The 65,027-nt window shown below is 41.3% G+C and overlaps 1 protein-coding gene and 1 pseudogene across 2 annotated transcripts; both read left to right on the top strand.

Moving 5' to 3' along the window:
• The first annotated feature begins 10,204 nt into the window (after positions 1 to 10,204).
• LOC143690653 (ankyrin repeat and SOCS box protein 3-like) lies at positions 10,205 to 38,377 on the top strand (annotated as a pseudogene).
• A 145-nt stretch (positions 38,378 to 38,522) lies between these two features.
• On the top strand, positions 38,523 to 51,653 carry SDR9C7 (short chain dehydrogenase/reductase family 9C member 7). Of its 2 annotated transcripts, none has more exons than XM_077111087.1 (4): positions 38,523 to 38,955; positions 42,053 to 42,311; positions 42,983 to 43,146; positions 47,448 to 51,653. In XM_077111087.1, exons 1-4 carry the CDS (start codon positions 38,655 to 38,657, stop codon positions 47,663 to 47,665), a joined length of 942 nt encoding a protein of 313 aa, XP_076967202.1. In that variant the 5' UTR covers positions 38,523 to 38,654; the 3' UTR covers positions 47,666 to 51,653. The 2 variants fall into 2 exon arrangements, with proteins under 2 accessions (XP_076967202.1, XP_076967203.1); XM_077111088.1 differs by lacking the exon at positions 47,448 to 51,653 and adding an exon at positions 43,222 to 43,507.
• Positions 51,654 to 65,027: the final 13,374 nt, after the last annotated feature.

Here is a 65,027-nt window from a genome sequence, read left to right as displayed (position 1 = left end):
TTTCCATTGGGTAACTCAGCACCTTGCTCAGTTAGAGACCTCATGCAGACTGCCATGCCATCATATCGCTCAGCCTGTTCAGCCAGCTGGGCCTTCTGTATCAGTTCACTTTATCTGTACCATCATGTTCTCTGTCTCTAGTAGGTGGTGGAGGATGGAAAGGGTACAATAGTCTCCAGGGCTGACAGTGGCAAGGCTGAAACTATCCCTAGATCTTTTTTGTTATGCACTTTTATAGATACATATTCATGTACTGTGTAACCATCCATATAATCATCCACTCAACCATTGATAATCAGTGGTTTACACAGTATCATCATATAGCTGTGCATTCATCACAATCGAATTTTGAACATTTTCATTACTCCAAAAAAAAATAAGAAGAATAAAATTGAAAAAGAACACTCAAAAGATCCCATATTCCCAACCCCCCTATTATTTATTTATTTTTTGTCTTTATTTTCTTACTTATCTGTCCATACACTGCTATCCGTAGATCTTGATGTTCACAGACTCTGGATCACTTTGGTCTCCTCACCCCCTTCCTTCTGCTCTCCCAATTAGCCACTGTGAAAGCTGGCTTCAAAGTCCCTTTCACCCAATGCCACAGTACCCTTAAGTTCCTTGACTCATCATATCACTTACCGTGTGCCTGGTCCTTGGGTTGAGAACAACACCCTCAGAGGATGATGTGGGAAGAGCTATTGTCCTCAGTCCTTGATTCACTCCATTGCCTGGTCATGGGGGTGGGGGACAGGGGATGGGGGGCGGGGAGGAGCTGGGCCTGCTCACATTGGGGTGGGGTGCCCCATAGGTGCCCTGAGTATCAACCGCCAAAGAGCTGGACCCTTTGTTCTTTCCACTTTTCAGACCTCACACCACCAACCTCCTCTATAAGAGGGTCCTGCTGACACGGGAACACACTCATTCTGGGGAAAACACTTTATTTCTCATCATCTGTCATAATGGGGACTCATCTAGGGGCAGAGAATTCCAAAGAGCCCAGGACCTGAAAATCCCTTCTCCTGGGGTTTGGAGGGCAGACAAAGAACCAATTTTTTTCTGTCTTGAAAGCATGAATTTACCTTGATTATTTTTGCCTTGAAATAAAAATAAAAAAATTCACCATGCACAATGGTTGACCCCTAGCCTCAGGTAAGTGTGCGATGGGGTCCAGAGGAGGAAGAGTCAGGTGGTTTCATGGAGGTCAGGGGTGAGGTGGATGGCCTGGGAAGGGATTTGGAAAGCAAAACTGGGCTATGTGTTTTCCCTCCCTCTGGCCGTACATGACCCTTCCCTCCTTAACAGTCACTTCTGGATCCCCAATCTTTCATTTTCTGCTAGTCTTTGTTGGGTACCTACTGTGTGTGGATAGGATTTCCCTTGAGTCACTCAGGGCTTCGCAAGGCCCCACTTCTCCATGCTCTTCACTATTTTTTTTTAAATTTTTTTTTATTAATCAAAAAAAAGAAAAGAAATTAACACAACATTTAGAAATCATTCCATTCTACACATGCACTCAGTAATTCTTAGTATCATCACATAGGTGTATGATCATCATTTCTTAGTACATTTGCATCGATTTAGGAAAAGAACTAGCAAAACAGCAGAAAAAGATATAGAATGTTAATATAGAGAAGAGAATTAAAATAATAATACTAATAAAAATATATATATATATAAAAAGGAAAAAGAAAAAAAACAAAAACAAAAGATACAAACAAACAAACAAAAAACTATATTTCAGGTGCAGCTTCATTCAGTGTTCCAACATAGTTACATTACACTTAGGTATTATTATGCTGTCCATTTTTGAGTTTTTGTATCTAGTCCTGTTGCACAGTCTGTATCCCTTCAGCTCCAATTACCCATTATCTTACCCTGTTTCTAACTCCTGCTGGTCTCTGTTACCAATGATATATTCCAAGCTGATTCTCGAATGTCGGTTCACATCAGTGGAACCATACAGTATTTGTCCTTTAGTTTTTGGCTAGACTCACTCAGCATAATGTTCTCTAGGTCCATCCATGTTATTACATGCTTCATAAGTTTAGTCTGTCTTAAAGCTGCATAATATTCCATCATAGGTATACGCCACAGTTTGTTTAGCCACTCGTCTGTTGATGGACATTTTGGCTGTTTCCATCTCTTTGCAATTGTAGATAATGCTGCTATAAACACTGGTGTGCAAATGTCCGTCTGTGTCTTTGCCCTTAAGTCCTTTGAGTAGATACCTAGCAGTGGTATTGCTGGGTCGTAATCCATTCTGCCATTCTATGTCTTTTGATTGGGAAATTCAGTCCATTAACTTTTAGTGTTATTACTGTTTGGATAATATTTTCCTCTACCATTTTGCCTTTTGTATTATATATATCATATCTGATTTTCCTTCTTTCTACACTTTACTCCATACCTCTCTCTTCTGTCTTTTCGTATCTGACTCTAGTGCTCCCTTTAGTATTTCTTGCAGAGCTGGTCTCTTGGTCACAAATTCTCTCAGTGACTTTTTGTCTATAAATGTTTTAATTTCTCCTTCATTTTCGAAGGACAATTTTTCTGGATATAGGAGTCTTGGTTGGCAGTTTTTCTCTTTTAGTAATTTAAATATATCATCCCACTGTCTTCTAGCTTCCATGGTTTCTGCTGAGAAATCTACACATAGGCTTATTGGGTTTCCCTTGTATGTGACAGATTGTTTTTCTCTTGCTGCTTTCAAGATCCTCTCTTTCTCTTTGACCTCTGACATTCTAACTAGTAAGTGTCTTGGAGAACGCCTATTTGGGTCTATTCTCTTTGGGGTGCACTGCACTTCTTGGATCTGTAAATTTAGGTCTTTCATAAGAGTTGGGAAATTTTCAGTGATAATTTCTTCCATTAGTTTTTCTCCTCCTTTTCCCTTCTCTTCTCCTTCTGGGACACCCACAACACGTATGTTTGTGCGCTTCATATTGTCATTCAGTTCCCTGATCCCCTGCTCAAGTTTTTCCATTCTTTTCCCTATAGTTTCTGTTTCTTTTTGGAATTCAGATGTTCCACCCTCCAGTTCACTAATTGTAGCTTCTGTCTCTTTAGATCTACCATTGTAGGTATCCATTGTTTTTTCCATTTTTTCTTCTTTGTCCTTCACTCCCATAAGTTCTGTGATTTGTTTTTTCAGATTTTCTATTTCTTCTTTTTGTTCAGCCCATGTCTTCTTCATGTCCTCCCTCAATTTATTGATTTAGTTTTTGAAGAGTTTTTCCATTTCTGTTCGTATATTCAGCATTAGTTGTCTCAGTTCCTGTATCTCATTTGAACTATTGGTTTGTTCCTTTGACTGGGCCATATCTTCAATTTTCTGAGCGTCATTCATTATTTTCTGCTGGTGTCTGGGCATTTGATCAGATTTCCCTGGGTGTGGGACCCGGTTGGTTGAAAGGTTTTTCTGTGAAATCTCTGGGCTCTGTTTTTCTTTTCCTGCCCAGTAGGTGGCGCTCGTGGCACTCGTCTGTCTGCGGGGCCCACCAGTAAAAGATGCTGTGGCTCCTTTAAATTGCCAATCTGAATCTTGCAGTCGGCCTGGGAAACCACGCGTGGAGGGGGGGTTCACTGGCCGCTGCGGCTTGGGGGAGTGCCGGTCCAAATTGCCCAGCTGGCCCGAGACGCCAAGCGTGGCGGGAGGGCCCCGCTATCCAACATTCCCAGTCAGACCGGGGAGCCACGTGCGTGGAGGGGACCCCAGTCGCCAGCCGCCCCGGCCCGGGAAAACGCGCGCCCCTCAGGTATCTCACCGCAGCGGATTCTCCCTGCCCGTTCAGCCGTTCCAGAATGGGGTACGCTGTTTTTTTGGTCTCTGTTGTGGCTCCGGGAGCTGTTTTTTATTGTTTCTGTTTCTTTAGTTGCTTTTCTGGAGGAGGAACTAAGACCCGTGCGTCTTACTAAGCCGCCATCTTCTCCGGAAGTCTTCACTATTTTTGATGATGTTCTAAGAAAAGATTCATCAGGGAATGGATTAGCAGAAAGTCATATAGATATCAACAAATGCTAATTAAGAGGTACTTATGGTTATGGAGGTTTCCAGGACTATTATGTTGCTGAATGATAGCTGCAATATCATATACCTTCAAATCATTGATTTATTCAATCATTCTGCAAATGTTTACTGAGTGGGAGGGACAAGATAAGCACAGGCAGTTCTGAGCCATAAGATAAAGATTAGAGGAGATTCTGGTGTAGATGAGAATGAGGGGAGGGGATGGAAAGGGGTGGGATATGAAAATGCAAAGGCATCTGTCAAGCTGCCAGGATTAGGCCATAGAGCAATCAAGATGGGACTGAAATCAATAAAATTAAAAAATGGTTGTTGTTCTAGTTTGCTAGCTGCTGGAATGCAACACACCAGAGTCAGATTGGCTTTCAATAAAAGGGAATTTATTTAGTTAACATATAGTTCTTCAGGGGAAAGGCAGCTAAATTTCAACTGAGGTTCTTTCTTATGCGGTAAAGCACAGAGCAATCTCTGCTGGCCTTCTCTCCAGGCCTCTGGGTCCCAACAACTTTCCCTGTGGTGATTCCTTTCTGCATCTTCAAAGGCTTAGGCTGAGCTGCAAGTGCTGAGATGAGGTATGCTGAGCTGCTTCAGCTGTGCTACGTTGAGCTCTCTCATTTAAGCACCAGACAATTAAACAACATTCATTGCAGCAGGCATGCCTCCTAACCAATTGCAGATGTAATTAACAACAGATGAGGTTCACATGCCATTGGCTCATGTCCACAGCAATAGAACTAGGCACCTTCACCTGACCAAGTTGACACCTGAACCTAACTACCACACATGGTCACATTGTAAAGGCAATATATATAATATATATTCAATTGTCTTCAAGAATCAAGGCTACTGGAATACAGTTCAACAGTTTGAGGTATTTACCTCTAGCCTCTCCAATACACCATAAGCTAAAAAAGGTTATCTATATAATGCATAAGAATAACTTCTGGGATAACCTCTTGTCTCTGAATTCTCTCAACCACTGAAACTTCGTTTATTTATTATATATATTTTAAACTTTATTTTGCCTCAGGAGACTTCTGGGAAGTTAGCTGAGTGGAGTAGTTCGAGATTAGCCCTGCTCCACTGAGGGGTTAGAAGGGGGATAGGAGGGCAACTGAGGTGGTGATACGGGAGTGCGGCTGACCTGGGAGAGCCACCTGCATCACATAGGGAAGGTTTAGTTGCAGAGACCCAGAACCAAGAGGCAGAAGGTTGGAGCCTGGTGCGGAGGTGTGGAGCCTGCAGGAGTACAGGGACAGAAGCAGGGGACTGGGGAGTGGGCCAGGCCGCATTCCTTGGGTGCAGTGCCCTTGCTAGCACAGTCCTGTGACTGGCAACTCACCCCACACACCTGAACCCCATCACCTGCTCCCATTCTCCGCACTCCAGGTGCCCTCAGCCCACCAGCCCCCAGTGCACGTGCCTGCCCCACACCCCTGCCCCAGGTGCAGCTCACCCCACCTCTCCTGAGCCCCTTCCAAGCACTGCCTCCCCTTTCTTGGTTTCTGCTGGCTGTTGCCAGTGTGTAAGGGCTGCGGGCACAGATCTCTGTGCCCAGGCTGTCCCTGTGACCCTGCCCATAGTGTCACACAGTCACACCCTGCCCGCCCCCTGAGCTCTACGCCTCAGTTTACAGCACTCCTAGGCCCACACATGTGCATGGGACCCAATCATGTCATTCAGATCTGGGAACCTCAATTTACAGCAATCCTACATCTACACATGTGCACAGCTCTCAGCTACACTTCCCACCTCTGAGAAAGTGCTGACATCTGCAGCCAGGTCACATCAGCCCCCAATTCACAAAGGCATAACACCGACCTGCTGCCACAGCTCTACACATGCACACAAAGGGCCCCATGCCTTAGACCAGCGCACATTAGGGTTACACCCCCTAGACCTGTGCACTTGCACAGCAACATCCACCCTGGCTGCTGGGTGCCCACGTTCACAAACATCAGTGTAACATCCCCAAACTGCAACTATACGTGCCCTGAAACAAATCACTGCATTGAGTGCCCCACCCTGTACCCTTCTCACTGCTGTACAACAATCCCACAAACACAAGGCCTTAGACAACTGAAAGAAATCAACTCCCAAAGTTAATCAATCAAGATATTTGCATGCCATGAAGACAGCAGAAGATCACTAAGCATATCACAATGCAGACAGATATAGCCCTGCCTAATGACCAAATTAAACAACAGAAGAGACACAGACAATGGAACAACTAATCAAAGATGTTCATATACCTCTACTTAATAAAATAAGTGGGACAGCAAATGACAGAAAGGAGATCAAATAAAACAGTAGAAGAGCATAAGGAGTAATTTGAGAGAACAAATAGAAAAATACCAGATATCACAGAGATTAAAGACTCTGTTGACCAAATAAAAAACATACTAGAGGCACACAACATTAGATTTGAAGAGACAGAGACAAAATAAGTGATATAGAGGACAGGATAACTCACTTTGAAGACTCAAAACATCAAATGGCAAAAAAGATGAAAAAACTGAATTGGACCTCAGAGAAATGATAGACAAAACAATGTGCACAAATATAAGAATCACTGGTGTCCCTGAAGGAGAAGAGAGGAGTGAACGGCTAGGAAGAGTAGTCGAGGGTATAATGGAGGAAAACTTCCAAACCCTCATGAAGGACATAAATATCCAAGTCAAAGAAGCCCAAAGAACTCCAACCAGAATAAATCCAAATTGGCCTTCTCCAAGACACATACAAATCAGTCTGTCAAATGTTGAAGAGAAGCAGAAAATCTTAAAAGCAGCAAGAGAAAAACAATCTACTACATACAATGAAAACCAAACAAAATAAAATTGAGTTCAGACTACTCAAATAGTGCCCTGGAGGTGAGAAGGCAGTGGTATGATATATTCAAGATCTGGAAAGAGAAAGACTTACAGCCAACAGTTTTGTACCCAACCAAATTGTCCTTCAAAACTGAGGTAGAGATTAAAGTTTTCACAGACAAAGAAGTCATGAAAGAATTTGTCAACAAGAGACCGGCCCTACAAGAAATACTAAAAGGAGTTCTGCCAGCTGGAGAAAAAAAAAGACAGGAGAGGGAGGTCTGGAGGAAGGCCCAGAATTGAAACGTACCACAAAGGGTAATTAAAGGTATACAAAGAGAAAGAGGGAAAAGAATATATAGATCTGACAAATAAAAAAAAAAATAAGATGGTGGATTCAAGAAACGCCTTTTCAGTAATAACTTTGAATGTTAATGGACTAAACTTACCAATTAAAAGACACAGATTGGCAGAATGGATTAAGAAACATAATCCAGCTATATGCAGTTTACAAGAGACTCATTTTAGACACAAGGATACAAAGAGATTGAAAGTGAAAGGATGGAAAAAGATCTTCCACGCAAGTTGTAACCAAAAGAAAGCAGGAGTAGCTGTACTAATATCAGACAAGATAGACTTTAAATGTAAAGACGTCATAAGAAACAAAGAAGGACCCTATATACTAATTAAAAGGTCAATTCACCAAGAAGCTATAATCTCAAAATGTTTATGCTCGCAATCAAGGAGCTCCAAAGTACATGAGACAGACATTGGCAAAACTGAAGGGAATGATAGATGTTTCAACAATAATAGTAGGAGACTTCAATACACCACTCTCCTCTATAGATAGGACAACCAGACAGTAGATCAACAAGGAAATAGAGAAGTTAAATAACTTGATAAATGAATTAGACCTAACAGACATACATAGGTCATTGCACCCCAGAGCACAAGGTTATACATGTTAGGTTGGGGGAACAGGGAAGGTCACCATGACTCAACAAAATGTGCCGCCCCTTGTAGACATCACCTAACCCCCTTGCTTAAAAACTGCCTGCACCAGGACCCAGCGGCCAACCCACAACTCCCTACCTTGAGTTCTGTGAGCTCTGCCCGGGAGTGCAGGAATAAACTTGCTCACTCTAAGGATTTTTGGTCTGCCTCTTCTCTCTTTCACCTCCTAAACTTTACATTTTTTGGTGCCGAAATCTAGGAGGAAAGCACGGGTGCTGCTCACCTGGCCAGGGGTGACCTGGCCGCCTCCCTCCTCTTTCCTCCACATATCCAGTGACAGGGTATCCCTCGGCCTGCCGCTACATCCACCACAGATTGGGTAAATCCCTTCCCTCCTAGCCCTGCTGTCGGGTCTCACCATTCAGAGAGAGCCTGTCCATAAATTACCCTCCAAAAATTGTGAATTCACATCAGGTTCTCTTCTGAGGGCTGAGGTGAAAGGGGTCACCCGCAAACCTCACACCCTTTCCTGGGACTCAAAAAATCATGGGGATGCCCCACTTCTCGTTTCCCTCCTGATTTTCAGGTCCAGGACCTGAAAGGGCCTCAAACCAGGGTGAGACATCCCCTGGAGAGATGAGCCTCTGCTCGTAAGAGCTCCAAGGACTCTCTCAGGGCACTGGGACACTGATACCCCTGGGCCAGTCCTTTCTCCTTTCAGACCCATCAGTATGGGCAGCAAATCCTCAAAAGCCAAACCCTCTACCCTGCTGGGTTGTCTCCTGACTAACCTATCGACACTGGATTTACTTCCAGACATCCGGCCAAAACACCTCACTTACTTTTGTAAAAAGGCTTGGCCCCAATATCAACTGGACAATGATTTTCATTGGGCTGAGGATGGGACTTTTGATTTTAATATCCTTACAAACCTCTGCAACTTTTGCCAGAGGAACGACAAATGGGCTAAAATTCCTTATGCCCAGGCTTTTTTTCTTCTGCGCTCCCGCCCCTCTCTCTGCACTTCCTGCTCTATGGCTCAGGTTTTTCTAGCCAAAGAAACCCCCAAGCCCTCACTCCTGGACACACAGTCTGATGAAACTTCCTCCTTTCTGACCCCCTCGATTCATCTTCCTTTAGATGACCAGGGCCTCCACCATATTCAGGGAAACTATCTTCTTTTCCCCCACTCTATCCTTCTCTCCCTCCAGCAGCGCTCCCGCTGCCATACTGTCTTCTTTCCCCTTCTGCTCTAGCGGCTCTCCAGCCACCACCGTGTCCTCTTCCCCCTTCACCAGCTCCTCTGCCACCGCCTAATCCTTTGTCGTCCTCAACAGCCTTGCCATCCTCACCTGTAAGCTCCCATACCTGCTCAAAAAGTACCTTACTCTCTCCCCTCAGGGAAGTTGCAGGACCTGAAGGGTTAATTTGAGTACACACTCCCTTCTCCCTGGCTGATCGCTCTCACATCGAAAAACGAAAAACGATTGGGTTCCTTCTCAAATGATCCAACTACCTATACTAAAGAATTCCAATATCTGGCTAATACCTATGACCTTACCTGGCATGACATTCATGTAATCTGCTCTTCTTTCCTAACTACAGATGAAATGGACCACATTTTCAATGCGGCCAGGGCTCATGCTAACCAGGTGCATATAACTGACCACACCATGCCAGTGGGGGCAGAGGCAGTAGCAGATCAAGAGCCAGGGCAGGACTATCAAATTAACACTCCAGCGGGGAGAAACAGACTTATTAGGTGAGACAAAATGCTTACATGCCTCATAGCTGTCATGCAAAAAGCTTCCCATAAAGTCATAAACTTTCATAAACTGAGGGAAGTTACTTAGGGTCCTGAGGAAAATCCTGCCGCTTTTCTAAACCGGCTCACAGAAGCCCTCTCCCAATATACCCACCTAGACCCTGACTCAGAGGCTGGTAAAAACGTCTTAGCCACACATTTTATATCCCAGTCAGCTCCGGATATAAGGCACAAACTTAGAAAAATCGAGGGCGGTCCTCAGGCCCCTATTCGTGACTTGGTAAACATGGCCTTTAAAATTTTTAATGCTCATAATGAATTAGAGAGGGCGGAAAAAGAGTCCTGGGACCGCTGAAGGGCAAATTTACAAACTCAATCCCTGATTGCGGCCCTGCGGCCCACTTCAACTGACAAGATGCCGGCTACGGCTGATCCGCCACCAGGAAAATGCTTCAAATGTGGCCGCAACAGACACTGGTCCCACCAGTGCCCCAATCCTTGACCACCCAAGGGACCATGCCCTCTCTGTGGAAAAAAGGGACATTGGAAAAATAACTGCCCCTCAGTGCCTAGCCGTGGAGGGGCCGTCCTTCCAACCCCTGACCCACCGCTGGCAGTCCTCGGCCTGGCCACCGACAACTGACAATGCCTTGCCTCAGTGACCCCGATCACCCTCGTCGAGCCCAGGGTAACAATCAAGATAGTGGGTAAGTCCACCTCCTTTTTAGTGGACATGGGGGCTACCTTCTCCGTCCTCCCTTCTTACTCGGGTCAACTTCTCCCTTCCCAGGTCACAGTTATGGGCATAAATGGCCGTCCTTCGCACCCCTTAACTACTGGACCATTTACATATTTAATAGAAGGCTACCCCATTACACACTGTTTCTTAGTGATGCCTTCCTGCCCCAGCCCACTAATGGGGTGGGATCTTCTCACCAAATTAGGAGCCTGTTCACTGGATACAAAAACCTCAAACGAATTTACTATTACCCTTATGTGTGGCCTCCACCTCCACCCAGGGTTCCACCCTTCCCTCACCTCCTCTACCACCTCACCTAATAAACCCAGAGGTATGGGATACCTCAACGCCCATAATAGCTTCCCATCATAAACCAGTTCTTATCCAGCTAAAGGATCCCTCCTCATTCCCGTCTCGGCCACAATTTCCCATCTCTATAACCCATCGAAAAGGACTCCAACCCATCATTAAGCAGTTCAAGTGAAAGGAACTCCTCATACCCACTAACTCACCATATAACACCCCTATTTTGCTTGTCAAAAAAACCTGACGGTTCTTGTCATCTAGTCCAAGACCTCTGACTAATTAATGAAGCTGTCATCCCCATCCACCCAGTAATTCCCAACCCATATACCCTTCTCTCACACATCCCCCCTCACATCACTCATTATTCTGTCCTAAACCTCAAAAATGCCTTCTTTACAATCTCTCTAGACCCTGCCTGTTACAATTTATTTGCCTTTACCTGGGAAGACCTGGACTCTTCAGCTGTCCAACAACTTACATGGATGGTATTACCTCAGGGGTTTCACGACAGCCCTCATATCTTTGGCCAAGCCCTAGCCAGGGACCTACTAGGGTGCAATCTAACTCCCAGTATCATTCTCCACTACATAAATAACCTATTAATTTGCAACCCTTCTGAAGAAACTTCCACAAAGGCTACAGCCACCCTATTAAATTTTTTAGCTAACAAAGAATATTGAGTCTCCCCCGTCAAAACTCAACTCTCTTCCTCCACCGTCACCTACCTGGGGCTCCGCCTCACTCCCACATCCCGACATCTAACAGTAGACAGACAGCAAGCCCTCCGAGAACTGCAACCTCCAAAATATGCTGAACAAATTTTATCCTTGCTAGGTTTTGTGGGGTTCTTCCGACACTGGGTCCCCGGCTTTTCCCTCCTAGCAAGACCTCTTTATGAAGCAGCCAAGGTGACGCCCATGGGACCCCGGAATGACCCCTCTACTATAGCCAAAGCTTTTCTGGTTCTCCGTAATGCCTTACTTCATTCTCCCTGGTTCACTCTTCCAAATCCTGACAAACCCTTCTTCCTTTTCACCAATGAAAAACAAGGAATAGCGGTGGGAGTCTTCACCCAACCCCTGGGACCAACTCATATTCCAGTGGCCTACCTCTCTAAGCAAATGGACCCCACCACCTGTGGGTGGCCTCCCTATCTCTGAGCGTTGGCTGCAGCCATCACCCCAACTCGTACAGCTCTTAAACTTAATCTAGGTAGGCCTCTCTAAGTACTGTCACCCCACCGTTTACAAGACCTCTTATCCCATAAATCTCTCTCTCTGCTCACTCCTTCCTGTCTCCAGGAATTTCACTTACTCTTCCTAAAAAACTCGGATATCACACTCTCTGTCTCGCCTGGCCTCAACTCTGCTACTCTTCTCCCTTGCAGCCCCCTATCAAACCCCTCTCCACAGCCCACTCACCTTTGCACCGAAATCATGGAAGAGCTCGCCTCCCCACGCCAGGACCTCTCAGACACACCCCTGTCACAGGCAGACTCACCCTCTTTGTTGATGGCAGCTCAATAATAGACCAACGGGGAAAGCACAGGGTTTCATACGCTATAGTTTCTCCCACCAAAATACCTGAAGAGGTACAGCTCCCAGAGGGAACTACATCCCAAAAGGCTGAACTAATTGCTCTCACCAGGGCCTTACACCTAGCCGAAAATAAATCCACCAACATCTACACAGACTCCAAATATACTTTTCTAATAGCACACTGCCACTCAGCCATCTGGAAGGAGCGAGGGTTCCTTACCACCAGAAGCTCACTTGTAATTAACGCTAAGCTTATCCAACGCCTGCTTCAAGCACTTCAATTACCGTCACAGGTGGCCATCATCCATTGCAAAGGACACCAAACAGGTAAATCTGAAATCACCCGTGAAAATAACTGGGCTGATGCTGTTGCATGGGAACTGACCAAAGAACCCTCACCTTTAAACCCTCCAGCACCAATTCTTTTCTTTACTCTCCCCTCCATCCAACCCACCTATTCTTCCAAGGAATGTGAAAACTTCCTTGCACAGGGAGGCTCTACTACACCAGAAGGCTGGATCTTCCTCAATGACAAGGTGGCTCTCCCAGCCAAACAGGCCCCCGATATTCCTTCTCAGGTACATTCGTCACCTCACATCAGACCCAGGGCCCTCACACGTTCCTCCAGCCCTTATTCCATCACCCATCCCTGACTTACCTCATAACGTCGGTCTGCTCCTCCTGTCCCACTTGCCAAATAACAAACCCCCAAGGAGAGTTGCACCCCACTTTCCCAACCCATCAACTAAGGGGCCACCTTCTGGGGCAGGACTGGCAAATTGATTTCACACACATGCCCACCTACAAAAAATTCCGATACCTACTAACTATGATTGACACCCTGATAGGCTGGATAAAAGCTTTCCCTGCTACACGGGAGACTGCTGACGTGGTAGCTGACATCCTCCTAAAACAAATCACTCCCCGCTTCGGACTACCTACCTCCATCCAATCTGATAATGGCCCAGCCTTTATTTCTCAGGTGGTCCAGCAGGCCTTATCTGCCTTGGGAATAGACTGGAAACTACATATCCCATACAGACCCCAATCCTCGGGTAAGGTGGAACGAGCTAACGGTCTTATCAAGACACAATTAACCAAACTAGCCATTGAATTATGACAGTCCTGAGTCAATCTTCTTCCGCTGGCCCTTGCCCGACTATGCGCCGCTCCATGAGCATCTACTTTCTTAGGCCCTTTTGAGCTCATGTACAGCCACCCGTTCCTACTCAATCACCATCTGCCAGTGCAACCTCCTCCTCTGGGTTCTTACTTACCATATCTCTCTTTAATCAGGCATTTGCTGCAGGAACACGCTGATCAATTCCTGCCACAACCCAGGAGAACTGATCCCGCCGAACCTCCCCACGGTCTCCAACGAAATACTCCTTAAACAGCTCCAACCCAGACCACTCCAACCGCGGTGGACTGCCCCCCACACGGTGATTCTTACCACTCCTATGGCGGTAAAGCTTCTAGGTGACCCCTCTTGGCACCACCTGTCAGGGGTCAAGCTATACAAACAGAATGAAAGCCCATACACCTGTCACCCTCTGGGGCCCACTCGCATCCGCCTCACCCGCACTATTCACCCTCCTAACCCCCATTGAGGGCGCTTCCTATATATGGCAATTCAAAATCCGGGAAACTGTTAACCAAAATGGCAAGTCAACCAGTCATATAATTAGTGCAGGAGACTGCCCTCTCGCAGGCTGTAGCCAATCTTTAACCAACCCCATAACTCCTAAATCGGTTGCTAGCAACTGGGGGCCATTTGCCTGCTTTCCATATGAACAAACTAAAACTTACTGCAACCAGGACAAATATAACGACATACATGGGAAATGCCCCTATTAGTCATGCAAAATACATAATGCTGATAATGGGACGGGACTCTTCTACATCAGCTCCAAACGATTTTACATGAATATTACAAATCCCTGGGACACTAAATGGGTGACGAGGGTTCAAAGCAAATTATACTACAGCGGCTGGTCCCAGTACCCTGTAATCACCATTGAAATACATCACGAGTATATCGTCATAAATAATACTCATACTCGGGTGTCTATCAACATTTTACAAGCAGAGCAGAACCTCTCCAACCACCTTGCCAAACTCTCTGCCCCAACAGTCCCTCAAACATGGCTCCAAATCCTCCAACACACCTTACAATTCCTTTCAACGCACCTTACAAACACAAATACTTCCCAATATAACCCACTGTTTCCTTTGTGCTTTGTTGGGAAGGCCCCTAGTAGCAGCTGTCCCTATAAATCTTACCCAAATACACAATCATAACCCTGATTCCTGCCATACCACCCTAAAGAACATCCCCTTATGGGAACCAGAGCCCAATAACCTTCCCTACCCCCTTAGGTTCTGCTACCTTACCCACACAACCATGAGCCAAGCAGAGCTCCATAGCAAATGCCAAACTAATGTCACCATCCACAGCTCCACCCATGCTCCTAAAGGACAATATTTCTGGTATAATGGGACTCTTACCAAGTGCCTCAACCCCACTACCCCAGGACCGTGCTTCCTAGTGACATAATTCCTCAATTAACCCTCTATGGTAAATCCGAGCTAACTTGGCTACTGCCCTCCCCCCCTTCACTCCAAAAGGGCTGCCTTCATTCCTATCCTGGTAGGTATCAGCCTGGCTGCCTCAGTCGCAGCCCCATCAGCAACGGGAGGAGCACTAAAACATAATATTTTAACCTCTCAAAACTTCGAAACTCAGCTACAGGTAGCCCTGGACTCAACATCAAAATCCCTATCTTCTCTGCAACGTCAACTTACCTCACTGGTCCAGGTGACTCGTCAAAATCCACGGGCCTTGGACCTGCTAACAGCTGAAAAAGGAGGTATGTGCATATTCCTCCAAGAAGAATGCTGCTATTACATCAATGAGTCGGGTCTGGTAAAAAAGATCTCTACCATAAAAAACAGGGAACCAACTCTGCCCTAAGCTGGTTCTCTTTGCCCCTGGTGACATGGCTCCTCCTGCTACTAGGACCAATTATTCTAATCTGTCTTTTCTTTCTCCTAGCTCCCTGTCTCCTCAACTTCCTTCAAGGAGGCATAAAAGACCTGTCAGGGGTAGTAGCCAACCAAATGCTCCTACATCATCATCACCACCTGCCTTCCTCACCAGATTCCTATAGCCAACCTCCCCACTCTCCTGACTATGACAGTTCCGGCCTATAACCTCATGCTGCCCCAATGCAGCAAGAAATAGTAAAAAAAATCTCGGCACCCTATTATCACAAAAAGGCTGGAATGTTAGGTCAGGGGAACATGGAAGGTCACCATGACTCGAGCTGTATAAAATTTGCCACCCCATCTAGACGTCACCTAACCCCCTTGCTTAAAAACCATCTGCACCAGGACCCAGTGGCGAGCTCACAACTCCCTACCTTAAATTCTGTGAGCTCTGCCCAGGAGCGCAGAAATAAACTCGCTCACTCTAAAGTTTTTGGTCTGTCTCTTCTCTCTTTCACCTCCTAAACCTTACAATACATTTTTCTCTAGTGCTCATGGAACATTCTCCAGGATAGATCATATGCTGGGACAGAAAACAGGTCTTTATAGATTTAAAAATATTGAAATTATTCAAAGCAGTTCCTCTGATCACAATGGGATGAAGGTGGATCTCAACAACCATCAAAGAATGAGAACATTCACAAATATACTCTTAATATACTCTTAAACAACCAGTGGGTCAAAGAAGAAATTGCTACAGAAATCAGTAGCTATCTGGAAATGAATGAAAATGAGAATACAACTGATCTGAACTTATGGGATGTGGCAAAGGCTGTGCTGAGAGGGAAATCTGTTGCCCTAAATGCCCATATTAAAAAACAAGAAAGAGCAAAACTCGAGACTTAACAGTAAACCTGGATGAACTTCAGAAAGAACAGCAAACTCACCCCAAAGCAAATGGGAAAAGAGAAATAACAAAGATTAAAGCAGAGATGAATGAATGGGAGACCAAAAGAACAATAAAAAGAATCAATAAAACCAAAAGGTGGTTCTTTGAGAAAATCAATAAAATTGCTGGGCCACTAGCAAGACTGACAAAGAAAAAGAGAGGATACAAATAAACAAAATCAGAAATGAGAAGGGGTGCATTACCACAGACCCTGAAGAAATAAAAAGAAATCATAAGAGGGTACTATGAAAAACTATCTGCCAACAAACTAGACAACTTACATGAAATGGACAAATTCTTGGAGACACACAAACAAGCAACACTGACTCAGGAAGAAATAGAAGCTCTCAACAAACCAATTGCAAGTGAAGAGATTCAATCAGTGATCAAAAATCTTAACAAAGGAAAGCACAGGGCCAGATGGCTTCACAGGGGAATTTTATCAAACATTCCAAAAAAGAACTAACACCAATCCTGCTGAAATTTTACAAAAAAAAAAATATATATATATATATATATATATGGAAAAAAGAACTCTACCTAACTCATTTTATGAAGCTAATGTCATTTTAATGCCAAAACCGGGTAAAGATGCTATAAGAAAGGAAAACTACAGGCCACTCTCCCTAATGAACATAGATGCAAAAATTCTCAATAAATATTAGCAAATCGAACCCAACAACAAATTAAAGAATTATACACCATGACCAAGTGGGGTTTTTACCAAGGAGTGCGAGGATGATTCAATGCAAGAAAATCAATCAATGTAATATAGCACATTAACAAATCAAAAGGGAAAAATCACATGATCATCACGATTGATGCTGAAAAAGCATTCAACCAAATTCAGCATCCTTTTTGATAAAAACACTCCAAAAGATGGGAATCAAAGGTAACTACCTCAATATGATAAAGGGAATATATGAAAAACCGGTAGCTAGCATCGTACTCAATGGAGAGAGACTGAAAGCTTTCAGGCAGGACAAAGAAATAAAAGGCATCCATATTGGAAAGAAAGGAGTAAAACTCTCATTATTTGCAGATAATATGATACTATATTTGGAAGATCCTGAGAAATCTACAGCAAACTTACCTGAGCTACTAAACAAATTCAGCAAGGTGGCAGGATACAAATTTAATGTGCAAAAATCAGTCACATTTCCATACACAAGCAATGAGCTAGCTGAGGAGTCAGTTAAGGAAAAAATTCCATTCAAAATAGCAACTGAAAGAATTAAATACTTAGGAATGAACTTAACTAGGGATGTAAAGGACGTGCACACAGAAAACTACATAACATTGCTAAAAGAAATCAAAGCAGATTTAAATAGGTGGAAAGACATTCCCTGCTCATGGATAGGAAGGCTAAATATAGTTAAGATGTCAATTCTCCCCAAACTGATCTACAGATTCAATACAGTACCAACCAAAATTCCAACCTACTTTGAAGATTTGGAAAAGCTAAGTACCAAATTCAACTGGAAGGGAAAGAGACCCTGAATAGCCAAAAGCATCCTAACAAAGAAGAACAAAGTGGGAGGATTAACACTTCCTGACTTTAAAACCTATTATAAAGGCACAGAGGTCAATACAGCATGGTACTGGCACAAAGATAGAAGCATTGACCAATGGAATCAAATCCAGAGTGCAGAAATAGATCACCAAATCTACGGTCAACTGATTTTTGACAAGGCCCCTGTATCCTCTGAACTGAGACAAAATAGTCTTTTAAATAATTGGGCATGGAAGAATAGGATATCAATAGCCAAAAGAATGAAAGAGGACCCCTCTCTTACACCCTACATTAAAATTAATTCAAAGTGAACCAAACACTTAAATATAAGAACTAGCACTATAAAGCGTCTAGAAGAAAATGTAGGGAAACATCTTCAGGACCTAGTAACAGGAGGTACCTTCCTAAACTTTACACCCAAAGCACAAGCAACAAAAGAAAAAATAGATAAATGGGAACTCCTCAAAATCAAATGCTTCTGCACCTCAAAGACTTTGTCGAAAAGGTGAAGAGGAAGCAAATTCAATGGGACAAAATATTTGGAAATCACATATTGGACAAACATTTGATTTCCTATATATATATATATATAAAGAAGTCATACAACTCAACAACAAAAGAACAAACAACCCAATTATAAAATGGGCTAAAGATACGAATAGGCATTTTTCTGAAAAGCAAATACAGATGGCTCATAAGCACATGAAGAGATGCTCATTTTTATTGGCCATAAGGGAAATGCAGTTCAAGACTACAATGAGATATCACCTCATATCTATAAGAATGGCAGCTATTAAACACTTTATTTTGTCTCATTTCTCTCTTCCCCCTTTTGGTGGAGAAAGTTTCCTCAATCCCTTGATGCTGAGTCCCAGCTCATTCTAGGATTTCCATCCCACAATGCCAGGGAGGTTTACACCTCTGGGAGTCATGTCCCATGTAGAGAGGGGGAGGGCAGTGAGTTTGCTAGTCATGTTGGCTGAAAGAGAGCTGCCACATCTGAGCAACAGAAGAGGTTCTCTGGGAGTAACTCTTAGACCTAATTTTAAGTAGGCCAAGCCTATCCTTTGTGGAGATAAGTTTCATATGAACAAACCACAAGATTGAGGGCTCGGCCTATTGCTTTCATTGTACCCACTGCTTGTGAGGTTATCAGGAATTCTCCACATGGGGAAGTTGAATTTTCCCCCTTTCTTGCCATTCCCCAAGGGGACTTTGCAAATACTTTTTTATTCACTGTTCAAATCACCCTGGGATTTATCAAGGCCATCACTCTGGATAAACCAACAAAATCTCATGCCCTACTCAAGGTTCCATGTACTTATGGTGTTCAATTAAACTGTCCACATAAGTTATATTAAGAAATGCACTAGTCAAAACATAAATTTTGTACCAAATAAACATTTTTTGCTTTAGTCTCACACATAGGTTAATGTTTCAAAGTATGAATTACCATCTATTTTCAACACACTGCAATATTGACATTCCTTTGTTTTACCTGATGCAAAATCATTTTTTTAATGTGTATATTTAGTCACTATCATTGTGCACTCCTGGCATTCCTAGATTATACCATCTCAGTCTTTATCGCCTATCTTTCCTTCTGATTTCATTTGTGCCCCCAGCCCTCCTCCCTCTATCATTCTCACATTCAGCTTCATTAAGTGTACTAACATTATTGTATTACAGTTAGGTAGTATCGTGCTAGCCATTTCTGTATTACAATCAGTCCTGCTGCACAATCTGTATCCCTTCAGCTCCAATTACCCAATACCTATCCTATTTCTATCTTCTGACAGTCCCTGTTCTTAGCTGAAATTTTCCAAGTTCATTCACTAATGTTAGTTCCTATCAATGAGACCATACAGTATTTGTCCTTTCATTTCTGGCTAATCTCATTCAGCATAATGTCCTCAAGGTCTGTCCATGTTGTTACATTCTTCACAACTTTATTCTGTCTTACAGCTGCATAATATTCCATCATATGTATATACCATAGCTTGTTTAGCCACTCGTCTGTTGATGGACATTTGGGCTGTTTCCATCTCTTGGTAATTGTAAATAATGCTGCTATAAATATTGGTGTGCAAATATCTGTTTGTGTCCTTGCCCTCACGTTCCCTGAGTAGATACCAAGCAATGGTATTGCTGGATCAAATGGCAATTTTATACTTAGTTTCCTGAGGAACCAACAAACTGCCTTCCACAGTGGTTGTACCATTTTACATTCCCACCAACAGTGGATAAGTATGACTCTTTCCCTACATTCTCTCCAGCACTTGTCATTTTCTGTTTTATTGATAACGGTCATTCTGGTGGGTGTGAGACGATATCTCATTGTGGTTTTAATATGCATTTCCCTAATAGCCAGGGAAGTTGAGCATCTTTTCATGTGCCTTTTGGCCATTTATATTTCCTCTTCTGAGAAGTGTCTGTTCATGTCCTTCTCCCATTTTGTAATTGGGTTGTTTGTCTTTTTGTTGTTGAGTTGAACAATCTCTTTATATATTCTGGATACTAGATCCTTAGCTAATATATCATTTCCAAATATTGGCTCCCATTGTGTAGGCTGTCTTTTTACTTTCTTGTCAAGGTTCTTTGATGCACAAAAGTGTTTAATTTTGAGGGCTTCCCATTTATCTGTTTCTTTCTTCAATGCTTGTGCTTTGGGGGCAAGATTTAGGAAACCACTTCCTATTACAATTTTTTTAAAGATATTTCCCTACATTTCCTTCTAAAAGTTTTATGGCCTTAGCTCTAGTATTTAGGTCTTTGATCCATTTTGAGTTAATTTTTGTATAAGGTATGAGATATGGATCCTTTTCATTCTTTTGTGTATGGATATCCAGTTCTCTAGGCACCATTTATTGAAGAGACCGTTCTGTCCCAGGTGAGTTGGCCTGACTGCCCCATCAAAGGTCAATTGTCCATAGATGAGAGGGTCTATATCTAAATACTCCACTCAATTCCATTGGTCAGTATAACTATCCTTGTGCCAGTACCATGCTGTTTTAACCACTGTAACTTTGTAATACGCCTTAAAGTCAGGCAGTGTGAGACCTCCAACTTCATTTTTCTTTCTCAGGACATTTTTAGCTATTTGGGACACCCTGCCCTTCCAGATAAATTTGGTTATTGGTTTTTGCATTGAATCTATAAGTCAGTTTAGGTAGAATTGACGTCTTAACTATATTTAGTCTTCCAATCCATGAACATGGTATGCCTTTCCATTTATTTATGTCTTCTGTGATTTCTTTTAACAATTGCTTGTAGTTTTCTTTGTACAAATCTTGTGTATCCTTAGTTAAATTTATCCCTAAATATTTTCTTTTGTTTCCATTTGTAAATGGATTTTTTTCTTGATTTCCCCCTCAGATTGCTCATTACTAGTGTATAGAAACACTACAGATTTTTGAGTGTTGATCTTGTAGCCTGCCACGTTGCTGTACTCATTTATTAGCTCTAGTAGTCCTGCTGTGGATTTTTTGCGGCTTTCGGCATATAGTATCATATAATCTGCAAACAGTGAGAGTTTTACTTCTTCCTTTTCAATTTTATGCCTTGTATTCCTTTTTCTTGTTTAACTGCTCTGGCTAAAACCTCCAACATAATGCTGAATAATAATGGTGACAGTGAACATCCTTGCCTTGTTCCTGATCTTAGGGGGAAAGTTTTCAGTTTTTCCCCATTGAGGATGATGTTAGCTGTGGGTTTTTCATATATGCCTTTTATCATGTTGAGAAATTTCCCCCATATTTCTATCCTTTGAAGTGTTTTCAAATTTTTTTGAATTTTGTTAAATGCCTTTTCTGCATCAATTGAGATGATCATGTGGTTTTTCTGCTTTGATTTGGTGATATGGTGTATTACATTAATTGATTTTCTTATGTCGAACCATCCTTGCATATCTGGAATGACTCTTCCTTGGTCAGGGTGTACAATTCTTTTAATGAGCTGTTGGATTCAATTTGCAAGAATTTTGTTGAGGATTTTTGCATCTATATTCATTAGAGAGATTGGTCTGTGATTTTCTTTTCTTGCAGTATCTTTGACTGGCTTTGGTATGAGAGTGATGTTGGCTTCATAGAATGAGTTAGGTAGCCTTCCCTCCTCTTCAGTTTTTTTTTTGGAAGAGTTTGAGCAGAATTGGTACAAATTCTTTCTTGAATGTTTGGAAGAATTCACATGTGAAGCCATCTGGTCCTGGGTTTTTTCTTTTTGGGGAACTTCTTGATTACTGGTTCCATTTCTTTATTTGTGATTGGCTTGTTGAGGTCTTTGTTTGTGATTGGCTTGTTCTCGAGTCACTGTTGGTTGTTCATGCCTTTCTTGGAAGTTGTCTATTTCATTTACATTGTCTAGTTTATTTGCATAAAATTGTTCATAGTATCCTCTCATTACCTCCTTTATTGCTGCGGAGTCAGTTGTTGTATCTGCTCTTCCATTTCTGATTTTATTTATTTGCATCCTCTTCTTCTTTTTGTCAACCTTGCTAAGGGTACATCATTCTTATTGATTTTCTCATCGAAACAACTTCTGATTTTGTTCATTTTCTCAATTATTTTCATGTTCTCAATTTCATTTATTTCTGCTCTAATTGTCATTATTTCTTTCCTTTTGCTTGCCTGGGATTAGTTTGCTGTTCTTTCTCTAGTTCTTCCAAGTGGACAGTTAATTCCTCAATGTTTGTTTTTTCTTCTTTTGGATATAGGCATTTAGGGCAATAAATTTCCCTCTTAGCACTGCCTTTGTTGCATCCCATAAATTTTGATACGTTGTGTTTTCATTTCCATTTGCCTCAAGGTATTTACTGATTTCTCTTGTAATGTCTTCCTTGACCCACTGTTGTTGTTTTTTTAAGACTGTGTTGTTGAGCCTCCATATATTTGTGAATTTTCTGGCCCTCTGCCTGTTATTGATTTCCAATTTCATTCCTCTATGATCCAAGAAAGTGTTTTGTATGATTTCAATCTTTTTAAATTTATTGAGACTTACTTTGTGACCCAGCATATGGTCTATTCTTGAGAATGATCCATTAGCATTTGAGAAAAAGGTGTATCCTGCTGTTGTGGGGTGCAATGTTCTATAAATGTCTGTTAAGTCTAGTTCATTTATATATTATTCAAATTCTCTGTTTCTTTTTTGATCTTCTGAACAGATGTTCTGTCCATTGATGAGAGCGGGGAATTGAAGCTTCCAACTATTATGATAGATGTGTCTGTTTCTCTTTTCAGTGTTTGCCTCATGTATTTTGGAGCACTCTGGCTTGGTGCATAAATATTTATGATTGTTATGTCTTCTAGTTGAATTGTTCCTTTTATTAAAAATAGTGTCCTTCTTTGTCTCTTTCAGTTGTTTTACATTTGAAGTCTAATTTGTTGGCTATTAGTAAAGCTACTCCTGCTCTTTTCTGATTGTTGTTTGCATGAAATATCTTTTCCCAACGTTTCACTTACAATCTGTGTTTGTCTTTGGGTCTAAAATCTGTCTCCTGTAGACAGCATATGGATGGGTCCTGTTTTTTTAAATTCATTCTGCCAGTCTATGGCTTTTGATTGGGGAATTTAATCCATTAACATTTAGTGTTATCACTGTAAGGGCAGTACTTTCTTCTACCAGTTTGCCTTTTGGATTTTATATGTCACATCTAATTTTTTCTCTTTTTACCTTTACTGATAATCTTCATTTCTACACTCTTCTCTATACCTCTCTCTGTTGTCTTTTCCTATCTGTCTCTAGTGCTCCCATTAGTATTTCTTGCAGAGTCAGTCTCTTGGTCACAAATTCTTTCAGTGACTTTTTGTCTGAAAATATTTTAATTTCCCCTCATATATGAAGGACAATTTTGCTGGATATAGAATTTTTGGCTGGCAGTTTTTCTCTTTTAGAATCTTAAATATATCATACACTGTCTTCTCGCCTCCATGGTTTCTGTTGAAAAATCTATACGTAGTCTTATTGGGCTTCCCTTCTATGTGGTGGGTTGCTTTTCTCTTGCTGCTTTCAGAATGATCTCTTTCTCTATGACATATGATCTGATTAGTAAGTGTCTTGGAGTATGTTTATTTGGAACTATTCTTTTGGAGTATGCTGCATTTCCTGGATCTGTAATTTTAAGTCTTTCATAAGAGTTGGAAAATTTTCAGTGATAATTTACTTCATTATTCTTTCTCCTCCTTTTCCTTTCTCAGACTCCCACAACACATATATTCGTTCACTTTATGTTGTCATTCAATTCTCTGAGTCCTTACTCATATTTTCCCATTCTTTCTCCTGTATTTTGTCTGTCAGGTTTCAGATGTCCCATCCTCCAGTTCACTAATCCTATCTTCTGCCTCTTGAAATCTAACATTGCAGTTTTCCATTGTTTTTTTTTTCCATCTTTTCTGCTGTGCCTTTCCTTCCCATAAGTTCTGTGATTTGTTTTTTTTTCACATTTTCAGTTTCTGTTTTTGTTCACCCATTGCCTTCTTTCTATCCTCCCTCAATTCATTGATTTGATTTTTAATGAGATTTTCCATATCTGTTCAACATCCTGAGTTAATTGTTTTAACTCCTATACTGCATTTGAATTGTTGGTGTATTCCTTTGACTGGGCCTTATCTTCAATTTTCCTAGTATGATTCATTATTTTTTGCTGGTGGTCTAGGCAGTTAGTTTTCTTAATTAGTTTATTATGGATATTATTTTCACTCTTTTACTTAGGACTTTCTTGCTGAATGACTTTGTTCTCTATTTGTTCTTTGACATTCAGTTCAGCTTATTCTCAATCTCTAGCAAAGGTTTGTTTATTGGATCAGAATTTTTCAGTTCTTGTTTTCTTGTTTCTTGCCCTGTGTGTATGGTGGCTTTTTTTCAATTTTTTTCCTTAGGAGGTCTACTTAGGTATTATAGACTCCGGTCAGATTTTCCCAAATTAGATTGGCCTCCTCTCAGGAGGTAAGAGTCACCTGTATCAGTTTTCCCTGAGGGTGAGTCCCAGCAGGCTGGCAGAGTTTCCTATGAAGCCTCTAGACTCTTTGTTTTTCTTATCCTGCCCAGTATGTGGCACTTTCCTACCTGTGGGTCCCACCAGCATAAGGTGATGTGGTACCTTTAACTTCAGCAGGCTCTCCCTGCTGGGGGCATGGTTGAGTCAGAGGAGAGGTTGCAAGCTGGCTTTAATTGCTCCAGTTTTCTAGTCCCTGGGTTCTGAATTCCTTGAGGGAGGGATTCCTCTGAGCTGGGCCCCACCCCTCTCCTGGGGAAGCCACAGCCTCCAGGGAATTACCTCCTTTCACCTGACCAGTTGGAAAATTTTTGTCTCTCTTTATCTCTCAGACAACCTTAATTCCACCCTTGTCTGGGGCAGTTGGAGCCTCAGAAGCCTTGCAGTTAAGTAGTAGAAACACAGAAAAAAAATCCTTTTCAGAGCAGGACCCACCTTTCTCAGGTTTGTTGATCAAGAGCTTAAGTTGGTACATTGCTCTATGTATCTCCAGGCCCTATGTGCCCCCTCCCCTTTTTTTAGGGTTCATCCATTTTCAAGTATTTTGTGCCATCCAATCCAAAACCTCTGTTGTCTTTTTCCCATCAGCCCTGCCCTGTCTGCCCCAGGGCAAAAACTAGAAACTTTAGTTTTTATTTGAGGTTTAGCTGAGTTGGGGGTCTATTTTTAGTAGTTAGAACTTGTTAAGTAACTCCACAATTGGAGCTTGGTTGAGCTCAGCCTCTTGCTGTTAGTAAAGTCTCCTTCCTTTCCCTTCTGGGAACCAGCCTGTGAGGTAGGGGCGCCGGCCTTCATGGCTTGGGGGACTCACGGTTTTGCGTGGGATCACAGCTGGTCCAGCTTGTCCAGACTGGTGTATGCTGTGTGTCAGGTCACTGATGTGACAGTTGTTCTGTACTGTTCCTGGCTCTTTACTAGCTGCTCTGGAGGATGAACTAAATCCCACACCTCACTAAGCCACCATCTTGGAAGCTTCTTGTTTGGTTCCTTTAAAAAATTTCTGTCTCTTTTACTGAGATTCTCATATTATTCATTTATTGTTTTTCTGATATCCTCTAGTTCTTTCTCTGTACTTTCCTTCATCTCAATGAGCATTTTTAACAAACATTTTTTGAAATAATTTCAAACTTTCTGGATTCTTGCAAAAATAATAAAATAACAAAATGGTAAACTCCAATATACTCCATACCCAGATACCCAGATTTAACAACTTTTAATATTTTGTCATATTTGCTATACAATTCTATTTATTATCTATTTCTAGACATGTGAAGTTAGATTATGGACATCTTGCTCTAACACTTCCATATCCATTTCTTTAGAACAAGGACATTCACCTATTAACCACATTAAGTAAGGTTATAAAGTTCAAGAAATTTAGCATTGATCTAAAGCACACAGTCTATATTCCAGTGTTTTTAATTGTTGCAACAATGTCCTCTTGGACACTTCCTCCTGCTTCCTTAGATCCAGTCCAGGTTCATGTACTGCAAGTCAGACAGTTCTTAAGAGGCAAAGTTAGGGTTCCAACACAGGTCAACCTGACTAAAGTCCAGACTCTAACTCAAACCTCTAGGATGTCACATATCACCTTTCTTTCTGGAAACCACACTGACTTCCCCCACATTAAATCTTCTCAAGTATTTCATGATACTGCCTCTAATTTCTGGTCTCTCCCAAGTTGCCCTCTGAAAAACAGAGCCATTATTTTGTGGGTCTTTTCCAAAATCACTGCAGAAGTTACCATGACAACCTGCCAGTTTTCTAGCTCACTCAATGTGGAAATCTCTAAATTTTCACCCTGTTCTCTTTAGAAATTCAGAAATTTGTTTTCATAATTTCTCTCTTTGGAGGCCTACCTCTTTCCTGTTGCTAGTCATTCATTTAGACATTTTGTTCTATCACTTGGAATTTTTGTATTCCTTGAGCATTTTAAAGATTTTTTAAAAAAGCCTTTGTTGGGTATGTCCACAGTCTGATCTTCCTCATGGGTGTTTTCTGGATTTTTATCCTCTTCCTCTGGATGGGCCATTGTTTCCTGTTTCTTTATTTGATATTCTTTTGTTGCAATTGTACTTTTTAATACCTTAAAATTTTAACTCTGTGATTTATTCCTTGAGATGTCTATTTCTTGATCTTGTAACCAGTTGGTAATAAGACAGGGATTTTATTGAGAGCCAGCCCTACCATCCAGAAGACCCGTTCAAGATGAATATAAAGTACAGGGTCTTCCCTGTCTCTTCTGGGCCTGTGTCTCATCCTGTGATTGTGCTAATTTGAGTTCCCTTGTTTAAAGGAGTTTGAATCCCCCCTCTACTTCCCAGGAGACAGATCTCCCTCTCCAGGGCATTTAAAGCAGGCAATTCTTAGCCCTAGTGATCTGCCTTAATAATTTCTTATACTGTATTCCTTATCTCAAACTGCTTTCACCTGGAGGGCATATCTTGGGCTGGGGTGGGAGTGGGGGTGAGGGGAGGTGCTTTGCCAGAGAGTAGTTTCCCAAGTCAGACTTTCCCAGCTGGAATAAGGACAGGGATCCATGAAGAGGGTGCATATTGGCTCCAAACTGTGTTGGGGAGTGGATCAGGAAGAGTAACAGGAGCTTCCTCCCTAGCTCGCCAAGGTTGCACTTTCTTGACCTACTCAACAAATGCAGCCCTAAGGAAGCATAGTGTCTTTAAGTCTTCTCAGTTACCTTGTTTAAGCCAGGCCTCAGAGTGGGTCCCCAGCAATCTGAAGTCACTATAGACTTGTTTTAATTGGGACATTTTCTCGGCCTTAGAACTGTAAACTAGTAACTTATTAAATTCCCCTTTTTAAAAGCCATTCCGTTTCTGGTATATTGCATTTCAGCAGTTAGCAACCACTGAACTGGAATTTAAGACTGCCATCTGGTCACTTTGGGCTACTCATGACCCTGGATCAACAAGCCAAGAAGGGGATTACATTATTAGCTGGGGTGATTGACCCTAACTATAAGGGGGAAATAGGACTGCAACTACACAATAGAGGTAAAGAGTTTTCCTGGAATATAGGAGATCCCCTAGGGCAGATCCTAATGCAACTACTTTAGAGGAAACAACATCACTGTTTTTAGCTGTTGAAAATGGACAGATAGATGTGTTAAGGCTGTTGCTTCGACATGGAGCAAATGTTAATGGATCTCATTCTATGTGTGGATGGTACACCTTGCACCAGACCACTTTTCAGGAAAATGCTAGGATCATAAAATTGCTTCTTAAAAAAGGAGCAAACAAGGAATGCCAAGATGATTTTGGAATCACACCTTTATTTGTGGCTGCTCAGTACGGCAAGCTAGAAAGCCTGAGCATGCTTATTTCATCAGGTGCAAATGTTAATTGTCAAGCCTTGGACAAAGCTACACCCTTATTCATTGTTGCTCAAGAGAGCCACACAAAATGTAAAGAGCTTTTGCTATCCAGTGGAGCAGATCCTGATTTATGGTGTAATGAGGACAATTGGCAGTTACCTATTCATGCAGCTGCACAAACGGGATGTGGTAGTTAGATTCAGTTGTCAAATTGGCCAGGTGAAGGCACCTAGTTCTGTTGTTGTGGACATAGCCAATGGTACATGAACCTCATCTGTTGCTGATTTACATCTGCAGTCAGCTAGGAGGCATGCCTGCTGCAATGAATGATGTTTGACTTAACTGGCTGGTGCTTAAATGAGAGAGCTCAACGTAGCACAGCCCAAGCAACTCGACATACCTCATCTCAGCACTCGCAGCTCAGCCCAGGCCTTTGGTGATGCAGAAAGGAATCACCCTGGGGAAGGTTTTTGGAACCCAGAGGCCTGGAGAGAAGGCCAGCAGGGATTACCCTGTCCCTTCCCACATAAGAAAGAACCTCAGATGAAAGCAGCTGCCTTTCCTCTGAAGAAATAATGAAATAAATCCCCTTTTATTAAAAGCCGATTTGTCTCTGGTGTGCTGCATTCCGGCAGCTAGTGAACTAGAACATGGGGCATACAAATATCTTGGACTTGTTGATAACATTTACTAACTGGGTCTGTGACACTGGGCCAGACAAAGTTAAGCCCTGCTTATTCAGCAGTATTTGGAGGGCATGAAGACTGCCTAGAAACACTACTCCAGAATGGTTACAGTCCAGACACCCAGATTTGTCGCGTCTTTGGGTTCAGTTCTCCCATGTGTATGGCTTTGCAAAAGGACCTCTGTTCCATCCCTGACCCACATTTGTCATTTTAAAATTCGGTCCAGTCTAAAACAAGAGCAGCTACAATCTGACAGTTTTATCCATCAGTTGCTGCTACCCAGCAGCCGGCATGATTATTTGCTCTCTGTAGAGGTTCTGAGGATGAATGAGATTCCAGAACAGGCAGTTATTCAAGGAGGAGAAATCAGTGAAGCTACTTAACAACTTATTTCTTACCATGGAGTACAAATTCTTGATGATTTTATAGTTGCAAAAGATGTGGCTTAATATGAATGTTTACAAAATGGGTTTCCCAGTAAAAAATATTATAGACATCTTTTATGTTACTTTATTGCAGCTTTATTGCCAGCATGTTTTATGTTATAATATTCATTTGCTTATTATGTTAATGAATGGTAAAATTGCTTCTAGTGCTAAACATGGCACATTTCATCTGTGAGTCTTTGTTAAATATGTTAGGAGCTTAGAATGGAATGAACAAAATTTCACTGGATGTATACACAATTTCAACTAATAAGGGGTTGAACCTCTTATTAATATTAATTATTTTACTATTTGGAGTTGAATCTCTCATGTTTATTAGAGAACAAGTTTTCCTATCTTGTTGTATTCCATTCTCATCTCCTAATTCAGTTACATTTAGGAAGGAATTGATGTTCATTGGCTTTTCATATGTAAACTCAGGGAAATATTTTTCTAAAGAATATAGAAAATCAATTATTTTTTTCTTCAGTTCTTTTTTATACTCTGAAACAAAAAGAGTCCATTATCTAATCTGCAAAGGCAGGAACAGATTTTAACTCCAAGACATGTGGAGCTGAAAAAAATTAGGCCAATATTTACATAAATAAGCATTTTACCATATTCAGAATACCAACAAGAGACTGTGATCGGGCAGTCTTTTTTTTTTTTTTTTTTTAAGAAAAAGAGGTGTGTATTCTTGAGTTACTTTGTCTAATTTAAAATTCAAGCTTAAAAAAAGCATAAGAAAAAAATTTTTTTAAAAGTCAAAGAAAAAAATAAAACAAAACAAATAAAATTCAAGCTCCATTCAGCCCCATAATCAGAGGGCAATTTTGATCCTACGATGGAATGATAGCCAATTCCATTAATATTACAGTGTTTTTCCTTCTGATTATCTAGATGGATTTATCAAATACTCCATGAAATATTGACCTCTGAATCCTAGGTTAATAAGGCATTGCCTCATTGGTTTTATGATTGCCTGATCCGGATCTAGTCAGAAAGAGCTAAGCCCTAGATTGGGTGGACTGTGGAAAGGGGGTGCAGGAGCAGCCTTGAGGAAAAGGTTATGGAAATATTACCGTCATGATAGGCAACAAGACATAGAGTCTGAAGGAGGCAGCCTTCTGTCCTATTCGGATTCTGTGGCATAAAGCAGATGAGAATCGGTCAGCCAGGTCCATCTCTGATAGACATTTGCTGTTTGTTAAAAGCAGTGATGAAAGTGGAAGAAATGATGGGAGTATTGTTCTGATCCAGAGGGATCTTTAACTCTGAACTCAGATTAGAACTACAGTTGATGCATGTGGGTGGAGATGGAATTTGAATATGGAGGTATGGGGCAGATGTAAGGTTGCATACACAGAACCAAAAAGACATTCAGGTAACTGAAATTAAAATAAAAAAGAAATCTGAACTAAATGTATCCACCATGTAGTGTGTGTGTGTATACATACATATATATATATATATATATTTAAAAATATAAATTATATATATATATATTTAATGTTGTTGTAATCTTTATCTTTCCAAACCTAAGTTTCTAATTTTGAACCCTGCACCAGTTTTTTGTTAGGGCCAAATGTACATAAAATGTTTAAACTCAAGGGTGACTCCTTACCTGTGTCTTGTTCATGTTCAAATATACAATAAATGGACTATTAAGAACAACAACAACAAAAAAGACACAGAGTGGCAGAATGGATAAAAAAGCATGATCCAATTATAATGTTGTTTAAAAAAGACTTACCTTAGATCCAAAGACACAAAGAGATTGAAAGTGAAAGGATGGAAAAAGATATTCCATGCAAATACTAACTAAAAAAGAGCTGGGGTAGCTATATTAATATCTGACAAAATAGACTTTAAGCCAAAAGCTGCTACAAGAAACAAAGAAGGATACAATGTATTAATAAAAGGGGCAATCCACTAAAAAGAAATAAATATTATGCTCCTAGTCATGGTGCTCCAAATACATGAGGTAAACACTCGCAAAACTGAAGAAACAGACACCCTCACAATAATAGTTGGAGACTTCAATACACCACTCTCATCAACAGATAGAACACCTAGATAGAAGATCAATACAGAAACAGAGAACTTGAATAATTTGGTGAATGAATAGACTTAAAAGAAATATACAGAACATTACACCCCAAAACAGTAGGATATACATTCTTCTCAAATGCATGTGGATCATTCTCCAGGATAGAACACATGTTGGGTCACAAAACAAGTCTCAACAAATTTAGAAAGATTGAAATCATACAAAACATCTTCTCTGATCATAATGGAATGAAGCTGGAAATCAATAAGAGGCAGAGAACTTGAAAATCCACAAATATATGGATGTTAAATAACACTCTCTTAACAATCCATGGGTCAAAGGAGAAGGAAAATCAGTAAATAACTTGAGATGAATAAAAATGAGAACAGAACATATCAAAACTTATGAGATGCAGCGAAAGGAAATTTATAGCTCTAAATGCTTACTTTAAAAAAGAAGAAAGAGCTAAAATCAAACACATGATTTCACACCTGTAGGAACTGGAAAAGCAACAGGAAACTAATTCTAAAGCAAACAGAAGGAAAGAAATAAAGTTAGAATATAGATGAATGAAATGAGAATTAATTAGAGAAATTAATTCTCTTTTTTAAACATAAAGAGAATTAGCAAAACCAAAAGTTGGTTCTTTGAAAAGATCAAGAAAATTGGCAAATCCTTAACTGGATGGAAAGAGAGAAGATGCAAATAAAATCAGAAATGAAATGGGAGGACATTACTACTGACCCCACAGAAATAAAAAGGTTCATAAGACCATAATATGGACAACTGTATGCCAATAAATTAGACAACCTATATCAAATGGACAAATTCCTAGAAGCACACAAATGGCCTGCACTGACTTGCAAAGAAATAGAAGATCCCAACAGACCAATTACAAGTAAAGAGATTGAATCCGTTATCAAAACCTCCCAACAATGAAAAGCCCAGGACCAGATGGTTTCACAGGTGAATTCTACCAGTCATTCCAAGAAGAATGCCAATCCTGGTCAAACTCTTCCAAAAAATTAAAGAGGAGGAATACTATCTAACTCTTTCAGTGAGGCCAACATCACCCAATACCACAAAGCATATGATACTACAAGAAAAGAAAATTACAGACCAATTTCTCTTATGACTGTATGTATTAGTAGGGTTCTCTAGAGGAGCAGAGTCAACAGGAAATATCCATAAATATAAAATTTATATAAGTGTCTCACATAACCATGGGAATGCAGAGTCCAAAATACGTAGGACATGCTGTGAAGCTGACAACTCCGATGGAGGGTCTGGACCAACTTCACAACAGAGGCTTGCTGGCAGAAACAGGAAGAGAGTCCGTCTCCTCTGAATCCTCCTTAAAAATCTTCCAGTGATTAGATTAAACATCACTCATTGCAGAGGACACTCCCCTTGGCTAATGCACTCAGCTGTGGATGCAGCTGATGTGCTTACAATTTAATTCTATGAAATGTCCTCATAGCAACAGACAGGCCAGCACTTTCCCAAACAGACAAACCACCTGGCCAATCACACTATAGATGATCACACACATGAACCTGACCATCACAGTATAGATGCAAAAATCCTCAACAAAATATTTGCCAATCAAATCCAACAACACATCAAAAGAATTATATACCATGTGAAGTAGACTTAATTGCAGGTATTCAAATGTGGTTCAACATGTGAAAATCAATTAATGTAATGTGCTGCATTAATAAAATGAAGGAGGAAACCACATGAGAATCTACACTGATGCAGAAAAGGCATTTGACAAAATCCAGCATCCTTTTTTGATAAAAACACTTAGAAAAATAGTAATAGAAGGAAATTTTCTCAATATGATAAAAATTTGAGGAAACTTTTATATATGAAAAACCCAGAGCTAACATCTTACTTAATGGTGAAAGACCAAAAATTTTCACTTGAAGTTGTGGAACAAGACAAGGATGCCCACTGTTACCACTGTTATTCAACATTGTGTTGGAAGTTCTAGCCAGGGCAGTTAGGCAAGAAAAAGAAATTTTAAAAATTCTGCTTAAGATAACAACTAAAATAATCAAATATCTAAGAATAAATTTAACCAAAGGAAGTAAAGGACATGCACACATAAAATTATATAATATTGCTTAAAGAAATCAAAGAAGGCCTAAATAAATGAGGAACATTCTGTGCTCATGGATTGGAAAACTAAATATCATTAAGATGTCAATTCTACACAAAATGATTTAAAGATTCAATGCAGTCCCAATAAAAATTCCACAGTCTAATTTTCAGAAATGGAAAATCTATTTATCAAATTTATTTGGAAGGGTAAGGAGCCCCAAATAGTAAAAAACATCTTGAAAAAGAAGAATGATGTTGGAGGACTCATACTTTCTTCCTGACTTTAAAGCATGTTACAAACTACAGTGGTCAAAAGAGCATGGACTGACACAGGTAGACATATTGACCAACAGAACCAAATTGAGAGTTCAGAAATGGACCCTCATGTCTATGGCTAATTGATTTTTACAAGGCTGCCAACTCCACTCAATTGGGAAATAATAGTCTCTTTAGCCATTGGATCTCAGAGAATTGGATATCCATATGGAAAAAAATTAAAGAGAACCCCTATCTCACACCATATACAAAAATTAACTCAAAATAGATCAAAGACCTAAACATATGAGCCAGGATTTTAAAACTCCTAGAAGAAAATATAGGGAAGCTTCTTCAGGATCTTGTGTTAGGCAATGGTTTCTTAGACTTTACATCCAAAGCATAATGAAAGAAAAAATAGATAAATGCTACCTGCTCAGAATTTTAAAAACTTTTGTGCATCAAAAGACTATCATGAAAGTGAGAAGACAACCTATTGATGGGAGAAAATATTTGGGTATGTATTTCACATAAGGGTTTAATATCCAGAACATGTAAACAAAACAAAACCGTACAACTCAACAATAAAAAGACAAACAGCCCAATTTAAAAATAGGCAAAAGTCTTGAATAGACAGTTCTCGGAAGAGTATATATAAATGGCTAAAAAGCACATGAAAAGATGCTCAAAATTATGAGCTATTAGGGAAATGGAAACCAAAACCACAAGATATTATTCCACACTAACTAGAATGGCTACTATTAAACAACAGAAAACTACAATGTTGGTGAGGATGTGCAGAAATAGGAATATTTCATTCATTTCTTGTGGGAATATAAAGTGGTGTAGCCACTGTGGAAGACTATTTGACAGTTCTTCAGGAAGCTAGGTATAGAATTACCATATGATCCAGCAATCCTGCCACTAGGTATATACCCAAAAGAATTGAAAGTAGGGACTCAAACAGATAGTTGCACCCCAGTGTTCACAGTGACATTATTCTCAATTGTCAAAAGATGGAAGCAAGCCAAGTGTCCACCAACAAATAAATAAACAAAATGTGGTATATACACACAATGGAATATCATACATTGTAAAAAGGAATGGAGTCCTGTCTATGCGACAACATGGATGAACCTTGAGACATTTTGCTGAGTGAAATAAGTCAGAGACAAAAGGACGAATACTATATGATCTCACTGACATGAAGTAATTATAACAAGTAAAGTCATAGTGTTAGAATCAAGAACAGGTTATCAGAGGATAAACTGGGGTTAGAGAATGTGGAGTTGATGCTTAGTTTATACAGAATTTCTATTTAGGTTGATTGTACAGGTTTGGAAATGTATAGTGGTGGTGATGGTACCACATTATCGTGAGTGTAATTAATAGGACTGAATTATACAGGTTAATGTGGTTAAAATGGGAAACTTTAGGTCATATATGTTACTAGAATAAAAAATTAAAAGATAAAGCAGAGGTCTGTGCAGCACAGCAAAGCCTATTGTAGATGATGGACTATAGTTTATAGTACAAGTATAAGCATGTTTTCTCATGAATCATAACAAATGTAAGGCATTAATATAAGGTTTTAATAACAGGGTGGTATATGGAAAAATACACCTAATGTACACTATGGAAAATAGTTGAAAGTATTATTTTGATAATCTTTCATCAATTGTAACAAATGTAATTACTGTTAAAAAATTAGAACAATTACAAGAAAATGCTATCATCAATTGTAGCAAGCATTAAACTACCAATGCAGGGTATTGGCGGTAGGGAAATATACGGGAATCCTGTATTTGACAAGTAATTGATCTGTAAACTTACAACTTCTGTAATAGCAAAATTAAAAAAAAACTACTTAGACCCTATAAAGAGGCAATGATGTCATCTCTAATTTTCTCCACTAGCTGCTGCACTTTGAAACTCTTCAGTCTTTCAGATAAAACTGCCTGCTGTTGGGTTTAAATATTTGTGCTTTGCAAGGCCTCTGAAGCTCTTGGCCCATCTACCTGGTTTCTTGCAGGTGGGAGCTCTCCTACTCTGGGGTGAAGGTAGTTATGAAGTAACTTGAGCCCAGTTTACTTCAAGACTAGAGTCGCCACCAAAGAGATCTTTATGCAGTCCTTCCAGGAGTTATGGGACTGGGCTAAGATGGAGGTCAAGGAGACCTATGGTGAGAAGTTCCTGGCATCCTACGGCTGAGTTGTGGATAGTATGAAGAGAAGCAAACCATTGCTGGAAAGCTGGGGTCCATCATTAGCTTCTCCCAGTCTCAGAGTCCATGCTCCAGGCTCTGTGTCCTCCACAAAGTGAGGAACTTCTCCCCATTCTCAGGTGTTCTTTGTGCGCAATTGGTGACATTAAGAAAGGATCCAGGCTTGTTAGAGTTGGGGACCATTTTTTTGAACCCCTTATTATATGGAGTAGGAAACTGAAAACAGAAATGGAAGATATCTATAGACTCATAGCAAGCTGGTGTTCAGAGACAGGTGGTCTTTGCTTGCTTACATTTCTGCTCTGGAGAAATCTCTCATCCTATACATCCAGATATTTATTTGTCAGTAAGAGAGCTGGAGTTGGCTTATTTTGCAGCAATTGTTCCTGAAAGTGTAGGAATCTGTGGAAAACCTGATTGGAGTGATTTGGGCTCATAGCTTTAGGGCTACAGGAATTCTTAACAACTCTTCTCCCTAAGTAGATCTCATGGCAAGAGGGGTGGGAGGTGGAAGTATACATGGTTCCTTTTTCATTCAGACATAAAACTACTTCAGGGGAGAAAAAGTGTTCACCAGATCTGTTCATGGTGGTGGACTGCATGGAGCATGCACTACCTGCCTTCCACCTCTTCACTGGTTACCCAGCTGGCTGGGTATTTGGCTGGCTGTGATGCTAAGGCCCTCTACCTTTCCATGAACTACATGACCCCCGTCCTGATGGATGCCATGGTCTACAGCACCCCCTAAGGCCCAAAAAGATCCTGTAAAGCAAGAACCAGGGACCTGGTGGCATGGAGTTGGGGTGCTGTGTGAATGTGAATGGATCAGGAAGCAAGAAGTAGGGTAGAGGGAGGAAGCACTCAAGTGAACAGGATTCCTAGCTTAACCCCCTCTTGGATTACTGCCCCAGGCTTCCTGCCTCATTATTTAGGACTCTTGGGATAACCTGAGGTAAGAACAAGTTTCACAAAGAACTGAGACCCCATAGTACACACTGCTGCCTGGTGCCCTGCGTGGCCACTAAAGACCTTGATCCACATGGGCTTTTCTGCCACCCTTAGGAATCTGCACTTTTGGGGGAAGGTCTAAGCCTTTTGGGAGGGGGCCCAGCCCCACCTGCTCAGCCTCCCGTCTCCCTTCTCCAGATGTGTGTTGATCACAGCCTCTCTACACCTTCCCAGGATGGAAATGGCCTGAGAAAGGTGAAGGCACCCCTCCTCTGAAGACACCTGTGGGCATGGGTGAGGGTGGGGAGAATGACCACTGACCAGTCCTCATCAGGTCTCACTCAGGTGCCAATTCAGCAGGGAGGGCTGTCATCCAACAGTGAGAGGTAGTCCCAGCCCTGGTCTTTTCACTCTGGAGAACTTTAGGACCCCAATTCTGTGTCCTTTCTGACCCTCGAGACAGAGAAGTTATAGGGGGTTGGGATCCTGGCCCCCTTGGCGTGAACTGGTTGGCCAGGCCCATCCTGAAGATGACCATGGAGTTTACTCTAAGGAACCACGTCATCCCCAGCATCATTCCATCCAGCTGCCTATGAAATTATGGGTGTGGTCCCTATTTGCCTCACACGCGGGTCATTTCCTCACTTCCTTTCCCAACCCCTCGCCTACCTTTGAGTTTTTGTTCCATTGCCTGGAATCTCTTCCTCTCCTCCAAATCCTGACCCTGAGAATTTTCAAGTCCCTTGACCTGAGCCCTCTGCTCCTCTAGTGTCTCATTCACTCTCAGAGCCCCAGGCCTTTTCTCTTGCTGCCTGGTGAACTCAAGACCTGTTCTTGTCATGTGGTTGGACCTTAGTCTCAAGGATATTCAGATTTGCCTTCCTTCTTGACACCTTAAGTGTCACTTCTCCTGACTTGCCTTTGCTACCTGCAACCATGTAGGTCTACCTGTCATTGGCCCCATACCTTGGAATCACTTTGACTCTTGGCCCTCCTTCCCTCTGCATATCCAATTAGTCACAGTGTTCTCTTGCTTCATAGTCCCTTCATCCCACCATCACCACCCTTCTTCAATCTCAGCTCATTAGTATAGCCAGAGTGAGCCTCATCCTGGAGATGGAAGGAAAATGTCCACTAGGGTCCCTGCCTGGGAGAGCTTTTCTGTCCTCAATCCTTTACTCTCTCCTTCAGCCTGGTCATGAGAGAGGAGTTGGGTCTCCTTACGGTGAGGTGGAGCTCTCCACTGGTCCCCCAAGTATCAATCCCCAAGGAGTTGGGCCTAGAACCCGTCGGGTCTTTTACTTTCTGGGAGTTGGGGCATCACTCACCAGCCTCCCCCATAGAAAGGCCCTATTGCCTTGGGCCTCAAGAAAATGGAAGCACATCCACCCCAGGAGAAACCCTTTGTTTCTCATAATCTCTCATAATGGAGACTCATCTATGGGCAGAGAATTCCAAAGAGCTAATGACCTGAAACACATTTCCTTTGGGGTTTGGAGGACACAGAACCAATTTTTGTTTCCCATTAATGAATTTATCTTAATTTCTTTTCCTAAAAATAAAAAAATTAAAATTATTACATGCCTATACTCATGACAAATGATTTTTACGCCTGGGCTGGGGATAAGATTGGAGTGGGGGCTTTGCAGGAGCCTTATCTGGGCTGAGTCCTCCTTTCTCTTTTGCCCCCAGCAGTCCACTCAGATGAGCCACCTCTCAGCACCCACATTGCCACTGGGGTTCTTGACACCTTCAGCTACCAGGGCTGGTAGAGAAAGGGAGGCAGCCACCATGGCTATTGGAGGTGACAAGGCTTCAGGTTGGACTTGAATTTCTTGTGTCTAGACTAATTGGTGTGCTGATGCATCCACCTATAAAAATTACAGAGTGGCTCGCCCAGGGACCGTGTAGCTGTTGTAAGCCCTGGAAAGGAGGAGAACTCTTCTTTTCAGTGAATGCCAGCAGATTGCTGGCTGGGGCTCAGAGGACCAGCCTCTCCCACTGTCTCCTGAGCCTACTCCTTCTTGACCGTCACTTATTCCCCAGCCCATGGCGGCTCTCACAGACTTCTCCTTTTGGTATCGCTGGTTCAAGAACTACAACCTGGTCCGCAATCTCTCAGAGAAGTATGTCTTCATCACTGGCTGTGACTCGGGCTTCGGGAACCTGCTGGCTCGGCAGCTGGTTGATCGGGGCATGCGGGTGTTAGCTGCTTGCTTCACGGAGGAGGGGGCACAGAAGCTTCAGCGGGAGACCTCCTACCGGCTGCAGACCACCCTACTGGATGTCACCAAGACGGAGAGCATCAAGGCGGCGGCCCAGTGGGTGAGGGACCAAGTAGGAGAGCAAGGTGGGTGAATTGTATTCTTTGGCTTTCTCAGTTTATCCATCTTTCTCTCACGGGCACCTGATAGCATCGGGGACTCTGTTGTTCAGATGAGGTGGGACATACAATGTAGTTGAAAGTGGCTGTGTCTCTGGATGAGACTGATTGGGAATCATTGCATGAGGGATAGGGTAGGGTCTGCAAGAGGAGGTAGGGGTGGGATGATGTATTTTTTATTCCCAAACCCTTAGAGATGGATGTGCTTTAATAGGGGCTTCAATAGCCCTAACCATCAGGTCTTATAGAAATAGGAGCTCACTGTCCTGTTGGGAGGTAGGGGAGAGGGGACATGAGGTAGAGATTCTGTGAGTAGGGGGCATTTGATCTCTTTGACTATGTGAGGCAAGAAGGCAGGGGAGAGGGAGACCTGTTTTCTTCCTTTCAGGATGATCAATTCTGATTTGACCTTAGGGCGAGGGCCTGTGTCATAGTGGCTACTCCTATTGGCAAAGAAGGTTGTGGGCTGGGACTGAACCAGCTGGGGAACTCCAGAACTTCCTGCATGCAGGGTGTGGACAGGGGAACAGGAGGAACAGGCTGGTGCTGTGGCAGAAGCAGCAGCCTGGGAGTGTCCTCACCCCCAAAGGAAGTAGTCTGGAGGTTCTTGTCTATAGGCTGGGGAGCAGAGCCATGGGCCCCAGGAGGAGCCAGACAGTTACTCCTTGCTTTGTTCCTCTTCTGTTTCCTCTATTGGAATGAAGTTTCTTGAGGGCAGGGCTTTTGGACTCTTTTATATACTGAAATATCCTTAGTACCTAGGACACGGTCTGGCACCTAGTAGGTGCTCAATAAGTGTTTGTTAAATGAATTAATGAATAGCTCAGCAAGAGTGAGTTTCTTTCTTCAACAGGCTGTCTTGCCAGGCTCCTTACATTCAACCTGAGTCACTTGTATTAAGGATTCACTGATTTATTAATTTCCTACCCCTGCTGTAAAAATTACCACAAACTTAGGGACTAAAACAATACGAGTATAATGCATTCCAGTTCTGGAGGTCAAAACTTTGAAATGGGGCTCACTGGGCTAAAATGAAGGTATTGGTAGGGCTGCATTCCTTTTGGAGGTTCTAGGGGAGAATCTATTTCCTTGCTTTTCCAGTTTCTAAGTGCCACCCTCATTCGTTGATACATCACTCAAGTCCTCCATCTTCAAATCCAGCAAGGTTGGGCCAAATCCTTTACATACTGTCATCTCTCTGATTGTGCATCTCCCTCTTCCACCTGGAAGGACCCTTTTGACTATGTTGGGCCCAACAGGCTAGTCCCATATAATCTCTCTATTTTAAGGTCAGTTGATTAGAGACCTTAATTCCATCTGTAACCCTAATTCTCCCTTGCCATGTAATCTAACATATTCATAGGCTCCAGGGATTAAGGTGTGGACATCTTTGAGGAACCAGAATTCTGCCTATCACACTGGACAGCATTCTTGGTCTAAGAAGCATTGGGACTGAGTGGGTAGAGAGGTTTCTTGCATGTTCTCTTGTTGCCCCTGAGAGTCCCTGAACATGTCCAGCTGGCATAAAGCTAAAGCTGTTAGCATTGTTTTGATGGCTCATTAGTTGCTCTTGACAGACCAAAAAAAAAAAAAAATGTCATTCTGTTTCTGCATCCTCTGCTAGAGCAGTTACCGGGGATAACCAGAGGTAGTGGAGAGTGTGTGTCTCTACTTCTCAGACAGACTGCACTTGGGTTTTATATATGGTCATTGTATCTCCAGAGTCTCATTTTTCTCTTCTGTAAAATGAGAGAGTCCACAACAGCTAGAAAGATTCTGAGTCTTGCCATCCAGTTGGTCTTCTGGGGTTTCTGAAGTGGAGAAAAACAGGAAGATAGGGTGGGGATGTGGCCTATGTGGGGACCCCAGATATAGAGGAAGAGACAAGTCATGGTGGATGTCTGTATCCAGACCTGCCCTTAGGAGAGAGTGGAAAGTGTCCCCATCAGAATAACTGGAGGCAACAGAGGCCAAGGTGGGGTGGTTCATATCGGGGGAGAGAGAATGGAGGAGGGCTGGAAAGAGAAAAGGCTAGGGGAGTAGGGCTTATGAGATCCTTGAATAAAAGAGCCGGAACAGGCTCTTGGAGCTTTTGCCAAAATGTTTTTAGCAGCGAATTTTTCAACCCCAAGTGGAATTTTACTTGCAAGCTCGATATGTAAGACAAATGAAAGTAGAGCTTCTCCTGAATCCCCCACCCCTAGCAAGTTCTGGGGCTCCGCCTTGAAAGCTCTCAGGCTTGCAAAACACAGGCTGGAAACAAGTATTCTAGTCCAGCCAGATGAAAAAACTGAAGCCCAGAGAGAAGTGACTTGTCTAAGGCTGGAGGTTATACCAGAACTAGAACCTGGGGTTCTTCAACCCTGGGCCACTGCAGGGTTGAAAGGCAATGCTTAGCATTATTTCCCTCCATTTATACCAACCCAATTTAAATATTTCAAAGATAACCCTTATCATATTTTTCCATAATTATTTTACTTAATCATTTTCTATATTTATAAACATTATAAATTTATAAGCTCCTTAAGAGATGAGTCCCTATCTTGTTCATTCTATGTCTCTAGCACCTTGCCCTGTAATTGGCAGAAGAGATGTATGAATGAATTACTGTGTAAATGGATAAATGAATGAATTGACTTGGGTAAAAAGTCAAGTGGAGTTGGCTTCTTATATTTATGTGAATAGAGAGGGGAAAGCATGGTGGGAGAAGAAATTTGAACATTAATTCATTGATATTAAAAAGATGTCTGTCTAAGAGCTAAATAGCTTAGGTGCTATTAGCTAAAGCCTAAACTGTGGCTGACACAAGGCCCCAGATAGCCGGCCTTGAGTTTGTATGAATCAGATAAAGGTTCCTCTTCTGGACAAACTAATTAATAAAAGGCACATTGTCCTTCAGGCTGTCATAGCTCCCCACCCTGCCTCCCAGCTGGGTTGTCTTGTCCCTTGGGCACCTGCTCAACCACCCTAAGTGGCCTGAGTCAGTGGGTAGTGGACTCTGGTACTTTCCCATAGACACTGCTGATATTTTCCATGGTTCTCTTTCTCTCCGTCTTGTCCCCAGGCCTCTGGGCCCTGGTGAACAATGCTGGTGTGGGCCTGCCCAGTGGTCCCAACGAGTGGATGACCAAGGAGGATTTTGTGAAGGTGATCAATATAAACCTGGTGGGACTGATTGAAGTCACCCTCCACATGCTGCCCATGGTCAAGAAAGCCCGAGGCAGGGTCATCAACATGTCCAGCTGCGGGGGTCGTGTGGCTGTCATTGGTGGCGGCTACTGCGTCTCTAAGTTTGGCGTCGAGGCCTTCTCTGACAGCATCAGGTGACTGGGTGCTGGAGCCAAACCATTCTGGGGGTCTCACCTTAGGAAGAGACGGCTGGGGGTGAGAGCACAGGGATAAGGGTTCTGGAGCAGGAAGCTAAAACAGTAGTGGGGGGAGGCTGAATGACAGAGGCCTAGGACCAAGAGAAAGAATGAGGAGAAAAGGTGGGGCTGTGATGGGAGGTGGTCAGGTCTGTCTTTCTAGGGCTGTCCCAGAATGAGCAAAATCCTCTGTGGGAGTATGAAGGAGAGGGCTTTGAACAGACATAGAAAACTTGGGGTGGAGGTGCCTATCAGGAGACCCTCCAAGGAGGATGCAGGTCTTGCACAGACCGCCCCCCTCACTTCCTTCTCCACCATGGGAATTGGGAAAGAGGCTGGGAGTGGGAGGTTGCTGATAAAAGGTAAGGTCTTGGCCTAGTTGACTTCCTCCCCATTGGATTTCTCTAATGCTAATTGTCCAGTGACTGCTGTACCAGGTTTGGGAAAGGATGGAGGCTCTAAAGAAGGGCTTATTTTTGTGAAGTCAATGCCAGCCTGGTGCAGGAAGTGGGGGGAGCACCTCCTGGGCTCCTCGGGAGACAGGCCCTACCAAAAGTGTCAGAGGCGACTCCCCCAATGACCTACTTTCATCTTGGGATCCCAGCCTGAATTCAACTCTTTTCTCCCAGGCGTGAGCTCCATTATTTTGGGGTGAAGGTCAGCATCATTGAGCCAGGAAACTATCGAACGTCCATTCTGGGCAAGGAGAGCTTGGAGTCACGCATGCGAAAGCTGTGGGAGCGGCTGCCTCAGGAAACCCGGGAAAGTTACGGAGAAGAATACTTCCGCATCTGTAAGTTCCCCGGGTGGGAGAGGAATCTCTGAGAGGGGAGAATTTGGGGGTCACTGACCCACCCTCATTTTGCAGGTGCTGAGATGGAGGCTCAGAAAATCAAGGGCCCAGTGCCACACTGCTAGGGTTGCAGAACAGAGACCACATGGATAACTGCTGGGAGTGGCAGAACCATAGCTGCCGGGATAGGGGCCAGGATAGATACTGCCCATATCATTATTTAGGTGAAAATGCACTGAAATAAATTTAGACAAGTGATTATGAGCATGGCCACTGGAGTCTGACTGCCAGGGGCCAAATCCTGTTTCTGCCACTTACCAGCAGAGACTTTGGCCACATCACCCTATGTCTCTATAAAACAGAGCTAATGATAGGGCCTGCCTCACAGGGTTGCCATGAGGATTAATACCTGTGAAGTGCCTTGCACACACCAAGTGCTTGTTAAGTAAATAAAGAGGCAAAGGCACACACAGGTATTTAAAAGGGAGGGTCTCCAGGCAGCTCCCACTCTCTCCTTAAGCTAAGGGTTTCCTGTGAATCTCAAGTGTTTTTAGAAGGTGGAGGTGGGTTTTCACAGCTGTGAACTATCCGCCCCCACCAAAAAACTGCCTGTAATTCTTTTGGTTTGGGAGATGGATGCGCCTGGATGGGGGTGGGGTAGGGGGGTGGAGGGGGTGGAGAGTGATTGGAGAGGAGGTGGCCTGAAAGTGCAGTGGAGGAGGAATTGGCCCACACACCTGTTGGCACACCTCCTGGTAGGGGGAGAAAGACCAACCTGAGAACCGGAAGCCTCCATACTCTTACCAGGGAGCATCTAATCCAGAAGCTGAGCCAGCTGGATTCAGAAGATCCCCTAGCTCTCTCCATTTCTCCAGCTCCAAGGGCGTAAAGGGAGAGCAGCCCCCCAGAGTCACCCTTGTAGCTGACCTTGTGTGGGGCAATCTCCAACCTGCCAATAGAAACTGGCTCTGGCACCATTAGCCAGCACCACTGTCTTAAGTTTGTCAGAGCTGTTATTCCAAACACCACAAACTTGGTTAGACTTAAGCAACAAGAATTTATTGGCTCACAGTTTCAGAGGCCAGAAGTCCAAACCAAGGCTTTGGCAAGACTCTGCTTGCTCCCGGTTGTGTTCCGGGGCTGGCTGCCGGCAATCCTTGGGGTTCCTTGACTTGCATTTCTGTCTCTCTTCACGTGGTGATCTTTCTTTCCTTGTGTCTGCCCTTCTTGTTTCCGCTGACTTCTGGCTTCTGGCTCCTCTGGAGCCTCATTTTCTGGTTTCTTCTCCTTTTAAGGTTTCTGGTTTCTTCTGTAAGGCCTCCTGTAACGTGGATTAAGACTTACCCTGATTCAGTTGGGCCACACACCTGAACTAAAAATAATACCTTCAAAGGGTCCTGTTTACAAATGGTTTCACTTGCACAGGAACAAGGATTAAGAACATGTTTTCCATTGGGGTAAGTGGTTCAACCTACCACAACCACAGTGGTGGGCTTCTTACTCCTCCAGTTGCTTCTTTATCAGCAAGCTGGGGCTGGCAGTTTGCTGGCTGAGGTGGGTTTTCAGTGGGCCAGGGTGAAGCAGCTGGGTTCTCAGTCCTGTCCTGTTCCCTCTGGACCTCTGCAGCCTGCCTACAAATTGCCCTAAGTTATATATATTTCCTATTTTACTTGGATTCCATGAACATTTCTGAGAAGCAATTTATTGTCGTTGCTAAACTCTTAGACTCTGGAACTAGGCCGCCTGAATACAAATTTCAACTTGCCTGTTTGCTTAGGGCAAATTATTTAACTTCTCATCTACAATGGGTTTTGGGAATTAAATGAGTTAATATATTCGAAGTACTTAGAATAGCGCTTGGTCCATTAAAAGTTTGCTGTTATTTTTATCCTCCCTTAGTGTGGCCTCCTTTTCTCCATTATACTCAAGCCTACAAGCTATAAGTTCTTTATTGCAAAGAGAGATCCTCAGATATCAATTATCCACAATCCAAAGAGATTAATCTTTGAAATACACCCAGAAACTCTGGGTGGGCTAAGTATAATCACTTAATCAAATCCATGGCAAGTATTTAACTGTCAAGGGGGATTTATCTTAGCGATGTGCTCTCAGGGACATCATACCATACATCAACAAGGTAAAAAGCCACCGAAACCATGCAAGTCATTCATTCATTTAATTCATGTTCTATGACGCCTGCCGTGTGCCAGGCTCTATGAGCAGCTGTGGAGCCAGAGTGAACAGGACAACCGTTCACTTAAGCTACTTCCTGTAGCTTCAGGCCCAGTAGGGGAGACAGATCTTCACAAAACACCTACGCTTAGTGACAGACGTGGCTAACTGCCAGGAAGGAACAGTCTAGGGCTGTGGAAAAAAATGGTACTAGGAGTTGGGCCCAAAAGCTTCTCAGAGTTGACTCTGAGGAAAAATAAGAGTTTAGGAGGCTGGAAAGTGGCAGGGGTGGAGGGGTGGGGAGGGGCAGAGAAGATTTTTCAGGAGAGAGGACAATGACAGGAAGGCCCTGAAGTAGGAAATTCCAGTGAGGAATTTAAAGAAGCCAGAGGGGCCGGGTAGTGTGGGGAGCAGAACTGGCGGGGAGAAATTGGAGAGGGCCAAGCGCCAGGAGAATTAAGGACCTGATCGATTTGTGATGAGCAAAGACCGCTCTGGTTGCCGCTGTGCTTCAGGCTTGGCACGGTGGTGTTGTGGACACGAAGGCCGGAGGAGGTGGAAAGGAGGTGATGGACTCCAGGTGTACATTAGACCTGTGGGGGCTGGGGGCGAGGGAGGAGACGTCCAGGATGGACACCAGGGTTAGGATTCGGGGAACCTGGGGCGTGGTGGTTATCTTCCATTTATTGGTTTACCGAAAACGCAGGGAGAAATACTAAAGGGAAAAAAATATTCATTTAGTTTCGGCTATATTAGAAATCTGTGGGGAGAAGAAAAGTCCTAGAGATTTCCATCAGTTGGGACTCTCCTCCGTGCCGCGGACCTGCTGGTGGTCGTCTCTGTGTCAGGCCCAAGGTTGGAGGCCAGGGTGTTGCATTCCTATGATATTATTGCTCTCTGGACAGTTGGCTTTGACATTAGCATGATCTATTTTAGGACTCCAAAATATAGTTTGGGGGCAGTGCGATGGTGGCTCAGTGGCAGAATTCTCGCCTGCCATGCTGGAGACACAAGTTCAATACCCGATGCCTGCCCATGCCAAAAAAAAAAATATATATATATATAGCTTGGCTTTTTCACAGTAACAATTTTCTCTTTAAAAATATAAAGGGAGTTCCTCGAGGTCTGGGCTGAATATCACACTCAGGGGCCTCACTTAAAATGTTCCCGGTCCGCTGAACACACACCCATTGTGCTGACCCAGAGGGTGTTTTCCGATGTTCTCTCTGTTGGGTGAGCAAATTCCCTGCCTGCCTGGAAAGCCCCCAAAGGCCGGGCAGCTTTTGCTCCATCTTTGTTTTCAAGCTTTAACCCTGCATTCTAGAAGTCTGACTCTCAGGTATCATTTCCTGCAGGAGTCCTTGGGATTCTCAATAAATTTTGAATCCCACCAACCTGCCCCAATCCCCAAACCCTGGAACGAGGGTACAGATGCGGCTCCACCCTTCCTGCACCCATTCCTACACCCCATACGCCAGGTGATCAGAATAACCCCTCACATTTGTCGGTGCTTTACAGGAGGCTCATCTATTCCCTTAGCTCATTTAAATCCAATAATAACAATTATAATAATGTATTACTATTGTTAAATAACATTTTTCCTTCATGCTTTTGTATCAGAATTGGGAATTCTGGGGAGTATGTACAAGAAAAAAAAAAATAAGCCTGCAGTAACTAAGAATCCCACCAGGCGGACAATTTATTTCCTTCTAATTTTTCTATATGCTTACTGCACATGTTTTCTATCCTGTTGTCCCTCTCTGTCTACCCTGGTACAAATCATCTTCATTGTTTTTCACGGCAAGTATTATTATTCCCATTTTACAGATGATGATTTTTAAGCTCAAGGTCAAAAACAAACAAGTGGCAGAATTGGGCACAGGTCTTTTCATTGCTAGTCAATTGTTATTTCAGTGCAAGAGCATGAATTCAATGCACAACTGTTGAACAGGAAAAAGAAGATTATTTAGGGAGTGTTTGTATAAGGGACAATCTGGAGGGTGTGGCAGGCCTGCTTGAAATTAGATCAAGGAACTGATGGAAAGGGTGCTTGGGTGGAATTCAGAAGAAACCATCTTTTATGAAGAATAATGGAACTTTTGATTTTTTTTCCCCATACCCTTAAACAGATACTGACAAGTTAAAAAACACGATGCAGTTGGCAGAGCCAAAGATCAGCGAGGTCACCAACAGCATGGAGCATGCCATTTGTTCCCGGAGTCCCCGCGTCCGCTATAATCCTGGCCTAGATGCCAAACTCCTCTACATCCCCTTGGCTAAGTTGCCCACCCCTGTGACAGATTTCTTCCTGAGCCGATACTTTCCAAGACCAGCAGACTCTGTCTGAGCCTAGGAGGCTCAAGGGATGGTCAGTCGAGTGTAGAGGAGTGGGGGGTGGGAGAAGGGACTGTGGGATCACCAGAGGCGGTATCAGACATCCTGGGGCGTGCTGGCTGCAAAGATGGCTTGCTCTGCAGGCACCACCATTGGAGGACTTCCATGTAACTTGAAGATGAGGCCTTTTCCAACCTGCTAAGGCCCCACAGAAACCTGTGGTGGCCTTTGGAGTTCAGAGACCTGCAGCATGGCCCTAGGATGTGTCACCCCAGTCAGAATCTGGCTTTTACTGGATGTGGAAAAGTTGAGAGGACAACCAGCTTCTTCTGAATCTTGAGCTCCTCTCAGTTATCACCAGCACTGGGAAATATTATAGGGATAATCTTGCCCACAGGAGAATCTCAATCACTTTCCTCTTGGGTCTGCAAATATACATTAACCTCATTTAGACAACCCACTAATTTAAATATGTAGTAGGGCAAGCAGGGAATGCAAGACTATTGTCAAGCGCATGTTTAAAATATTTTTCTCTCTCTTCAGATTTTTCTGGCCCTATGTGATTGGGACTCACATTAAATACCATTTGTTTATTTAATTATCCTTGATTAATTTTTCAAATATTTATCGAGTACTTGCTACATGCCAGGCATTGTGTAGGTGCCAGGGGATATAAAGATGATTAAATCACAATCTTGGGTTTTTATTTGTTTAGTTGTTTATGTTTGTTGTTTTGGAAACACAACATCTAGTAGCAAAGATAGGAGGGACAGTGATAGAAGGAACAGTAATCAGAAAATCAGATTTTTATTGTTTTGTGCATCATCCAATAGGTTTGTGCATTATAGTCACCAGGATAGTTAATAATACAGATTCCTGGGCCCCGATGATAGAAATCTAATTCAGTAGGCCAGGGATGGGACCTTGAAATCTGTATTTGTAACAAGTGCTGGCATGATTATGATATAGCTAGGTACACGTATGCTGACACTTCCATGGAGGAAACAGTTAATGCTCAGAGTGGAAATGACCTACCCAAGGCCCCCACTTAGTGGCCAAGACAGGGACAGAACTCAGGAGTTCAGACTCCCAGGCCAGGGTTTCTATTTTAGTTATAGGAGACTCTATCGCTGAAATAGTGACTTTGTCAAAAAAGTCATGGAATTAGATTTAAAAGTTTTTAATCTAGATTTAAAATTTAAATACTAGATTTAAAAATAATAAACCTTAAACTTCTGGGCCATGTGAATTCTGTTGAAAAGATTTTTCTAATCCTGAGGAATGGTCACATACTAAAGGTCAAATGTGAATTAATTATATTATAAAGTATTTAACGTATCTCTTCATTATTTGGCTGAACTTTGAAAATAATAAGATGGTATTTAAAAATAAATTTTCTAATTCAGAATTTTCATTCAGTGTGATGGACTTTCGATTCTCCCACTCTTACCTCCACCAAATCCAAACTGAAACCTTATTTGATTATGTTAATTCTTCCAATATGGATTCAAGATATAGGCTAGAGCTTGCTGCCACTTATTTGTAATAGTCAAAATTCTTCCCTTTCATCCCTCCTTCGGGCAAGTCCACATTAACCTCTCTAACATACACCTTCTTTTTAATAAACTTTACTACTTATTCCTAAACAAACAAATAAACAAAAAACCTTCTCTTCCTGAGTTCTGAGAAAATAAGTGAATAAGAGACAGTGATGGACATAAATGCATGAATTGGAGTAGAAGATGTTCTACATCAGAGAGTGTCTGTGTCTCCAAAACAGACACATCAGATTCACCATCTCACACCCGCTGGGTCCTTGAATCTCACTGGACCAAACGGGCTTAGGCCTGTCCATCCATGAACCAATCACTGACAAGGGGTAAGGTGTGACCAATTGCTTAGCTTATCCATGGGTCAGAATAGGGATGTTAGGGGGTCATTGACAATGTTCACTACCCTGGAAAATTCCAAACTAAAACTTCTGTGCTACTGAGAGGGTTGAACTTAGGTCAAAAGTAAGTTATCTTTGTTGAAGATACAAAAATTTACTAAACCCACTACATACAGCTATTTTACTTTCCTGGAGTTTTAAACTGACTTTCCTTTTCTTGCTCACTTAACCTCTTAATCATATTTCCTCCACTTTTTTTAAGCAGGGGAGTAATGTGAGCTGATTCACATTTTCAGAAGATCACTGCAGGTGCTCAATGGAGATTGAAATGAGAGGAGTTGGTATGTAATTTGGAGGTAGAAACACTGAAGGGTTTTAATCAGTTAGACTGTCTATCAAGAATAATTTATTGAGCACCTTTATGTGCCAGGCATGTTCTAGATGTTGGAGTTATAATGGTAGATAAAACAGAGAGCTTGCCCTCAAAGGGTTTATGTTCTAATTTTATTCTAATATAAAGAAATGAATGAAATAATTTTAGATACCAACAAATACCATGGAAAAGAGAAAAGATGGAGATCTAGTAGATCACTGGGAGGCTGCTTACCTTATTATTTTTTTCACGAATCAACTTTATTGAGGTAAAAACAAATAAAATGGGGTGGTGTGATGGTGGCTCACTGGCAGAATTCTCGCCTGCCATGCTGGAGACCAGGGTTCAATTCCCGGTGCTTGTCCGTGCAAAAAATAATAATAAAATGCATCCATTTTAAGTGCACAGTTTGAGTTTGGATGTAGAATATACCTGTGCAACCTCCACCAGTCAGGCTATAGAACATTTCTCTCACACCAAAAAGCTTTCTTGTGCCCCTTTGCAGTTAATCTGCCCCAAGTACTGTGCTTAGTGCTTTCTGCTCATTATCCAGTAAAAAAATTTTTTATATGCTGTATAGCAGGGGTCACCTTTTATTATTTTTCTATGCGAGTATCCCATTATTGCAGCACCATTTTGTTGAATTGTATTTTTCTTTCTTTCGTTTGCTTGTTTGTTTTTGGGAAGTGCATGGGCCGAGAATCAAACCCAGGTCTCTCGCATGGCAGGCTAGAATTCTACCACTGAACTATTACACGCCCCTTTTCCCACAATTTAATTTTATTTAATCTCTACAACAATCCCTGTGAGGTTATCCCCATTTTATAGAGGAGGAAACTGAGGCTGAGAGAGAGAAAATAATTTGCATAAGATTATGCAGCTAATAAGTGTCAGAGTCAGGATTCCTGCCCCTGGCTTCCCCATACACTGTAATAGGAGAAGCTTCCATAGTGCTCACCACAGGCCCGAGACTGTTCTAAGCACTTTATACATGTATTTAAGGCTCAACAATCCTGAGAGGTAGGTATTATTATTCCAGTTTTAAAGAGGAAGAAATTGAGGGCCAGGGAAGCCAGGTTGGCAGATCTTAGACCATGAGACTTCCATCAGCTATGAAATCACTTTCCTTTGCAACCCAAACTGTCCTGTCAATTCTGCTGCACCAGTAGAGGACCCTGTGCTGGTCTGAAAGGATTATGTACCCTAGAAAAGCCATGTTTTAATACTGATCCACCTCCTGAAGGTAGCCCTTTCTCTCACTCCCTATTCAGAACTATAGGTTGGAAACTTGATTAGATTATCTCCACCCTGATGTGACTCGCCCAATTATGGCCTTTGATTAGAGGGAGATGTGAGTCCACCCATTCCAGGTGGGTCTTGATTAGTTTACTGGAATGCTTTAAAAATGGAAGCATTTTGGAAAGAGCTTCAGAACGAGAGACCACAAGAACTGCAAAGCTCATGCAGCCAGAGACCTTTGGAAATGAAGAAGGAATACAGCCCTGGGGGTGCTTCATGAACCAAGAAGTCTGGAGAGAAACCTAGCAGATGTCACCATGTTTGCAATGTGCCTTTCCAGTTGAGAGAGAAATCCTGAACTTCATCGGCCTTTCCTGAGTGATGGTCACTTCTTGTTGGTTCCTTAATGTGGACATTTTGATAGCCTTACTTTCATTTGAATATTTCTATCGCCTTAGAACTGTACACTTGCAACTTAATAAATTTCTCTTTTTAAAATCCATTGTTTCTGGTATATCACATTCTGGCAGCTTGCAAACTAGAATAGCATGGGTCATAACTTAATTGCAATCTGAGGAAATCCAGTGACACATTTTCTATGTTTTATAAATTTGTGAACCTTTTTTTGCTCTAAAATTGTTAAGAGGTTGCTGCTTCTCAGTCTTTAACAACTTAGAGTGTATTATTTTATTAGATCTTTCCCAGAGAGTAACTGAGAAATTCATTAATTTTTTTAAGAGGAGGGAAGGTAGAGAGATAGGAGGTTCACAGTCTGGCTTGAACTGTGGGATAGTGGGGTGCTACTGGGGCCTGAGTGTATTGAATTTTGAGGCAGAGGCCTTGGGTGGTACTGCAGTGATTGAGCAATTTCACCCTGGAGCACTCTACCACTCCCAGGTAGATGGTCTGTGACATTATTTTAGAAACCACAGTCTCTACTCTCTTTTTTTTTTAATTAAGAAATCTTCACACACATACAGTCCATCCACACTATACAACCAATGGCTCACAATATCATCACATAGTTGTGTTTTCATTCACCACGATCTACTCTAACTCTTAATTTGCCCAATCTGTTCACCTAGAAGGATGATGCCCCACTCTGTCCTCAAAGTTCTCCTTATAAGTATCTTTCTATGTCAACATAATTGAGTAGAAGAGTGAGAAAAAAAATGGGAAAATAAGTGTCATTATGTGTGTGGGCTAAGTCTAGGGATCCCTTACCTGACAGGTGTTTCCAAAGATTGGTAAAAATGAATTCCTCTGTAGGTAGTACAGGGACAGAGGAAGGGCCCCACCCCACACAGGGAGTAGAAGATGGAACCAATGCCCTAGCCACACTAAGCTATTCAGAAAAAAGAGTAAGTCTCCAGCATCTAAAGTGCACCACTGTCTCAAGCAACTAACAATGGACACTTTAGACTAGAGTTCCAGGCCTGTATCACAAGCAATTGAACAGTCACAAAGGTGAAAGAAGGGACACAAAACAAAGTGAAAGTGCATTTTGTCCTGTGGGCCATAGTCAAAAAGTTTGACACCACTCTTCCAGAAGAAGTCACAAAGTAATATAAAAAAAAAATAAAAAAAAATAATTAAAAAGGTGAATTCACATCCCTTTCCCTTCTGTGGAGTGGGAAAAAATCCTTGGAGCTCTGCAAGTTCTTTAAACCAAAGACAGGGGCAATAGAGTTAATCTTGACTCCTTTCTAATGTATTTTTTGAAGGGAAGCCCTTTACAACCTTTGTATCTTAATTATTACTTATTAACTGATAAATTTCTGAGCTCTTCTCAAGCATTATGAGACTTTGTGTGCTTTCACACAGCCCTTATTGAGAATTGCTGGCTTAGGACAAAGTGCAGGCTGTACTGACCTAGGATACAGGGGTCCTGGCAACTGGTTTCTGGGAAAGCAGATGATAATTTACAAAGATAGGGATAATATCAGAGCTGTTATTTTCCTAGAAACCTTAGAAACTCAGTTGCATGCATCTCATTCTTGCAACCACCTCTTCCAGTCTTTCCAGGTCACCATCTCTTCTCCAGATATTTCTTGATCTCTCCATGACCTCCAATCTATTGATTCAACCATTCTTTCATTGACCCACACCCCCTGACAACTGCTCTTCTTTCCTTACCCACTTACATTCTACATTACATGATGTCACTATAATCACCAAGTTGCGTATGGGATTCTTTTTGTGGTGTCCCCTACCCAGCCTTGTGTTAGTGCTGTACATTTGTTATAATTCATAACAGAATATTCTTAAATGTACTATTGACCACAGTCATCATCCACAACAGGGTACAGTGTGTTATACAGTCCCATGTTTTATCTTCTAACTTTCACTGTAGCAACACACACGACCCAAAACTTCCCTTTTCAGCCACATTTCTAAACATAATTCAGTGCTGTTTGTTAACTCTCCATAATGTGCTACCATCGCCACTATCCATTTCCAAATCTTTACAATCAACCCTAAATAGAAATTCTGTACAAATTAAGCATCAGCTCCCCATTCGCTATCCCCAATCTATCCCCTAGTAACCTAGATTCCAGATTCTACTCTATGGGTTTGCTTATTATAATTCGTTCATATCAGTGAGACCATATAAGATTTGTCATTTTGTGTCTGGACTATTTCACTCATCATGATGTCACTACTGTTCATCCATGTTGTCACATGCATCAGGATTTCATTCCTTTTAACAGCTGAATAATATTCCATCACATTATATACCATATTTTGTGTATCCCTTCATTGGCTGATGGACACCTGGGTTGCCTTTATCCTTTGGCAACAGTGAACAATACTGCCATGAGCATCAGTGTGTAAATCTCCATTCGAGTCTCTGTTTTCAATTTTTCTGGGTATACACTCAGCAGCGGGACTAGGGGAACTAGGTTGCCAAACTGGAAGTTTCTGAGGAAATTCCACAGTGGCTGCACCATTTTATATTCCCATCAGCAATGAATGAGTATTACTATTTCTCCCCATTCTTTCCAACACTTGTGGTTTTCTGTCTTATTAATAATAGCCATTCCACTGAGTGTGAAATGATATCTCACTGTGGTCTTGATTTGCATTGCCCTAATAGCTAGCGATGTTGAACAACTTCTCATGTGATTTTTAGCCATTTGTCTATCCTCTTTGGAAAATCATTTAGTCAAGACTTTTTCCCATTTTAAATTGGGTTTTCTTTTTAGTGGTGAGTTGTAGGCTTTCTTTATATATTCTGGATATTAAGCATTAATCAGACATGTGGTTTCCAAATATTTTCTCCCAGTAAGCAGGTTGTCTTTTCACTGTCATGACAAAGTCCTTTGATGCACAAAAGCTTTAAATTTTGAGGCAGTCCCATTTATTTCTTCTTTCACTGTTTGTGCTTTGGGTGTAAAGTCTAAGAAACCATTGCCTAACACAAGATCCTGAAGATACTTTCCTACATTTTCTTCTAGGAATTTTATGGTCCTGGCTTTTATATTTAGGTCTTTGATCCATTTTTGAGTTAATTTTTGTATATGGTATGAGATAGGGGACCTCTTTCATTCTTTTGCGTATGGATATCCAGTCCTCTCAGCACCATTTGTTGAAGACACTATTCTTTCCCAATGGAGTGGACTTGGCAACTTTATCAAATATCAATTGGCCATAGACATGAAGGTTTATTTCTGTACTCTCAATTTGATCCCTTTGGTTGAAATCCTTGTGCCTGTACCATGTTGCTTTGACCACTATTGTTTCATAATATAATTTAAAGTCAAGAAGTGTGAGTCCTCCAACTTCAACCTTCTTTTTCAAGGTGTTTTTTTTTTTTTTGGTTATTTGGTAATTGGCTTTTCCATTTATGCAAAGTCAACTGTTGGAATTTTGATTCAGATTCCATTGAATCTATAAATCATTTTGTGTAGAATTGGCATCGTCACAATATTTAGTTTTCCAGTCCATGAAAACAGATGTTCTTCCATGTATTTAGGTCTTCTTTGATTTCTTTTAGTAATCTCTGGCATGGAAGGATTATACTCCTTAGCATACTCCTTAGCATACTCCTTAATATAATCCTTAGATTTCAATGACTTAATATGGTGGTAGTGTAATTTCTTTATTTTCATAGTTGTTTTTTGTTATGTAGGACAAAATTCTTGTTTGTAGGAAATAGAGTTAAAATATTCAGGGGCAATAGGTCATTAGTTTGGAAATACACTCTCAAATGGTTCATGTAAAACAAATTTCTTTGTACTATATTTGCAACTTTTCTGTATATTTGAGATTGCTTCAAAATTTAAAAGAGACAAAGATTCATAACAAATTGTATACCATGCCAATATTTATGTTAAAAGGAGATAGTGATGACTCTAGAAAAACACCTAAGAGACTAGCAACAGTGTTTGTCTCTACAGAAAGGAACTAGAGGACTGAGAGACAGTTCTAGGGAAAAGACTTCTTTTCACTGCACACCTCTATTACTGATTTTTTTTTTACCATGTGCATGTGCTTGTTATTCAAAATTTTTAAATTTGTAAAAAAAATATGTATTTGGAAAAAATATGGTCTGATTCAGAAACTCCATTTCTAGGTATGTACTAGAGAAGCATTTGCACACAGGCACAATGAGGCATAAAGAAGAATGCTTGGTATAGCACTGTTTATGATAATGAAAAACAAGAAAGAAATGTTCTTTTGAGAAGACAATGGGGGGATAAAAATCTGAGAACCACAATAATTACTATTCAATGCACATGGTAAATGACAAGAATAGTAAGGCTCTTATTTACTAAGTGCAACCACTGGTGTGTTTTTCATCACTATAAATTCACATCCATCCAACAGGAAAAACACATTCATACCATCACAAAGTTCCCAATATATCATCCCATTATATCAACTCAAAGCATAAAATCTCATCAACTCCAAAGTCCCAAATTTTATCATCTAAATCATGTGTGGACGAGGTGCCTGGGCACAATTCCTCTATCTTTGGACCTGTGGAATTAAAGAAACAAGTTGCCTGTCCCCAACATATAATGATGGTATGAGCACAGGATAACAGTTATAGACATTCTGGGTTAAAAATGGGGGAAACCAAAGCTTAAAAAGGAGTAACCAGACCAAAGCAGTTATGAAATCTAGCCAGGCAAACTTCCTTAGGTTTCAAGGCCTGTGGCCTTTGGTTCTGTACTATGTGTTCCTGGTGCCATCTTCCAGGCTGTCAGATCACCAACTGGGCTCTTAGATCTGCCCCCTGAACCATCTTTCTTTTCTCATTATAGGTAATGCACATTGTGTCAGTTTGAATCTGTTGTGTACCCCCAGAAAAGTCATGTCATTTAATACTCATTCAATATTGCTGGGTGGTATCCCTTTTATTATTTCCACGGAGATGTGACCCACCCAACTGTGGGTGGTAACTTCTGACTAGGTGATTTCCATGGAGATGTGTCTCCACCCATTCAAGTGTGATTGCTTACTGGAGCCCTTTAAGAGTGAACCATTTTGGAAAAATCTTTAGAGCCACAAGAGCGGCCAGAACCAACAGAGCCCACGCAGCCAGAGACCTTTGGAGATGAAGAAGGAAAATGCCCCTGGGGGAGCTTCATGAAACAAGAAGCCAGGAGAAAAAGCTAGCAGACTTCATCATGTGCCTTTCCAGCTGAGAAAACTTCATTGGCCTTCTGGAATAGAACCAAGGTATCTTTCCCTGGATGCCTTAGATTTGGACATTTTCATAGCCTTGCCTTAATTTGGACATTTTCATGGCTTTAGAACTGTAAACTTGCAAATAAATTCCCCCCCCCCCTTTAAAAGCTGTTCCATTTCTGGTATATCACATTCCACCAGCTTTCAAACCAGAACATGCATTTACAGCTGAGTCAGTTTATCAGCTAGCTTCCTGCCAGTAGAATTTTGGGTATCTGAATACAGCTTCCTCCCATTTTGTATTCTCTCTGTTCATTTGAGAACAAGTTGGCCATGTTTCTGCTGATATAATATTCTCAAGAATTTTGTGAGCTCTTCATGGTTTCACAGGGCTTCACTCCATTAGACGAATGTCTCATCCACAGATATTTATGAGGTAATCCCTTTTCTTTCTTTGCTTTATGCTAACATGTTTGAGGACAATGTCTGTAAGCTACCTAGAAGTTCTCTGCTTTGAGATAATTTCTAAGTCACATCTTTAATTTCTTCAAAAAGCCTTTTGTATGACTGAAAGCTCTGACTTTTTTTATCTTTCTGATTTTTAGCAAAAGGTTGTATACCCACACAGTCATCCTTTTTTCCCTCCATGCCATGTTTTTGGAATCAATCTCTTAATTGTAGCATCTTTTGCCAACTTTATAGGCTGAGAATTTGCCAAATCATCCAGTTCTGGTTTCTTTTCATGTAACAATACTTTCCTCAATTTGTATTTTACTATAGGCAGCAAGAAGAAATCAGGCCACACCTTCAACACCTTGCATGGATATCTCTTCAGCTAAATATCCAAGTTTTCATTTATAAGTTCTACTTTCCACATAACTGCAAGATCCAATTACACTAAGCTTTCTGACACTGTGTAACAAGGATCCCCCTTTCTTCCCTTTGCAATGACATGTTTCTTACTTCCTCTGAGCCCTCACCAACAGTGTTTTTAATGTCCATAATTCTGCCTATTGTTTGTTCACAGAGATTTAGGTATTCTCAAAATGACTTGGATTTTCTCCATAATGCTCCTCATTTCCTTCTGAGCCCTCCCCAGCACTCTCTAATGTCCATATTTCTACTGACAGTCTGTTCAAGATAATGTAGATTTTTCTATCATGCTTCTCAAAGATCTTCCAGACTTCACTGCCCAATTCCAAAACCACTTCCATATTTTCACGTTTTGTTACAGCAACACCATACTTCTGGGTACTAAAATCTATGTTAGTTTTCTAGGGTGCCGTAACAAATTATCCCAAACTTAGTGGCATAAAACAATTCTGACCTATAGTGCTGTAGGTCAGAAGTCTGGACAACCTCAACTGGGTTCTATGTTCAGTGTATCACAAAGATGATAATCAAGGTGTCAGCTGGCCAAGTCTCCCACTTGGGCTGTGGGAAAGAACCCACTTCCAAACTCATTCATGTTATTGGCAGAATTCTATTCCTTATGGTTGTGGGCCTGAGCTCCCTTTCTCCTTGCTGACTCTCAGCTGGAGGCCACTCTCTGCTTCAAAGAGTCCACTTTCATTTCTTCTCCTGTGACTCCTTCCATCTTCAAAGCAGCAACGAGTGCCAAGTCTTTTTCATGTGTCCAGTATCTCTGAGTTCTTCATCTGTCTTCATCTTCTCACCAGCCACAGTAAGTTCTCTGCCTGTAAGGACTCATGTGATTAGATTAGACAACCTAGATAATCTTCCTTTCTAAAAGTCAATTGCACCATATAACTGATACAAACATGGGGATAGGATCTTTCCTTTCTGGAAATTCTGCTTTATCACAAAGTCCTTTGCCCTTTTTTTTTTTTTTTTTTTTGGCATGGACAGGCTCTGGGAATTGAACCCAGGTCTCCAGCATGGCAGGCAAGAATTCTGCCACTGAGCCACCATTGCACTACCCACCCATTTTTAATTGTGTGTGTGTGTGTGTTTTTTTTTTTACTAAGTCTTGAGAATTCTGTATATATTTTAGATACAAGTCCTTTGTTAGATATGTAATTTGCAAATATTTTCTCCTAGCCCTGTAGTTTGCCTCTTAATTCTCTTGTAATTACTTATTTTAAAGTGATACAAATATTTTTCTTTGAAAAACTCAAACAATAGTTTTCTGGATGTAATCTTCAATTGATTTATCAGTTGTTAGTCCTTTGCTGAGGAAGGTCACAGAATCTCAGATCCTCAAGTTTATGATGCTCCAACACAAAGAGGATTTTGATCCCCAGGGCAGAGCTCAGGTTCTAGTATCTGGTCAGAAGCATTCAGAGGCTTAGCACTGCTCTCCAGATCAGGCCATCACAAAGGTCCTCACTTAGCACAGAGACACCTAAGACAGGAAGCTGACTGATGAACCAGTGTAAAAGACGCTGCTCTCCAGTAAGGAGTATGAACTTTCTTAATAAGATAACCATCGCCACTGAATTTATGTGTTTGGGATTTCACCCTGGAGTCCTGTAATTGTAAGGGAATGATAAATTTGTAGAGTCTGTTCTGTTCAATTGATGTTGCCATTGCGTGACCTTGGTAAGAAATTATTGAAATGTGCACTCCAGCTGGAAGGACTGGCTATCCTCCCAGAAGGACGTGTACTTTAATAAAGATATCTAGGTCCCAGGAAGCTCCTCTTGGTCCCTAGCCAGTTCCCAGAGGACCCAACTGAGCCCGGTTATGTAAGCTAATTGGAGTTCAGCCATATAATATGATACCATATAAACTGTATGCAAGCAGTTAGATGAAGGAAGAAGGAGGAGGAAAATTTTATGAGAAAGAAAGTTTCATCAGAATCTTATCCAGGAAAAGAATGCTCTGCTGTGGATTTTTACTAACGAGACTCTGAATGCTGTTTCCGAGACTTCCCAGCACTTCTCTTCATGTGTTGGTGCCATCTTAACTATGTAAGGTGTAACTATGCCTTATTTTTAAAAGCTCTTTTAATTACTTTCCTAATAAATTCTGTTTTTATAGCACTGAAGTCTGTGTTGTCTATGAATCTGAGCCTATAAATTAAGAAGCCACAAATATCACGTTGCCTTTCATGCACCACATACCTAGCTCTGTGAGATCTGGATGGAAACCCTTCTCCCTGCTCTGATACCCACCCTGCCCCATCTGTTCCCCGAGAAGGAAAAATTGTTTTAAAAGTTTCCATTGTGGGTTTCTCTTTGTCGACATAGTTGAATAGAAAAGTGGGAAGAGAAACCAAGTAAAAAAGAGGTGATATATGCTAGGGCCTGGGGCTAAGGTTTCTTACCTGATGGATGTCTCGGTGTTTTCCAAACATTGGTAAAAATTAACTCCTCTGCAGGGTAACCAAAGAAGGAGCCCTATGCTCCTATGTAGGAAGAAGAAGAAGGAAACAATGCGCCAAAGAGCTGAATCTCGGTCACACCATACTAAGGCCCCACCATAAAATGGAGGTAGTTTTCCATTATCTAGCATTAACTGTTGTCTCAGGCAAATGGCCCCTGAGAATGTGCACTCTGGACAAGAGTTCTGGGTGCACATCACAAAGCAATGGAACAGTCTTGGAAACTTCCCCCTCTTGGAGGGGAAGAAGAGGGGAGCAAAAAAAGAAGGTAAACTTATAGCCCTTCCCCCACCACCTAGTCTAATAGAATCCTCTAACCCTCTTTAGCCTTCCTACTTTCTAATGTCATCCTTTTGTATATGTTTATATATATACATATGTTTATATATACATACATATACACACAGAGAGAGAAAGAGAGACAGAGACAGAGACAGAGAGATGTAATTTTGAATTTATTAATCTATAACCCAGATAATGTCCGGGTCCCCCTTTATCATTGGAGATCTCATTTTGGACCCCATCACTCCACAGTTTTGAAAGTTTGAAGTGCTACAGGAATTTTTAATTCCCAGTGATTTCACTCTCAGAATTTCCTGTCTTCATCACCAGCTCCCCTACATAATGTGTTTGCCTTGCATTAATCCAATCATAGAAGTCAGCTCCCTCTTCAGGATTCCCCCCAAAAATCTACATTTACAGAAATGAATTAGTGAACAGTGTAGCTTTTATTAAATTTATTGTCAATCTTTGATGTCATAGGGTCTCTAATATGCTTACATCTCTGTATTTTGTCCTCTTTCTTTGGAAATTGAATTTTTCTAGTTTTCTATGCCTATGGTGGGAAATGGCCTCTACAGTCCTACTTGGCTCCCAGTCTAAGATATCAATAGGAAATAAGATTCTGAGTCCGAATTCCAAATTTAGAGATGATCTATTGGCTTAACTAGGCTCAACTCACCCTTGAGCTAATTAATTACAGCCAGCGGGAAAGATCATATGACCCAAAGTCTACTAATTAGGTACTACTGGGAGCAGATTTGCTGAATAGAGTGGGGAAAATCTTCCAAGGGGGGTTATGTATTATGGCTCTCAAATATGAAGGAAGAAGTATATTCTTAACAGAATTGTAAAGCATACATACTTTAAAGCAAGATCCAACTGTTCTTAAATATATATATTATGTTTCTGATTATAAAATTTATAAATATATTAATTATAGAAATTATTGTAACTATAGCTAAAATGAAGAAGGAAATAAAAGTCAAAGGAAATTCTACCACTTCAAGATAACTATTGTTAACATTCTGTAACCTTTCTGTTTTCTGTATCCCTTGTTTTTATATTTTTAAAAATAAAAGTTTAATCATACTGTACATACTAATTTTATGACTATTATTTTACATTTAACATAATCATTTCCATGTTGTTAAAGTTTTTCTCTAACACATTTCTCTAACAATTTTTGATGAGTGCATATTAGTGTATTATATGCATGGAACAATCATTTTAACTGGATAAACATCAAGCATATTTCACACACATGTTTGATTAATGACTATAGTATCACCGTTTCTTTAATAACAAAGTGTTTAAATATTCTTCACATTTAGTCATTATTGGGGATTTAATTATGTAGACCAGAAGAACATTTTCTTAATCTTAATCCATTCCTTTGGGTATGAACCCATAGTAAACCGGATCTTTTGAAGGTATTATTTTTAGTTAAGGTATGGCCAACTGAATTGGTTTGAGATGTAATTTCTATTACTAGAGTCCTTTATAAGAAGAATGAAATTCAGACATAGAAGGGAAAAAGCCATGGGAGAAGCCAGAAGTCACAGAAACCCAGAGGAAAAAAGAGAAGATATTGCCATGGGTTTTGCCATGTGACAGAAAAGCCAAGGACAATATTGCAAGCAGCCAGCCCCAGAATCCACAACCTTTGGCGAGAAAGCATTACTTTGCTGACAACTCAATTTAGGAAGCTACCTCCTATTATTAGGTCTTGAAGATGTTTCCCTACATTTTCTCCTAGAAGCTTTATGGTGCTAGTTCTTATATTTAGGTGTTTGATCCACTTTGAGTTAATTTTTGTGTAGGGTGTAAGATAGGGGACCTCTTTCATTCTCTTGGCTATTGATATCTAATTCTTCCATGCCCAATTATTTAAAAGACTAATTTGTCCCAGTTCAGAGGATTTGGGGGCCTTGTCAAAAATCAGTTGACCATGGATTTGGTGGTCTATTTCTGCATTCTCAATTCAATTCCATTGGTCAATGCTTCTGTCTTTGTGCCAGTACCATGCTGTCTTGACCACTGTGGCTTTATAATAGGTTTTAAAGTCAGGGAGTGTTAATCCTCCCACTTCGTTCTTCTTTTTTAGGATGCTTTTAACTATTCAGGGTCTCCTTCTCTTTCAGATGAATTTGCTAGTTAGCTTTTCCAAATCTTCAAAGTGTGTTGTTGGAATTTTGATTGGTACTGTGTTGAATCTGTAGATCAATTTGGGGAGAATTGACATCTTAACTATATTCAGCCTTCCTATCCATGAGCAGGAAATGTCTTTCCACCTATTTAGATCTCCTTTGATTTCTTTTAACAACGTTATGTAGTTTTCTGTGTACAAGTCCTTTACATCCCTAGTTAAGTTCATTCCTAAGTATTTGATTCTTTTTAGTTGCTATTTTGAGTGGAATTTTTTTCTTAACTGACTCCTCAGCTAGCTCATTGTTTGTGTATAGAAATGTTACTGATTTTTGCCCATCAATTTTATATCCCACCACTTACAGTTAAGTAACTTTGCTGTAGATTTCTCATGATCTTCCAAGTATAGTATCATATCCTCTGCAAATAATGAGAGTTTTACTTCTCCCTTTCCAATTTGGATGCCTTTTATTTTTTTGTCCTGCCTGATTGCTTTAGCTAGAATTTCTAGCACAGTGTTGAATAATAGTGCTGACAGTGAGCATCCTTGTCTTGTTCCTGATCTTGGGGGGAAAGCTTTCAGTCTCTCTCCATTGAGTATGTTGTGCTATTGGTTTTTTTTTTGTATATTCCCTTTATCATATCGAGGTAGTTACCTTTGATTCCTATCTTTTGGAGCATTTTTATCAGAAAAGGATGCTGAATTTTGTCGAATGCTTTTTCAGCATCAATCGAGATGATCATGTGATTTTTCCTTTTTGATTTGTTAATGTGCTGTATTACATTAATTGATTTTGTTGTGTTGAACCATCCTTGCACTCCTGGTATAAACCTCACTTGGTCATGGTGTATAATTCTTTTAATGTGTGGTTGGATTTGATTTGCTAATATTTTATTGAGAACTTTTGCATCTATGTTCATTAGGGAGATTGGCCTGTAGTTCTCCTTTCTTATAACATCTTTCCCTGGTTTTGGTATTAAAATGATATTAGCTTCATAGAACGAGTAAGGTAGAGTTCCTTTTTCCTCAATATTTTAGAAAAGTTTGAGCAGGATTGGTGTTCTTTCTGGAATGTTTGATGAAATTCCCCTGTGAAGCCATCTGGCCCTGGGCTTTTCTTCGTAGGAAGATTTTTGATGACTGAGTGAATCTCTTTACTTGTACTTGCTTTGTTGAGATCTTCTATTTCTTTCTGAGTCAGTGTAGCTTGTTTGTGTGTCTCCAGGAACTTGTCCATTTCATCTAAGTTGTCTAGTTTGTTGGTGTATAGTTGTTCATAGTATCCTCTTATGATTTCTTTTATTTCTTCAGGGTCTGTGGTAATGCACCCCTTGTCATTTCTGATTTTGTTTATTTGCATCTTCTCTCTTTTTTTCTTTGTCAGTCTTGTAGTGGCCCATCAATTTTATTGATTTTCTCAATTTTGGTTTTATCGATTCTTTCTGTTGTTCCTTTGTTCTCCCATTCATTTATCTCTGCTTTAATCTTTGTTATTTCTCTTCTCCTATTTGCTTTGGGGTTAGTTTGCTGTTCTTTCTCAAGTTCCTCTAGGTTGCTGTTAAGTACTCGATTTTTGCTCTTTCTTGTTTTTTAATATAGGTATTTAAGGCAATAAATTTCCCTCTCAGCAAAGCCTTTGCCGCCTCCCATAAGTTCTGATAAGTTGTGTTCTCATTTTCATTCATCTCCAGATAGCTACTGATATCTGTAGCAATTTCTTCTTTGACCCACTGGTTGTTTAAGTGTGTGCTATTTAATCTCCATGTATTTGTGAATGGTCTCATTCTTTGGTGGTTCTTGAGATCCAGCTTCATCCCATTGTGATCAGAGAAAGTGCTTTGAATAATTTCAATATTTTTAAATCTATAAAGACCTGTTTTCTGTCCCAGCATATGATCTATCCTGGAGAATGTTCCATGAGCACTAGAGAAAAATGTATAACCTTGTGCTTTAGGGTGCAATGACCTATGTATGTCTGTTAGGTCTAATTCATTTATCAAGTTATTTAACTTCTCTATTTCCTTGTTGATCTACTGTCTAGTTGTCCTATCTATAGAGGAGAGTGGTGTATTGAAGCCTCTTACTATTATTGCTGAAACATCTATCATTCCCTTCAGTTTTGCCAATGTCTGTTTTATGTACTTTGAAGCTCCTTGATTGGGAGCATAAATATTTATGATTGTTATATCATCTTTGTGAATCGACCTTCTCATTAGTATATAGTGTCCTTCTTTGTCTCTTATGATGTCTTTATACATATGTTTTGTCCAATATTAATATAGCTACTCCTGCTTTCTTTTGGTTACAACTTGCATGGAAAATCTTTTTCCATCTTTTCGTTTTCAATCTCTTTGTATACTTGTGTCTAAAATGAGTCTCTTGTAAGCTGCATATAGCTGGATTATGTTTCTTAATCCATTCTGCCAATCTGTATCTTTTAATTGGTAATTTTAGTCTGTTA

This window comes from Tamandua tetradactyla, chromosome 7 (genome assembly GCF_023851605.1).
Source record: "Tamandua tetradactyla isolate mTamTet1 chromosome 7, mTamTet1.pri, whole genome shotgun sequence".
In the NCBI taxonomy this organism is placed as follows: domain Eukaryota; kingdom Metazoa; phylum Chordata; class Mammalia; order Pilosa; family Myrmecophagidae; genus Tamandua; species Tamandua tetradactyla.
Note: the sequence above shows the minus strand (reverse complement) of the source record. Positions and strands in the feature narration are given on the sequence as shown.

Excerpts from the sequence above, each read along its gene's own strand:
- SDR9C7 (XM_077111087.1), top strand. The coding sequence starts at position 38,655 with ATGGCGGCTCTCACAGACTTCTCCTTTTGGTATCGCTGGTTCAAGAAC. Across the intron at positions 38,956-42,052 it reads GGACCAAGTAGGAGAGCAAG|GCCTCTGGGCCCTGGTGAAC; the intron begins GTGGGTGAATTG and ends TCTTGTCCCCAG. Across the intron at positions 43,147-47,447 it reads AGAAGAATACTTCCGCATCT|ATACTGACAAGTTAAAAAAC; the intron begins GTAAGTTCCCCG and ends ACCCTTAAACAG.